This window comes from Nilaparvata lugens, chromosome 3 (genome assembly GCF_014356525.2).
Source record: "Nilaparvata lugens isolate BPH chromosome 3, ASM1435652v1, whole genome shotgun sequence".
Taxonomy (NCBI): Eukaryota; Metazoa; Arthropoda; class Insecta; order Hemiptera; family Delphacidae; genus Nilaparvata; species Nilaparvata lugens.
This window is the reverse complement of record NC_052506.1, coordinates 65164989-65237077: the sequence shown is the minus strand read 5'-3', so window position 1 is coordinate 65237077 and position 72089 is coordinate 65164989. Positions and strand designations below refer to the sequence as shown.

Here is a 72089-nt window from a genome sequence, read left to right as displayed (position 1 = left end):
TTCTAAGGCAGACCTTCCCTGGACGCCTCATTTCTTTGCATGAAGATGTGGAGTGGCCTTCTCGGTCACTGGACCTGTCACCTTGTGACCATTTTTTATGGGAGTACCTAAAACCACATGTATACACGAACAAACCACAAACCCTTGAAGCCCTGCGTGAAACAATAGCACAAGAAATTCGAGCGGTACCAAGTGCAATGCTTGACAACAATACTATGACATAAATAAATTATCAAATACCTTTGATGAAAAATATTACAGTGTAATGGACTAATACCATAATAGTTTAACTATGGTCATATGTCAATAATTTATATAAATGATAATAGCTATTTAATAACGAGTCATTATAGTCTAATATCAGCCTGAAAACTTCACAAAGTTAAAATAAATATTATAGGTATATCATAAGCTATATCATTTATTAAAATCAGATTACATCCCTTATCCCTTTAATAACGTATTATATTATAGGCTAGTACATAATCGGTGTCATTAGAAATATCTTATACACTTTGGGAATGAATTAACCTAAAAAAATAAAGCACTTATTCATGTTTTTTCAACTTAGTCAAACATTTAAAAATATATCATTTTACAAGTTTGAGGTGAAGGGCGACTCAGCTCTTCCACTTTTGACTTTCTATCTGACCATTTTCATGCGGTCTACTGTAGATGATGGCATAGCAGCATTATAATATAATAATCATATGTATATACAGAGTTGGGCAGGGAGTAATGGATAATTTGAAATAACAGTTACACACTTATTTTTAAACGGAACTCAAATTTTTTTGTGTATCCCTTGGATGTTGCCATCATAAAAATTAAAACATTGATTATGTACGAAAAATAGCATCTGTTAAATGCTGTCTATTTTTGTCCATACACTCTTGTAGACGTTGTGAGAAGTTGTCCGTACTCCTCTGAATCATTGCATGTGGTACTGCTCGAATTACTTGTGTTATTGTTTCACTCAGAGCTTCAAGGGTTTGTGGTTTGCTTATGTATGCACGTGCTTTTAGGTGACCCCAGAAAAAATGGTTACAAGGTGACAGGTCTGGTGACCGAGGAGGCCACTCCACATCTCCACGTAACGAAATGAGACGTCCACGGAAGGTCTGTCTTAGAAATTCCATAGCTACTCTCGATGTATGGCATATCACCCCATCTTGTTGAAACCATACAGTATAGACGTTGATACGTCGTCTTTTCAATTGTGGCAGAAAAACTCCACGCAGCATCATCGTTAGGTAACTGTATAATTGACTGTGACGGTTCAACCGTTTTCTCGAAATAAAATAAGGACTAATAATTTATTGGAGCTACCTAAAAGCACTTGCATACATAAACAAACCACAAACCTTCGAAGCCCTGAGTTGAACAATAACTCAAGAAATTCAAGCGGTACCACGTGTAATTATTCAGAGTAGTACGGACGGACAATTTCTCACAACGTCTACAGGGTCGTGTATCTACAAAAACGGTCACCATTCAACAGACGTTATTCTTCCAACATAATCAATGTTTTAATTTTTCCCTTTTAATTTTTATAATGGCAAAATCCAAGGTACACACTAGAAGAATGAATTTCAAGTTTCGTTTCAAAATAAGTGTGTATTTCTGTTATTTCAAAATAACTGTTATTTCAAATCATCCATACCTCTCTACCCAACCCTTTATAATGTGTATTATGATTGGTTCATATGTATAGTGATCTAAATATTGTTCAGACCACTGAACTTATAATTAAATATTTTGTCATAGATGGTCTGAATAAACAAGTTTTTTCTCTGTTTAACCAGATATTTCATATCCAATTCCATAATCAGCGCCAAAGTAATGACTTATCAACTTCCAAAAATAACATAAGTATATATTTTTTGTCAAATTAGAAGAAAATAGTCAACACTTGAGCGTATTTTTCTCAGATCAGATTAGGTAAAAAGAGTCCGTGTAGGGAGTACTTAGCATAGCATCAGCTATCTGAAGTATGTGCTGCACTGATTTAATCCTACGCCTGTATATGACTGATTTGATTGGGGCTTGACGGACATAATACTGTGTGAAACGGCTTTTGCCTCAAGGTGTCTCATGGCATTTGTATTAGTTTATAAGTTGGTTGTCTTCCCATGCAACGCTTCACTTTTTTGTTATTTACAGCAACATACAACAGAAATTTAAAGTGAATAGAGACCCCCTGGGTTGAAGAACTCGCTCATTAACTGTTGCATTGATCTCTGAGATCCGCAACTTGTAATTATATACAGAGTTGGTGAGAATTACTAGTATTAATATGTTGGAAACAGCTAAATATATATTTTTACAAGTATGATATTACAGTGGTAGGTTCCATGGGAATCCTATTCCAATTAAAAAAAAAACTTTGTCGCTTCAAAAATTTTGTCCGCCATCGTGGATCCAACTTCATTTCGAACCCACATATAAATATCTCAAATCGTTTCAATGATCTCAACATTTAAATATACTAATAGATGACACAAAAATGAAATAATAAATGAGTATGTACATTGGATAAGTGTTATAATAGTAGGCCTATGACTAATAGTAGCTTCTACTAAAAAATTTAACACTTTGAACAAAATCATTTTTTTATAGCAACTGCTATCACAAGTATCATTATTAATAAATTATGTTACAGACAGGCAGACACATGTTGACAGAAGCAAGTTAATATCCTACACTATTAAATGAGCAATTTCTGTTTAGATGTTTATATATCTGTATGTGACCGAATCTTGAAAACGGCTCTAACGATTCTTACGGCCGCAAACAAATAATTGGCTTACAAATAATTGTACGACTGAAAAAATGAATAAATAAATATAAACTAAAAATTTAATCTTTCGTTAAAAATTTTCTATGCTTTTACAGTCCAGAGCGGAGCTCGTTCCCCCGATATTAGAACGTATAAATTAATGTTGTGTATTATTCAGATAAAATCTGAATAATAAAGTCTGCGTGACAACTGCCAAATAATAGAATCAGCTTCTTTAAATGAATGGAAAATTCACAGAAATAGCATACAAATAATTCCAGCTGACTGAAAAATAATGATAAATCAAAACAATGTTTTTTTCTTATGCACTTTCAATGTTATTTTATATTATCCTGAGAAAGGACGAAGGAGTGGTCAATTTTGTTGTCCAACGAAATTGACCTGTGAAAAGGTTCGAAGAATTCGAGTTCTAAATTTGAAGCTGATTGATCAATTCTCTCTAAAGTTCTGGTCGAACATACAGACAGAAAACGACTTTGGGCTCTAGTAAGTCAAAAGTTACTTCGCTAACGCTTGTTCAATCAATAAGAATAATAAGTTGAATATTTTTGATATTACAGTCGATCATAGTCTACAAAAAGCAGCATGACAATGCAACTTAAAAAAGGAAGGCAGTGAGGCGCTTTGAGGCAAGACGTGTCGCATTCAGTGTGCGGCCGGTCTCAAGCAAATAAGCTGAATCATGAGCGTTACCTAATTATTTTTCAAAGACTAAAGCAGGGAACCCACTATGCCGTCACCGTCCGTCACCGTAGCGTACCGGCAACATTGCTTTGCATTGTTTTAAACGAACGGCAACCCACTATACCCGTCCGTCACCGGCCACGACCGTGTCCGTCAGTCACCGTCGGCCACCATTGCTGTTTGGGGCATTCTTGCCGGATAGCCGGTCCGTTTTTTTATCATTCTTCCAGTCGACATTCAACTATAGTGGGGTCCACGTTATAATGTCAGTATTTGATCAACATTGGACTTGCTATCCTTGTCTATCATTTGACAAAGCAGATAGCGCTATACTTTTCTAGCTCCGCAAAGCTACCAGATCGTTATTTAACAATGTAGAAATATAATCTGGCAAGGCAGAGAATCAGCAACGCTGTTCTCCTATCCTTTCCCACTGCCATTATAACGTGGACTTCACTATATCAGTGAAGTCACATCGCCAGGGAATTTTGTTGTAGTGCGCCTTTGTTCTGTGAGCGATGAGTACGGACGAAATGTTGATAGAGGCTATTAGGGAGTATCCCTTCCTGTATAATACTAGTGATAATAATAGTTATCACGACAATAGGAAGAAAGATAATGCTTGGCAGGAAATCTCAGAAGAGTTTGATACCATGTCAGGTAAGTTATTGACAAATATTATTCTGTAAGCGAAATTATGAAATCGAAGTTTTGGCCGTTTGACAAATCACACGATGATGGGAAAGGGTTCAAATTAAAGGTCTTGATCCCAGGGACTCGGGAAAAGTTAGCAGTTGTCTTAAAAATCAGCACATGCTGCGGCTATTACTCGCAATTCCTCGTCTGATGAACTCTCCATCGCAACTGATGCATTTCTTCTGGTTAGCTCCGGTTTCTGACGGAGCTAACCAGACGGGCAAGTGGGTTATCGCCGGAAAAATGACGGTGAAGGCGGCGACTGACGATGACGGTCAGTGCTGGACGGTGCCTGATTGTGACGGCATAGTGGGTTCCCTGCTTAATGAACATAGCTGATCCTAGCTGATGTTATAGTGAGTGTACAAATTAATAGAAATTGGTGGTGTAATAATTCAACAATAATAGATTATATTCCACATTGCTATATTTATATACATACAAAGGTGGATTGATAAATTATAATTGAAATAAAATGATTAATGGAGAACAAATGAATAAAATCCAGAATCCACATTGGTGAATCCTTAAAAAGTATTATAATTTGAATATTTGAAACTTGTTTACTAAGATTGAAGAGTAAAGTTTGACAAGTAAAATTCTACAGATTTATCGTTACAAATTAAAAGTCATATTATAAAAAGTCAATCTCCTGAATAACATTGAAAATAAATGATGATAATTTGAATTTCGCCTTTCATAATTTATATAATATGCAAAATTGCATCATAATTATTTATTTTATATCATTATATACTGTACCAACATTAAATTTAAAATGTAAGTTATGTGAACATCACCAGTTTAGGTTTGACATCAGTACGGTAAGCAAAAATGTAAAATATCCCGATCAAAGAATGAACTATACATCCTAAACAAAACAATTATTGAATGCACTAATTTGTGATGTTGATAGATAATATTTTGGCGAAAAATTATAATTTATTATGATTTGCATAGAAGTACACCCGATAAAAAACCCACATGCAAGATACCATAGAAAGAGGATCTATTTGAAAAATTGAATCGATGATAATGTTGAAAGATTAAACTGTGAAAATAATTAGCACAATCGGCAATTACTGAATCTCCAATTATTTGTACGTTGTTTTTTAAAACCTAATATAACTATTTAACCATATTTTGTGGGATTCATCATCATCCCACTCATCGACAAAAATTTTTGATCTCTTGTGGGTATCCATCACCATTGCCCTCATAAAACAACATGACTTGTTACCTAAACGTTATCTCAACAAAATATGTCGATAAGTTATATTTACAATATTATATGCGTATGCGATATAGCATTGCAGACGATATTGTGCTGGTAGCATCTCATGAATGGACTCTGAAAAAATGATAGAAGGCTTAAAGAGGTATTGCGAACTGTGGGGTCTACAGGTGAACTTAAAAAGTCAAAGATAATGATTATTAGGAATGGTGAAAAAATAAGACAGTCTGAAAATTGGAATTTCAATGGCGAAGAGATTGAGGTACTCGGTCACTACAAGTACTTGGGAATGGTATTCACTCCAAGACTTTCGTGGACTAAACATCTGAAGGAGAATGCTGATATGGCACTGGCAGTTTTGAATTCATGTGTCATGATTATTCTCAATGACAAATTTGGATTTGCTGCAAAAATATTCCAACCCTCCCAAATGTCAACAAATGGATTATTGGTAAATTAGCCAGCGAAAAATTGAATTCCAAGATTTAAAAGTAGGTAATGCAACACTACTGAATTAAAAAAGTGAACTTATAATTTTTGAGATATAGCCTATATTTATCTTAAAATTGAATAATACTGATTGAAAGTGGGATGGAAGCATGATTTATTATGTTAATAATAATCGATAATAACTGAATGCTAAAATATTGTAATATCAGTCATACTCTATGATTCTCATCAGTAGTGAATATTGCATGAAAAGTTCAAGTCTAAAGAAATAACCGATTACCATAACTGATAACTGTATTATTCTGCTTACTTAACAGTAAAATCTATAATAAAGATCTAACTCATGTGCAATGGTAACATACAGATATCAATTATCACAAACATTATTATATGTTTTTGAAAAACAAATATGAATAGGTATACTTTAAATCAATACTTGGATCTAATTTTGTTCCATTGGTGATTCGCTTTGCTGCATTGCGTTTATCTGTTGTCGAATCTCCTTGCTTGACTGAAGAAGGGTTAGAAGTTGGGTTTGAATATCAGTATTCTTCTGTTCCATCATATCAAGAGCAGAATGGAGTTGATCCAACTGGTTGTTCAAGGCATCAAGTTCTGCAAAAATGTGAGAAGTACTTTCAGATTGCTTGAACGGGTCATTCACTATCCAATTTCTTATTCAACAATGTTGGAGCGGTAGTAAGACTACTAGTCGGATCTTTCACCACTCAGCTCCGGCTGGTTAGTCCCAAGGATAGTATATAGTAATACTATCCTTGGTTTAGTTCAACATCCCCACGTTCCAAATTGAACGTAACTAGGCGGCTGATCTTGCGTCTTCGGACCGATGTCAAATAGATGGACCTCAAGTTGGACAACATATCCTATTAAGCGAGCAATTTCTGTATTTATATATCTGGTTATTTTTATATCTGGTTATTTATGTTTTACGGATCTCGAAAACGGCTCTAACGATTTTCACGAAATTTGGAGCATAGTAGGTTTATGATATAAAGATTCGATTGCACTAGGTTTCATTCTTTGGAAAACTTTCTGAACGACATTAAAAGGTTAATTCATCCTTGGAAAACAGATGATAATTTCGTCGTCTCTCAATAACAGAAGATGCGTGTGCCTGTGTGGGAGAGAGACAGAATTATTTCCAGCTGTGTAATCATAATCAATCAGCGAGAAATTTTATCTAGCTAGACAATTTAATCGATTTGATCAACATAATCTGATTTGTTGACATGACATGATAATCCTCCTAAACTAGAGTATATCATAATTTTCAAAGTTGATCATTATTTGACAATTTCAAGTGATTAGTGAGTGTTATTTTGTTATTCAATTTTGTTTGTATATAATATAAATTTCTAAATTATAAATTTTTTGTTTGCAAATATGTTTGAACAGAAAATTGAACCTGAATTCAAGTTGTTGGAACATAACCTACTTTCTGGACTATTTATAGTGTATAAATCAAAATTCGGGAAAGAAACAGTTTTGGGCTGTGCCTGTTAGTACTTCCCCAATCATTTTAAAGAATTGTGTTCGGTTTATCAAAAGTCAATAAATAAATAACGAGCAAAGATCGGTGCCCCGATATTCAGATAGTGGATGGAGGTACATTGTCACTGGTGCGGCTGGAACGATAAGATAATCATTAAACAATAGTATTTGGACAATAATCGTAGAGTGCCTGCTGTGCATTGTATTCAGTGGCGTTGATTTCACTGATACGGCTATTGTCATAGAGTTGTTGACTACAATCGTATGGGTCAGCTTCTGGAGCAGTCATAATCGGAGCCATTATTATATGATTTTTGATTGAGATTCATCGCATCTCCTGAGATTGGATATGGAATATAGTTTGAAGACTTCGTGTAGAGATCCTCATTGATTAAACTAGACATAAACTAAAACTGAAGTTGACAAATCGACCGAATTTGACTTATGATGCATGATTTTGAACCGCCTTGACAAGCCGAGAAGAATGAAGTGTATTATGATGGAATCAGAGCATTGTGTCAAAAGTTATGAGTGTTTGAAATTTTGATCATTGAGGTGTCCTTATGTGAGCCTCTCCACTAGGAAAATACTGAAATGAAGTGCATCTAACAGGTGATTCTCATAGAACATAATCTCATGAACTTATATCATCATGCGAAATATCACTGTGAGGACAATTTAGTTGGTGATGATGGTTGAAGCTAGAAATCAGGTGTTTTTCACAATACAAGGGGAATTGCTGTCAGGTTTTCCTGGAAATCTATATGATTGCTCTATCTGATCTTGGATTGTAGAACACAGAAATACGCCCAGAGTGATTTTGGATTATACATCTAAATGGTAACAATTGCAAGATGTTGTTGATCGAAAACTAAAATTCAACAAAAGTTGATTTTTTCTTCAAATTTCACTCATTTTTGAAAAATCATAACTCAGTATGCACTCAGTAACCACTGCACCAATCATCGCCGACCATATCGGTTGCCCACCAATAATTTGTTCAATGACTATCTATCCAGCCGCACAAGTGACAATGTACCTTTAGTCCCACATCCCCACTCACGTTTCAACTCGACTTTGCATCTGACATTGGGAAGGTGGATGAGTAGACCTTCAGTTTACCCAACTCGTCCGGCAGAATTTCACCCAACATCGACACTTCGACCCCATTCACGGTCCAATGTTGAATCATTAAATATAGGACCTACAGTTGGACAAGAAATCGGATAGTGAAATACCGCTTTAGATTTATCAAAAATTCTTAACATTTCGATGCAGAGAGATTATTCTACTTGATACGCCAGAGACACTAAAGGCGACCAGCATGGCAAAGCGATTCCAACAGGTATTGTATTTCAATAAAATAAAAGTTGAATGCCCACTCAGTATGGTGGGGAATAACCGAGGCTCAGCTAAGGTCTAAACATTTTTTGTAGAGAGGGGTTTGGAAGTTCGCCACCGATAAGCCCAAAATTAGCTCATTTCAGCATTTTTTTTTTTTTTTTTAGTTGACTCAGTCAAATGGTTTTTGAAACGAACCTGGAAGTGCGTTTTGACTATTTTTTTAAGATGAAGCAAGTTGAAATAGATAATGCACACTGGCGAGCGAAGCATTTTGAATTAACAAAATAGTTCTTAATTATGAAAATGTATTTTTTAATCGTTGAAAAATATATTTTCTTGACAAATTAAATATAGTTGATTATTTCAAACAAGGATGAATAGTTAATATTAGGCCTATATCTAATATACCAGTATCAGCTATCTTCTAGCAGGCAGTGGATCAGCAACGCTGTTCTTCTTTCTTTCTCCACTGCCATTTGCCATAATAAGGCAGGCCACTAACTAATGATAGAACGTGCATGTTCATCATGCACATACACAGATCAGCGAGGGGCTTCTAACATAAAATAGACAACCAATAACAATACATAAACCACTGGAAAATTAAAAATATACAACCTCAATAGAGCAGCAAAGAAAAAATACAAATACAAAAAACTAACTTCAAAATGCATACAATTTTCATCATCAGCGACAGGCTTCTAACATGAATTAAACAACCAATAATAATAGATAAATTACAACACTGGAAAATTACAAATTATAATGATAGAAAAATAATTTATAGTCAATTAGAACACCGAAGAAAAACTAAACACACAGAGTCTGATAGTACAAAAATCTAACCTCAAAATATTTTGCTCAAAGTGTTTCGCTCTGATGAAAGAACACTGTATGACGACCATGTATCATGTATGTTCATTATGCATGTTCTACAGTTAGTGGCCAGCCTAACATACAGGATACAGTGCAGCTACAGTAGTTGCTTAGAAAATTTGACTTTTACTCATCTAATTTTTTGTTACATAAACCAAGTAAAGTATTATTGAACCCTGAAGAATAAGAAAGCTTTTACATGGTAAAGTTTGTAATTATAAGTACCTATGTGGCCTAAGCAACTATGGTAGCAGCACTGTATCATGTAAGTTAGGCTGGCCACTAACTGTAGAACATGCATAATGAACATACATAAAATAATAATGTGTGTTAAATGTGTGTACAAAAATAAGTTATGTGATATTTTACAAAAAAGCGGGTCAAATTGGCAAGACCCGTGTAATATTTTGACTACATTTCAAGTCATATTATGTTTTTTTATCATGATAATACACAATAGCTGTGATCAAATGAGGTGAATAACAATAGAATGCATAAATTAATATGGAACATATGGCTAGAATTATTGAGAATATCAGGTTGGCTATAATTGTAGAACTCAATATAATTTCTACCTGATAACATAACAAGTTATGTAGAAGTTTTATACTAATGTACTATACCTTCAGATATCTCCTCATTATCTTCAGCTTCGGGATTATTTTCATTTGCGTTATTCATGTTGCTTTTGTTATTAGATCTGATTTTATCCTCAACCATAATAAACAGGAAGTTAATGGAATGTTTTAATAGAAAATATTAAACTTCAATGTACACTAAGAAAATAAATAATAATTTATTAGTCTACGCAGTCTACGGATTTGCTGTTTTGTCTTCAATGGTTATCTTCAGGGATACTTTTGAGTCAGTGACTCGAGTGACCCAGAGCCGAACAAAATGGCGGCTGACCCGGGGCAGACTAGTGATCCCATGGAACGACAACCAGACATCGACCGGTCGATGCTGTTTGGCGCGTACTTTTGAATATTCGGATGGCGCGAATATTTGAATAAAACACACACACACACACACTGGTGTGACACTAAAAGTAAGTTGTTTTGCAAAACAAACATGACTCATGCTGTAATAAATGAGTTTATTTTAGGAGAATTGGATAAGGAACAGAATAACAATAATAGCCTAATAATTATTATGATGCACCAAACATTGTAGGGCCAGTTGCTGCGGTTGTTGTGGAGGAATTGGGAAATCCTAAGGGTTTTCAATGAATTATTCCAACAGGAATGTAATAATACGAGACCTCACAACTTGGGTTTTTTGAAATTATAATATCACTTTATAATATGAGTGAGTTTAAAAGCCATTTTAGAATGTCTTAGCAAACCATGCAGATAAAAGATTCCATACTATTATCATCAGAATCTTTCCACTGAAATTTTGTAAACATGGTTAATGTAGCATTATTCTATTCAGGTCACCTACTGAGAACATACCAAGTGGGTCGCGGTGTAAATTTTGGATTCTTGTTTAATAATCATTATTATATTATAGGACTATATTTTTTGGCGTCATCAAGGAGACCACTGCACTAGTCTTCATTGAATGAAAATAATACCATTTTCCCTAAAAATATATTTTGGCTGCTTTTAAATTGTATAAAAATGAAAGAAAAACTGATTTACTTTCGACATTTTAAAAGAACCAAATGAGTTTAGAAATAGAGCCAACATTACATTTCTAAACCAAATTTTTATAAGAACATTTTGAGAGACTAGTTTCTGTTGTTGCACCATTTCTCTCAAGTTGTTACTCATCTCAAGTAACTGGTTTGTTATTTTATTCGAAATTGACTATATCATTTTTTTATAATGAAATCAGTGCTGTAGACTATTTCAAATTATTATCATTTATTTCCAATGACCAGGCATTCCTGGATAGATCGATCACGTCTTCAGTTATAGGATGGTCATAGTTGACTAGACCCAACTATAGGCCCGCCACAACGTAGATCCACGCCAATCCATGAAAAGCAACCCACGCCGTGGGATGTTTTGTAAACCATTGCTAAGCTTCTCTAGACATCTGTGTAATACATGCAATGAATAATCCACTTGTCAGCTGATTGATTATGAATAATTCTATAGCAATGGTTTACAAAACATCTCACGGCGTGGGTTGCTTTTCGTGGATTAGCGTGGGTCTACTTTGCGGCGGGCCATAAGAGCGTATAATAGAGGTACTGTAAGATATAGGCCATACGAAAAACCAAACATGGTGTATTTCAAATCGAAAATTGGTGCATTGTTTGTTTTTTTTATTAAATTCCCAATTTTACAAAGATTAACATCAACATTTTTAGGTGCTCTTAGAAGTTATAGGAAGGAGAATTAATCAGCCTGCAAATATAAAAATACTTCTTGAGGAGAAAATACTTTTTACAGTTTGGATGTTGAGCAAACCAGAGACATTCTTAGCTGCTGATGACAGATATAATTTTTCTCAAAGTACTGCTCATAGAACATTCTATGAGATAGTGGATGTCATTGCAGCTTCAGTAGATGAACATGGTCGATACTCTTGCAGCAACAAAAGTCATCTGATGTAATTAATAATAATAGCCTTTACCAACTTCATAACTTGTGCTTGCTACATAAGAACTTCCTTTAATACAAGATTATCACCGGGTTGCACAACGGTCTGTTAACTTTTAATCCCAAATAAATTTCACTTTTGTTGCATCAGTAGTCCACACATGACCCTCTGTGGTGACTTCTGTAACATAAAGAAAACAATGATATTAAAACATCATTAAGTAGTGAACATGATTGACTTCCATAAGGTAGGTCTACTAAGCATTATGTTATAATTACAAGTAGTGCAGTCTATATACAGTGGTGCTTGCAAAATACATTGTAGTTCTTAATTTTAAATATGTTATAAATCACTCTCAAACAGGCTGTATCAGTGCCACTTTTTTGAAGTTGTCTTTTGAAGGAAACTTCAAGCTTGGCTACAAAATCTTACAGAAGCTTGATCAAATTACACCGGAAGAGTAGCTCAAATTATGTTATAATCACATATAACATAGAAGAAACGTGTCTATAGTGAGGTCACGTTATATTGGCAGTAGAGTAATATAGAAGAACAATGTTGCCGATTCTCTGCCTTTTATAGCTGATACCAGTATATCTTATGTAATTGTTCATTCTTCTTTAGAACAATCAATTTATTGTACTCATCAAGTGAATTTACTCTTCAATAAATAATACACTTGCATAATTAGATTGAAAATTTTGTTAATAATTAACAATTATTGATCATATTTCAACATTGTAAAAATCTGGCAAAAGGATAGCAACACCAATGTTAATCAAATACTGACTATCTTAGGAAAAATTAAAGGTTACAAATTTTCCTAAACATTTTATTCGTCTCACAGTTTTAGAGATTTCTCTATACTGTAAGTATTCTATGTTTTTCTCTGTATCTTCTTTAGTATTGATGAAAAGACAGACTTCTTTCAATTGTGGAGTAGCTTGGTTTAAGTTTTCAAAATGCAATGGGTTTAAAGCTGCATATTATACACCAAAGTTTTCGCAGATTCTTCTATAAAAAAGTTGTTGATTATCTTTAAAAATTTGCTGTTCTCAAACAATGTAGAGCAACAAGAGCTGTCAAAATTTTCGCTAAGAAAGCATAGTCTGCATGGACTTGTAATGAAGGAAAATTTTGTTGGCAACTTTCTCAGTGTTTACAATGTATGGAAAACAAAAATCATGTTAGATAGAGGGATTTTTACAAGTTGAGGAAGCAATTTTGCAGTAATTTTAACATATTGCCATAATTTGTTAAAAACTTTGAATGACAACTCTAATGTAAAAGCTCCAAGTTTTTAGCTTGGCGTAAATTATCACAGTATCTACAAAAAATAGCAGAAGAATATGGTAAAATTATTTATACCAATGTGACTACTATCACTAATCGTTATTACGGTATGTGATAGAAATTATATTATAAGAGGATTGCATGAAAGCGCCTTACCTGCTGCTAAACCAGCCATCTCGATGTGGCCATAGTTTTGTTTCAGATAGGACTGGAAGAAGTCCAAGCTGCCTGTAAAACAAAAATCATAAAGTTTCAGTACTAGAGCTATTAAATTTAAATTAAAATCAATCTTTATGAAATGCAGAGGACCTGCATAGCAAATAAAATTATTCTTATAGAAAGCAAGAGATAATTTTTATAATCTTTATAATGCATAGGCCTATTCCATAGAATAACAAACTTTTTAATGAAATGAAAATGAGTGAAGTTTATTAGGTTTAAGTTTATGATTAGCCGATTAAGTATTCTGAAATTTGATAATGAAATTCTATTTATTTTTTAATAAATTATGCCATAAACAAAATACGAATAGGTATTTGGGGTTAAACAGCTATAAAAATCTAAGAAGAAACAGAAGTAGCCAAAATCAAAAGTACCGGTAAATATTTCAATGCTATTTAAATGGATCAATAACTTTCATGACCACACAGAATAATATTAACAAAATATTATATTATTTATTTTATTATTCACAATTTTCTTGATGAGCACTAAAAAGCCTACTGTAACAGTTTTGGATACCGTAGATCACGTCATGAGCACAAATATATTTTAATATAATAATTATACTAAACTAATAATATTGTCAAAAATGCAATTAATAAACTTACCAGCCAATAATGTGTAAATTTCCTCCTTTCCAATTATTTTATAAAATATGCCTTCAAAAACAAACTCATGTTTGTATTCGTAATAATCCTCCATATTTGCATTTAGTTGTGTTGTTTACTTGACTGCAGACCAGAGCAGACGACGCGAAACTTTCAACCAATAGGAGCGCTCCGATTCCGGGTGACTCGAGCTAGAACTTCGTAGCCCGTACTATTTGGTCGGGTCACGATTCCTGACCCGGGCTAGAAAAATCAAAGATGGCGACCGGGTGATGAACTGTCAAAAGCTCCCATGAAACGCGGGTCACCTAGCTCGAGTCACTCGAGTCATTGGAGCAGTGTATCCCTGAAGACGCTCAATGTTGTCTGTGGTTTTGTAAGATCAGCTGACCAGATCAATATAATGGTAATGTGACAGAATAGGTACAGAATGGAAACTTGTAATCAAACGCCTATCTAACTAATGCTTTGTACATGACGCAAATACTAGACACGTCACGTGACCTTGGGGAAATTCCAATCCTGATCTTCTGATTGGCTCGTGGGAGTTAATGAGATCAATTGATCCGGATCATTAAAGTGATCCGAACCTACCATCAAATACTTCATTCAATACTAACCTTAGACTAGTTATAGTATAGACACGGCCCATTGTATATTCATACTGAAAGTCGATGAAGCCAACATCTACTGCCAAATCCACCCATCTTGACGTCACAACAGTGACGTCACGCATCGTATAGAAATTATAGAAAACTTTTTTGAGTTTGTGGTGTTTAACTTACATTGTTCTTAAACAATGCATTGTTTTTAAACAATGCATTGTTTTTAAACATAGCTTGTTTTCCATAGCAGATTGTTATTTATTTATGTAATTACTATTTATGAAAATGGTAATATCCTGCGCAGCATATAATTGCACTGAAATTTTTAGGAAAAAAATTGCATGGTTGCCTGTAAAGTTGGTATACGGGCGAAAGTTTTACGTGACAACGACTTTGAGTGGTAAAATAATTTTAATGTGAATATTCATTCCTATAGTAGGAAGAAGGATGAAATAATAGTAACAATTTAAAACATTTATTTATAAAAAGAATTATATTTAAAACATTTATTTATACAAAGAATCTCACACTGAATTTCATATTAACAAAATTTTATTTTTACCTTCACACATCCTCAACAAAATCACTCTGTCTCTCTCGCTCTTAGGCGGGCTAACTGTGCTCGATTCAATTTTTTACATAGCAAGTCGCGCTCATTTTTTCAAGTTAAACAAATTATTATTGGCTGAGAAACAATTTATACTACTTTTGTGATTGAAAACTACCACAACATTGTGATTACTACAACATAACCTATTCACTTATACCTATTATACTTACACTTATACCTATTCACTTATACTTATTCACATAACCTATTCACTAAGTAGTGGCGCAGTCGCAGGAGATTGCTCTGTTTCACTCTCTCTCCAGGTGAATGCTGCTGTGTTGCTCGCCACTGGTCCTATTCGTGCTCTTTCCAGACGACCGTGAACTGAAAAGAACGCTCTCACTCGCTCTCATTGTGAGCGCATAACGTGGGAACGTAACGCAGTTTCTTGAAGTGTCACCCGGCAAACCAATTTATAAGACGTTGTCATGTCAAAATGTGGAATATCTTTTCATGCGCAAGTTGAAATTTATACACATAAATATTGTAAGTTGTAGCTACTGTAATATTATCCTTGGTTATGATGTGAGTGAACTCATTGCAGCATGACAATAAATTAGTTTTGTAGGCTACCGTACCTTATTATTATCAAAACACATAATAACTTTGAAGCCGATATCACATAACACATTATAACTTAACCGATATCGTTTTTGCCCGTAGCTATAAATCATTGATATAGAGAATAAGATTAAGAAGAGCGAAGTCCGCTATGATGCCACTGCGCTAGTGTAGCTACCAGAAATTTCGGGCAAGAAGTCGGGTATTTGTATTCGCTGTGTAGAAAAAGAGCCTTTTTCAAATGATAATATTTTTTTATTGGAGCAATAAAAAATATTCAAAGTATGGTAGTTTCATGCAGTGCTTATGGATGTACGAATCTGCATGCGCCAGATAAAAATATTTCTTTTCATGCATAGCCTAAGTATTTTTATATTTTCATCGGTCATGTTTCATGCAGGCTCTGCCTAGTGCCAAATGATCGTTTCAAGAAATATTGTGCTTAGGTTCATTCATTATCATTATTTGCCAAGTAATAAAATATAAGTTTCGGTAATATTATAATAAATATTTTATTTCCATAGATCCAATATAGGTATCCATATTCCATTCCATTAATTTGTCTTATATTGTAATATTTTGTGAACTATGAAAATATTGTATGCTAAATTTGTATTATAAAAAATATTATTTGCTAAAATTGTCTATAAATTCTTCATCATTGCTATTGTTTTATTTTTCCCGTTCTTATAATATGTAGTTATTTATTATCTTATATTTAATATAGGAGTATAGAGTATAGTTACGTACCTACACTTAAGTTGCAAAACGAATGAGAAACAGTTTCACGAAATATTGTGATAATGGTTAATTTATTATTATTTACCATCTAATAGAATACATGGTAATATTAGCGATTGATAATTTTTGTTTTATTTTTCCCGTTCTTATATGTAGTTATTTATTATCTTATATTAAATATAGGAGTATAGAGTATAGTTAGGTAGGTACCTATACTTAAGTTGCAAAACGAATGAGAAACAGTTTCACGAAATATTGTAATAATGGTTAATTTATTATTATTTGCCGTCTAATAAAATATACAGTAATATTAGCGATCTATAATTTTTGTTTTATTTTTCCCGTTCTTATAATATGTAGTTATTTATTATCTTATATTAATATAGGAGTATAGAGTATAGTTAGGTACCTACACTTAAGTTGCAAAACGAATGAGAAACAGTTTCACGAAATATTGTGATAATGGTTAATTTATTATTATTTACCATCTAATAGAATACATGGTAATATTAGCGATTTATAATTTTTGTTTTATTTTTCCCGTTCTTATATGTAGTTATTTATTATCTTATATTAAATATAGGAGTATAGAGTATAGTTAGGTAGGTACCTATACTTAAGTTGCAAAACGAATGAGAAACAGTTTCACGAAATATTGTAATAATGGTTAATTTATTATTATTTGCTGTCTAATAAAATATACAGTAATATTAGCGATCTATAATTTTTGTTTTATTTTTCCCGTTCTTATAATATGTAGCTATTATTATCTTATATTAAATATAGGAGTATAGAGTATAGTTAGGTAGGTACCTATACTTAAGTTGCAAAACGAATGAGAAACAGTTTCACGAAATATTGTAATAATGGTTAATTTATTATTATTTGCCATCTAATAAAATATACAGTAATATTAGCAATCTATAATTTTTGTTTTATTTTTCCCGTTCTTATAATATGTAGTTATTTATTATCTTATATTAAATATAGGAGTATAGAGTATATTTAGGTACCTATACTTAAGTTGCAAAATGAATGGAAACAGTTTCACGAAATATTGTGATAACAGTTGATTTATTATTATTTGCCATCTAATAAAATATACAGTAATATTAGCGATCTATAATAAATGTTTTATTTTCCATATCCTAAATACATGGTAATAGGAAAATATTGTAAAAATGAGATTCATTTTCTAATAGAATGGATCAAAATCTGTAGTGAGGTAGGTTCACTAAATTAGATGTTTGGTCGAGTTAAAAATAATGTTCAATGAACAAATCATTTTGTATTATATGGTAATGGAAATGACGAAAAGTTGAAAAAAAATTATATTGAAATCCATCAAGTATGTCGAAAGATATAACGCAATGAAAGTCGATGTTTTCCCATATAAGTCTGTCTGGGCGCCTGACTTCTTGCCCGATATTCAATGGCGACGAGAAATGAAAGAGGCATCATGCTTCCAAACGCTTGAAGGTATAGCTTAGTCATCTAACTATATATATCAATGCTATAAATAACCTAAAAACACCATCAATCTGAAATAGACAATCTGAAAGTTTTCCATACGATGCGTGACGTCACTGTTGTGACGTCAAGATGGGTGGATTTGGCAGTAAATGTTGGCTTCAGAGGCGTGTCTATTCTATAACTGGTCTAAGCTTTTGATCAAAGCTGTCGCTGTCAGCAGGAGGAGAAATAAAAACACCAAAAGAACAACAATAAAAAACACCAAGATTTTGTGTTGTGGTTGGTAGTGTACTTAGGGACGTTCCGATACCGACGTTTTCTCGATACTTGGTATCGAAACGGTATCGGAACAAGGGTATCGATATTAGTAAAATATTGAAAGAAAAGTATCGATACCACCAGTATCGAATGAGTATGAGGTAACTATAGTGAGGTCCACTTTATAATGACAGTATTTGATCAACTTCGGTTTTGCTATCCTTGTCTATCATTCGACAAAGCCGGTGGTACTATCCTTTTCTAGGTTCACAACGATGACAATTATATTTCCCTACAGTTACCTTGAAAAGTGGCCATTCCTGCACTGATTACAGAACGCAAAGAATCACTTTTCCGCTCTAGTGCGGGAAAATTTTTCTGCACTCCAGATTTGCAACATGGCAACACAAAATAGTTGGTGGGTTATATGGAGGATTAGTGCACGAAAACAAAAATTAAGTTGGTAACAATGACTGTGGTTAGATTTAGATAAGAATCATTTCAATGGCTACCCTACCCTACATTTATGATAAAATCCCAATCTAGAAATCCAAAACAAGAATAATGTTCATCTAAATAATAATTAAATAATCATCATTTACGAATTCTCATCATTTAATTATAAATAATAGTTCTTTTCTATTGATAATTATTATTTCAACTGCAAGCAATGAGAAAAGTAGCAAATATACATTATAAAATCCGAATTTTGAGGTTAAATGATTACTGTTCGATATCTATATAAATAAAAAAAAAACATTAAGAATACTACAATGAATATTCTCTGTTGTCTATGTTATTTTTATAAATATTTTTCAGTTTACTTTGAGCATTTTTCTCGGTAATTTGAGCAAAAGTCTAAATTTCTGAATCCTGTTTCTGTAGTTTTTAGCTGGATGAAACAAACTTAGGTATGATTCTTCCCGCTAGGTCACACGCTTGTCAGTTCAGCCATCTTGCAGCTATATCCCAATCAGCTGTTGGCATGTATTTTGAATGTGAATTTTTTGTTCTATCTGTATTTTTTCTGATTCTTGAATGAATAAAAATGAGAAATTTGGCTGAGAATTTTCAACTGCAATTTGATTATTAATTTTTAAATGAATTAAGGTTGTTATTAATAACAGCATCACACACACAAACATTTGATGGATTTCAGCCATCATTTTACCCAAAATTACCCACTTTTCATATTCAATGGTAACTGTAGGAAAATTTAATGTGAAATACGTGTGCAAAGTTCCTCTGCTGCACTCAAGAAACCATTCTGCCATCACCTATGGCTTGGGCGTAAACGTTTCTTTTGGTGCAGCAAACTGTCACTTTGTGCACTAGTTGCACAAATAACTATTTTGACAGTCTAGAAATATAATTAGTTAATGCAGAGAATTGGCATTGCTATTCTTCTATCTTTATTCCCTGCCATTATAACCTGGACCACACTATAGGAATAATTACAAACATAAACAATACTCACCCACACCTACTGCAATCAACTTATAACTTAGTGCCAGTAGCACATACGTTTGTTAAATTTTAATTAATTCCACAAGAACCAATCAATCGGAGAAGCCGTTTTTCTCAAAAAAGCCTTCACTGATAGGTTCTCCTGAAATTAACCACGGTTAAAATGTAACTGGATTTTTTGCAACCAGGCCTTAGTGCATATGCAATATAATTAATGAGTGCAATTTTTCTGAGCAAGTTCACTTTTGTCATAAGCCCTTATAATGACAGTATTTGATCAACTTTGGTTTTGCTATCCTTGTCTATCATTCGACAAAGCCGGTGGTACTATCCTTTTCTAGGTCCACAACGATGGCAATTATGTTTTTGTCAGTGTAAAAATATAATTAATTAATGCAGAGAATTGGCATCGCTATTCTTCTATCTTTATCCACTGCCATTATAAGGTGGAAATATTCATAATCTTTCAACTATTATAAAATATTACTATAATAAAATATCATTAATATAAAACATATTTCCCAAGTTTTGAACAACAAAGTTTCTAATTTTTTTAGAATTTCAAGTTTATGGCCAAGTTGACTCAGCATCAACCCCATTTCAAATGCTCCAATCACTGAAACACTAAGGCCCGGTTGCACAAAAACCGGTTAAATTTTAATTGTGATTGATTCCACGAGAACCAATCAGAGAAGCCATCTTATCAAAAAGGCTTTCTGTAATTGGTTCTTATGCAATGAGCTAAAAATATAGTAAACTATAGAGTGGCTGAGTGGCCGCTATTCCTGTTATGAATTGAACATGGGCAGCCATGACAGAGAGAGGCAAGAAGTGACGGAAAATTTGAATGGCCCTATTGATGTAATGGGAACTTGCATAAAATACAAGGCGCAAATCAGTTATATTTAATAAATACTACATTGAATTTTTATCGAGCATTTAAAATATAATTATGTATTACAGTTGTTTTGCATCCATAAAATTAACTGTTTGAAATGCTTTACTTGAAGCCTTGGTGAAATTAATGTAGCCTAAGTTACAGTGTTAATACTTCTTAGCCGTACAAGTGCTCTAGTAAGTTGAAATGCCATACCGTAACTGCAAAATTATTATTTTAGAGATTGGATTATTTTTTATGTTATTTTGAGTAAGGAATTCAAAAAACTAGTTTATGAAGACGTTTCTTTGATATCAGCTTACGGTACTTATCCACATAACTCTAAGTTCATAACAAGAAGGCAAAATATGATAGTCAAAAAAATAACAAACTAAGGCTGGTATTAGACGGTAATATTTCTGTCATATGAATTAAGTTTTACAAAATCATATTTTTTCATATCATAGAACTATTACCGTCTAATACCGGCCTAACATGTTATTATATAATATTATTATAATATAATATAAATTTTTATATAATATTATTATATATAATATGATTATTATATTAATAATATATTATGATCATGTTAGGCCGGTAATATAGTTATATGATATACAGTTATATAATACAGTTATATGATATGAAAAAAATATGATTTCGTACAACTTATTTCATATGATCTGCATTATGACAGAAATATTACTGTCTAATACCGGCCTTAGTTTGTTATTTTTTTGATGTAATATAAGCTGATGTCTATAGTTCGTTCCAGTCAAGTTTGCAATACCATCATCATCATCATCTTAAATATTATAATGATAATATTTAGTCATAGAAATCAATTTAACTCACAAAAACACACCTATTCCTGCAGTAGCCGACTGGCAATAGAGGCTCTTCTTGCCTCTCTCTGTCATGGCTGCCCTTAGTTCGCAGTGTAACACATTGAAAGCGCTGAAAGCACACCAACAGCCGCTCTATGGTTAACTTTATTTTAGCTCGTTGTTCTCATGAGATTAAACAAACGGGGTTAAAATTAAAATTTTAGTATTTTACCGGCTTTGTGCAACCGGACCTGAATATTTGCATCCAATTGCAATCATGTTTATAGTGTGAAATACAATATTTTGATAACTAACTATTTAATTTACCTAGGTAATTTTCTAAGATTACTTAGTTCCAAATTAATGTATTGAGACTACGGCAATGCTTAGTGATGTCTCAATGTCTGGTAACTGCTGCCTGCTGCACTGGGCATGAGTGAAGGTTTAGAAAGGTGTAAACAATGTATCACATATATTAACGATCATCAGGACTATTGGTCTTGCCCATTTTTTAATGAAATTCACTGAAAATGACAATATTGAAATAAAAACATAAAATACTATGGCTGCAAAAATCTACAAGCAAAAACGGCGTCTTCTTGCCACTTGCTTCAAGAGTGATTTGCCTGAGACGCAGGCTCACCAGTTCCTTGATGCCAGCTTATAAAAATATAAGAAAAACATTTCTTCTATATCACAATGATAAAATCAATAATATCAAAGTTATCTACATTTTATAAATTGTTATTCTCTTTTGAAATATTATCCATAGAAAGATAATTTATTTCATTGATAAAACTGAACTCACGCTTTCGATACTGCTGTTTCGATACTCCAACGTGGGTATCGATATTAGTAAAGTATCGAATCTTCCGATACCGATACCACCGGTATCGGAAGCAAAGTATCGATATCAGTAAGTATCGAAAGTATCGGAACGTCCCTAAGTGTATAGTTTTCTACATTCACAAAATTCACATTTTTGTACTTTGTTTCAATTGTTTGCGTATTGTGTTTTTCTGTGAGTGACATTTAATAACAGTGTAAAGAAGAGTAGAGTAGAACTTTTAGTGAGTTTAACTCATGTTGAAACCATTTGAAGTGAGTAATGTACCAGATTTTATTTTAGTTTTACTTCGTAGGCTAGGCTAGTTTATTTTTTTCAAACATTCCAAAGCAGGACTAAAATAAATTTTTACTAGTCTTGTTTTGCTCATTTCTGTTACTTTTAAAATTAAGTTCGGGCGTTTTCTCAGTAAAGTTTAATTTAAACTTTATAGGCTATAATAAGTAGCCTAGATACTCAAAACAGTTGACTATATTGATTCAACCTACCTGTCAAGTTAGATACTAAGTTACCACGGTAATGATACTAAAGGATCAGTGTGAGTATTGCACAAACTTTGAGATCATCAAAACTAAGACGGTATTTGGTTTTAAAGATCCTAGTAGGCTACCATATTATTTGATCGTTTAACAATATTTATAGGTAGACCCACTCTAATAAACCTCAATGGCACGGGTACGGTATGAATATAGGCTATTGGGATGGGAGATCAGACTATTGCTAGAATTTGGAGTCTTCTTGCAACTATTTACTGCCCCACTAGACATAATGTAGCGCATACTATTTTCTAATATCAAGAATGTTCATAAAATTATGTACACTTTGTGTGCTTGTATTGTTGATTATGTAGAAAGTAACTAATTAAGTGCATAGCGTACACTATGTGGATGTCCAATCTTTGGAAGATGAGGTAGCAATGTGCGTCATATTTACTATAAATAATAAAATTCAAAATGTTATTTTGTTTTTTTTTTTGAGTAGGCCTACTAGACGGTCTCTGGCATGAGTTGTGGTGAATGTCACCAGATCAGGATAGGCCTAATATATACGATGCGGCTACCATAAACTGCATGGCATCAACAAGCTCTTAGTTCTCAGCTGCCCTCTTAATTTTCTAATTAGACATATTTTATATAAATCCCCTGTGGGTTGGGGGAGCTTTGAGTCAAACATTGTACTCAAGAATTTGTTGAAAACCAGAATACACCCACAGTATCCCTACTTGTCGTAGGAGGCGACTAAAAGGGACCCCCTTTCCAAAGCCCTTCTTCCAAACCCCTTCTTCTCCATCTTAATATGCTTTGGAACTTTTCCTTTCTAGAATTGCACTTTTTCCATTGACCTAGCTTTGTGCCATTATTTATTTATTTTTCTATCTGTCGGTCTTCCTTGGCCATGTTCTTACTTCTTCTTAGGCCAACCCAAGGTGTTATGTGGACCGTGTTGATGGGTGGTACTTTTATAATATGGTGTCTCCAACGGTGCCTGCAGAATACCAGGCGCCCACCTGTAGTATTTAGCCTTGCCTGGACATGCAGGGCTCTGCCTGGGTTGACAGTCGTGAGAACCACATGAACAAACCAAACCCCAAGGCAATTCCAGAAGTTGCCTTGCTTTCAAACCCACGGAATCTTCCCCATCAGGGCAGGTTCCTTAATCTAAAATGGGTGCTTCAGAAATACAGGTGGCTTCGTTGCACTCTTATGTAGAGGCTATCAACGTTGAGAAGGCTTCCACTGATCACGACATGTATGATGAAAGCTCAATCACATCAACCCAACTGGAGAGGATGGATGAGCTTCTCGAACCACTGCTCAAACAAGGACGGCCATTCATGCAAAACTTCTTGGGAGAGGTAAGGCTTTTGACCTTGCAAAGTTTTGGAGGGGCAAAAAGAAAAGATCCAAGAGACCAGAGATGGGTGAAACTCCAGGCACAAATGTGGGTCAAGAGGCTGAGTCAAGGGTAGCCAGGCGCCCTAGAGGCAACTTGGCGACCCTTTCCTCAGCGGAAGGACCTTCAAAAAAGGCCAGGAGTAGAACTCACGTAGGTCACGTGGACCAATCAGTCTGAGACTGCCACAAGCATATCACACTGGATCGCGACAAGAAACCAGGTGATGAATGGGTTGTTAGCATAGGGAAAAACTCCGGGTTCTTGTAAAGGAAACAGGTATTGGTTTGCCCAACTAACATACTACTTGGTAACACAACAAGCTTCGGTTGACGTGTGGGGTTCTTTGAACCTTTGGATCCTTGAATCCGTCCCTTCAAAAAAAAAAAAAATAAATAAAAAATAATAATTTCACATAAAGAATATGATTCTCTCATGTTACTTAGCTTTTTTAGTCAATGGTGAATGTAAGGTGCGTGACATATTATGTCTAGGTAAGATATGTGCAGCACCTTGTGCTGCCAAGACTACTCTTTATTTATTTGGTCCTTCATTGAGAAGCAGCTTATTTACTGAGAACAGTTCCCTGGCACCTACGAAGAATTGCTGTGCTCGCAATCTTGCTGCTGAGGTCAACAAGACCTCACCCAACGATTCTGGTATCATCCGCTTAGGCTTGAATAGTTTTAGATAGACTAAAATACCGAATATATTGTATGAACTATCTATTGCTATTAGCCTATATTGGCCCAATTTTCAACAGAATTTTTTTCTTTCAGTAAATGAATAAATGTTGATGTTTAAAGTCACTTCACTTAGCCTATATGAGCTACTTTTCAACATGAAAATGGCCAAAGTAGGCGTAATGGTCAAAACTAGGCGTTAAAATGCTTTAAAGTTTCAAAAATGTTTTAATAAAAGGGTACTACAAGTTTTATATTGTTTTTATTAATGTTAATGTTTGTATACGTTGGTATTACAGATGTGAATCAGAAACAGAAAAGTGGATCGGTTGGGAATATTCCAGCTAAAAAACCATGCCGTCTGTAACTAACAATTCCATTGGACCACATGGTGAGTTTTGCTTTTATTAAAGCCCAACGTAATTCACATCAATCGACACTAGACAGACCTGAAACAGCAATGATCAACAACCATGAAATTACATTGTTCTCTGTGTCTGTTTATTCAGTTGTTGGTACATGTGAATCTATATACACGTTCAAATGGAAATCTATACTATAATAAGGAAAGAATCGGCTTATACATGTAGGGTATAGGAAATTCACTAATGACGCATCATCACGTCAGAACTACTGAACTTATTAACTTGAAATTTAACATATAGATTATTTATTTACGGAGGATGTTTATAGGCTTATTTTCAATTCTTCAGGGTTTCATTACGTCAAGCTCTCAGTTTGTCAAGTTTTCAATTTGACAATATTCAATTTATTCTTGAGAGTGGTCTTAGTTAGATAAAACAGTGTATTCAACGTTTTTATTTTCTATCTTATTATCATTCTCGTATCTAGGCTTTATCTTCTTCCTCTATATTTATACTATTTATATAACGGATGGAATTGGCTTATACATCTACGGGATACGAAATACATCTTTGAAGCATTATCGCGTCTGAACTACTAAACTGATAAATTTTTAAATTTTGCATAAAGATTCTTAATCTTCAGAGGATGGTTATAAGCATATATTTTCATTTTTGTTAATCGAATAGGCTAATTATAATTTTAATAATTAAAATAAACTTCATTCAATTAGTGATACTAAGTTTATGTAAGATGAGAACCCAATTAATTTGCTTCTCCATTGCTAATTACCGTTAATACTTTCGATATCAGCATAGAACTATAAAACAAAATTCAATCTATTTGTTCTCCAAACAGGCCGGCCCTTTGGGAGCACGACTTATCTACTAGTAGAAAATAATTTATCTACAGTTGAAAAAAAATCAAAATCGATATTTATCGAGATAATACCATCAACTAGGTTTGGGCCAAGCCTGTTATTCCTTCTCAATCATATTTATATGATTTGTGATTGTATCCACAAATAAAAACTGTGATTATTGTAATAATTTGGGGTGGATAAAAACGATTATGTGTAGATCCCACTTCAGATTGAAGATTTATCTCACACTACAGTAGTTTGTGTTCTCTGAAGACTTTCAAAAAGTGATTTTTTTACTCAGTTGAATCGTGAGTAACCAAATCGCAGTAATGGATTATATTATGAGAAACCATTTAATATTTTTTTCATCCTATTTTTCAATAATTTTTTTCCATGAAGCGGACACCGCTGAAAAAACCATTGAAGTTTTTGTCACAGTTGGAGAAAAAATTATTAGAATAAATTTTTCGAAATTACCATTACAGTTTTTATCCGCAGTCTCCGCAGTCACTGTTCCGAGAGTACCAATTATTGAGTTCTAATAATTTTCCAAGACAAGCTCTTGCCTGTTATCATTCATTTATTTAACGTTATACAATGTAATTTTAGGATTTAGCCTAAATCAGTTCAATCAACTAGTCCAGATATTATAGGGTATCTATATAATAAGAGAGAGTAGGGTTGTGTTTGGGCGTGTGTTCGCATTAAAACATGTCAACTTGTGGATTGCATACCGAAAAAACGGGAATGATTCAGATCTCCAAATTTTGCACATAGATTCTAAAAATATCAATCTCGTGCACCTGGAAGCCCAAATTTCAATTTTCCTTCTAGATTTTTCAGAATTGATGTTCAAATCTATGCTACCGTACATGCAGTTCCATAGGCTACATTGTTGCAGCTCAGAAGTGTGTGTTTTTTATGAGGAGGTTACAATGCTGTTACAAGACTAATATATTCGAACGGCCGTCTAGCGTAACGGTAAAACGCTAGCTTACGGAGCGATGGATTCTTCCCAATTTTTTTGTTCTCAATTTTTTCCCTCAAAACGTATTATTATCAATTATTTTTTAAAGGAATTTGTTTTCATTACAATTGAACTTTGATTTTATCAAATAATTATTTTTAATGTAAAATTTTGCCACCAGTACAAATAAAAGGGACATAGTCTTCATGCTGTAGGCCTATCATTGAATTTCATAAGAAACACATGAATAGATCACAATAAAATAAGTAATAATTTATATTCTTCAGTTATAATGTACTATTAGACACGAATCCGCAGTGAAACGAGTATTTTAGGTATTTTGTTTGGAATTGGGAAAACAAAAGGCTGCCTGATTCAAATGAGGAGGATCTAATCGATACTAAAATTTATTGATGTATTAAAAAAATCGATATGATTCTGTGAGGTTTTCTTTGAGGTTTTATGTCTTCTTCAGTTTTCTATACTATAATAAAGGAAAGAACTGGCTCATACACGTTCCCCTGGCTAGGGAATTATGCTTGACGCATCATCACGTCTGAAATATACTCAACTGATTAATTTGAAATTTTGCATATAAATTCTTAACTAACCGAGGATGGTTATTTATGCCTATTTTCAGTTCTTCAAGATTTCATTACGTCAAGTTTTCAATTTGTCAGTTGTTGTATAGAAGCAGCTGAAAATTTCTTTTAAAAGGGACATTAGATGATGGGTATGATTGGGGATCCTATTCGAAATAACTGATTTTCTGTCGCATCAAAACCGCACAGATTTCTCAAACCGTCCAAAAGTTATTCTCATTCAAAGATACTGATAAATCATGCATCTATCCATCAGCTTTACTAAATAATGGAAAGAGCTGGCTCATACACGTACGTGATGTAGGAAAATTATGTTTGACACATCATCACGTCTGAACTACTGGACTGATTGATTTGAAATTTTGCATAAAGATTATTCATTAACCGAGGATGGTTATAGGCCTATTTTCAAATTTCGAATTTTTTATTACGTCAAGTTTTCATTTTGCAAAGTTTTAAAATAGACCCTTGCGAAGCACGGGTTACCCACTAGTAGGGTTATAAATGAAGGCACCAGAATGAAAACCAAATAATGAATCTCACAGGAAAGCCAAAAAATGTATGTTTTATAATCTACTTATGTTTAATAAAAAGTGATTGTGTAGGTTATTATTTTATAAACTATTATTTTAGGTTATTATTAGGTTATAAACTACATTATTTTAGTGGCAAAGATCAGTCTTAAAAAGTATATTTTTGTTGAAGAAACATTCTAGGTTTTAAGAGAACATAAAAAAATGGGTATGGATATATTGGTATCTGGTTTTCAATTTCAATGGAGTTTCTCCAAGTTTTTAATAGCTTTTATGATATGTTTTGTTATTTATCTACTAAAGGCACAGCCTTTCATTCATTTTTTACTAGTTTCAATAATAAATTTAAACCAATCAAGGGAAATAAAGTGTACAACTTTCTGTTGGAAAATTTCCAGTTATTTTTCATATTGGTTCATCAATATAAACATTGAGAAGTGCAAAAAGAAGTCATATACATGATGTATAAGGAGTACACTTGTCAGAAGTTACTTGCATCTTGAAACAAGTAGAACATGTATCTAATAGTATGTATAGATTCAAGCATGGAGTTACACATACTTATAACATGTTTTGAGAAGTAATAACTTTTTATAACATTCAAGAAGTGAGAATGTCATATTCTGTATTGTCCAACATAGAACATGAAAAGAATACTTGTTATTTCTGTGTCACTCATGTGGTCAGTGGACCACAGTGGTCAACTTCATCACCATAGTCGTTTCTTTTTCTTCTTTGGTGTCCAGTCTCAGTCTGTTATAGTATATTTGATTTATTTTAGCACTGGGGTACATAATTTACGTGGGGTACGTAAATTACGTAATAAGTTGTATTTGGTGCATAATTGAGTACATCTTTCACTCTTTTGGATTTATTGGAATTGGCTGGGAATAGAGTCTTTGAGCCAAACTCATATCAACAGCACGAACGGAATGAAAGCCAGATGTATCCAGCCACTGCCAAGGAAATATATTGTTCTCATTCCAAGCAATGCAGATTTTTTCGTGATTCTGAAACGGTTAAACCCCATTTTCAAACAAAGTGGTAAATATCGGGTTTCCATTCTGGTGTTCTTTACAAGCTATGAAATTGTCAATTTTTACCTCAAACCCAAAAACTAGATATTTTATGTTGTAGGATATGAATGTGATTCTTGTAGAAGGCCTTTGATGGTAAGTGTGGTATCTAATATATCAGATTATATACGCTTAGAAGGCTCGTAACTCTCATCTTCGCTTCAGCTCCGATAATTTTCAGCTATGACCTTCAAACCACTACCACCTAAATCTACATAAAACATGTAAATTTAGGTGGTAGTGTTCAAACCCACTTTCCAGTGCCAGTGGTTACGTTAGGAGCCCTTGTACAAATGTAGGTTCATTCAGCTCTCATCCTTCTCCTGACTGAAATACAAGCCACGCATGAGCTACACCTCAGCAAACATTTTGATCCATAGTCGGTTTATCGGTTTAGCCACACGACCAATATCGACCAATAAATGGAGGTGATAGTTCAGAATCACTTATCTGATGGTTCTCAGATCACAGGACTTCAGTGAGGACTGATGAATTTCAACTTGCATTATAATTCCAACAAAGGGCCAATGACATTCAAGGTGGTGGGGGAGAGAATCCCGAGAAACGTAGAGCTAATAACATATTGGAAGGTAGGTCTTATGAATATGTTTGCTATTCTAGAAAAGAGGGATAGACAAGCACAAAATAAAAACTATGTTATAAAAAATAGATTGTTTGATCTACTCAGAACTATTCTAGAAATGATTCTATGAATGGTTTTCATACACTAACAGAAGCATGAAAACGTGCCGAAAGGACCGACCATTGTTTGATCCCACAGTTGGTTACAAATGCCCTTTTTCTCCGAGTTAGTTGTGAAAGACATGGTTACGTTCGATGAACGATTTTGGGGGTTAGCAGTCCACAGAGCGATCCATTGTTTAGAATAACAATAAGGATAGGCAGATTCTATGAATGGGAGAACTTGGGTGTCATTAATCATCAGGGACAGTGACGGAGGAAGGCCACAAGCGATAAATGGGTAGTGTCATGTGTATACGATATTATATTATGATGATGATTGAATCAGTATCTACCACCTCCCATAAAAAGGAATTAGTTGTTAAGCAAAGATCGAGCAGCTTTCATCTTCGAAAAGTTCAAACTCATCTTCATTATAATATATTTATATTTATGTGTGAAAATGTAAAATTCAAACTAGTTCTATCAATCATCTGCATTCCCTTCAAGTGAATGATTAACACTATTGCAAATAGATAAGTATAAAGTATCTCACATATATCAAGAAGATTTAAGATCATGCTTAAATAAGTACATCTGAAGCAATCTACATCTACAAGCAATTACAGATTTTAAGTTTATGCCAATCTACAATCGTTATGGTTAGTATATATTTAAGCGAAATGGCTCCCATATTCTATTCACATAACAGATACCATCAACAGAGCTCAAAATCTGCATTAGGCGCTTAAATCCCAAAAACTATTTATTAGAAAAAAAGAATTGAGTTTCTTTTTAATTTTGATAAATTGATAATACTCAAATCAAATGTTTCTACTGTCACTAGTAATAATACCCAAATCGATTTTAAAAATAGTTTATAAATATATTGTTTATTGGATACAATTGGATACAATATTCTTTAACAAATGATTCCTTTTTATGGAAGGTGGTAGGTACTGATTCAATCATCATCATCGTCATCATCAATACCGTATTACGAGTATAAACATACGCTCGTGGCCTTCCTCCGTCACTTCACAGTCCCTGATGATAATGATATCCAAGTTCTCCTATTCATAGCGTCTGCCTATCCTTTCTGTTATTCTGAACAATGGATCGCTCAGTGGACTACTTTTTTCCTGATCGCTCATCGGACGAAATCCGCAAAGGCATCATCACCCAGTTTATCAATTCCTGATATATTGTTTTTAATATCAACTTCTATACTGTTTTTATTAGGTGCTGGAAACAACATGAATTGCTCAATAATTCCTAACAATGAGGAATGTGGAATCAGAGACGTGTGGGGATACAATTTGAAAGAAGAATTTAAGACTATCAGGCAGATTGTACAGAAGTACAATTTTGTCGCCATGGTGAGTTACATTTTGTTTTTATTTATGACAGGATCAAAGGTCAACACCTTTATCGAACAAATGCTTAGTGGTTTATAAATTGACAGTTTCTTCCATTACATTGAGCCCGTTCTGTGTATATGGAATGTGGTAAATTGTCCCATTCACAATTTACCTGGTAAAAGTTCCGCGTTCCATGGGAAGAGTTTTGACAGATTCTGTACCAGAAACCAGTTCCAAATTCCTGCCCCACAGTCGAAGCGTGGTAAATTGTCCGGCCTGGTACAGTTCCAAGTATCTGAGCTCTCATTGGTCGATTATTGTAGTCTGCTTGCTTCTCTGCGCATGCGCTGATAGTTTATCGGTTTAGCCACACGACCAATATCGACCAATAAATGGAGGTGATAGTCAGAATCACTTATCTGATGGTTCTCAGATCACAGGACTTCAGTGAGGACTGATGAATTTCAACTTGCATTATAATTCCAACAAAGGGCCAATGACATTCAAGGTGGTGGGGGAGAGAATCCCGAGAAACGTAGAGCTAATAACATATTGGAAGGTAGGTCTTATGAATATGTTTGCTATTCTAGAAAAGAGGGATAGACAAGCACAAAATAAAAACTATGTTATAAAAAATAGATTGTTTGATCTACTCAGAACTATTCTAGAAATGATTCTATGAATGGTTTTCATACACTAACAGAAGCATGAAAACGTGCCGAAAGGACCGACCATTGTTTGATCCCACAGTTGGTTACAAAGCCCTTTTTCTCCGAGTTAGTTGTGAAAGACATGGTTACGTTCGATGAACGATTTTGGGGGTAGCAGTCCACAGAGCGATCCATTGTTTAGAATAACAATAAGGATAGGCAGATTCTATGAATGGGAGAACTTGGTGTCATTAATCATCAGGGACAGTGACGGAGGAAGGCCACAAGCGATAAATGGGTAGTGTCATGTGTATACGATATTATATTATGATGATGATTGAATCAGTATCTACCACCTCCCATAAAAAGGAATTAGTTGTTAAGCAAGATCGAGCAGCTTTCATCTTCGAAAAGTTCAAACTCATCTTCATTATAATATTTATATTTATGTGTGAAAATGTAAAATTCAAACTAGTTCTATCAATCATCTGCATTTCTTCAAGTGAATGATTAACACTATTGCAAATAGATAAGTATAAAGTATCTCACATATATCAAGAAGATTTAAGATCATGCTTAAATAAGTACATCTGAAGCACAATCTACATCTACAAGCAATTACAGATTTTAAGTTTATGCCAATCTACAATCGTTATGGTTAGTATATATTTAAGCGAAATGGCTCCCATATTCTATTCACATAACAGATACCATCAACAGAGCTCAAAATCTGCATTAGGCGCTTAAATCCCAAAAACTATTTATTAGAAAAAAGAATTGAGTTTCTTTTTAATTTTGATAAATTGATAATACTCAAATCAAATGTTTCTACTGTCACTAGTAATAATACCAAATCGATTTTAAAATAGTTTATAAAATATTGTTTATTGGATACAATTGGATACAATATTCTTTAACAAATGATTCCTTTTTATGGAAGGTGGTAGGTACTGATTCAATCATCATCATCGTCATCATCAATACCGTATTACGAGTATAAACATACGCTCGTGGCCTTCCTCCGTCACTTCACAGTCCCTGATGATAATGATATCCAAGTTCTCCTATTCATAGCGTCTGCCTATCCTTTCTGTTATTCTGAACAATGGATCGCTCAGTGGACTACTTTTTTCCTGATCGCTCATCGGACGAAATCCGCAAAGGCATCATCACCCAGTTTATCAATTCCTGATATATTGTTTTTAATATCAACTTCTATACTGTTTTTATTAGGTGCTGGAAACAACATGAATTGCTCAATAATTCCTAACAATGAGGAATGTGGAATCAGAGACGTGTGGGGATACAATTTGAAAGAAGAATTTAAGACTATCAGGCAGATTGTACAGAAGTACAATTTTGTCGCCATGGTGAGTTACATTTTTGTTTTTATTTATGACAGGATCAAAGGTCAACACCTTTATCGAACAAATGCTTAGTGGTTTATAAATTGACAGTTTCTTCCATTACATTGAGCCCGTTCTGTGTATATGGAATGTGGTAAATTGTCCCATTCACAATTTACCTGGTAAAAAGTTCCGCGTTCCATGGGAAGAGTTTTGACAGATTCTGTACCAGAAACCAGTTCCAAATTCCTGCCCCACAGTCGAAGCGTGGTAAATTGTCCGGCCTGGTACAGTTCCAAGTATCTGAGCTCTCATTGGTCGATTATTGTAGTCTGCTTGCTTCTCTGCGCATGCGCTGATAGTTTATTTGTTTACCATAGCATAGCCATAGAATACATAACCAACTATATGATGTTTGATAACCATTCATCAAATTAATGAATTTTTCTCTATAGAAAATTTGAGAGTAATGGAATAAAAAAATGCACACTTTTCTAGACGGTAAGTTTGTAGAACAGCCATTCTTCATTCACGCAGCTAGTAAACGACACATTTTGGTGTAAATCAATATTATAAGTGCGCGCCAAAAGCTTGAACCAACGATTTTGAAATGGTGTTCCATGGGAATATTTTGCACTAGTCACGTGATGGAACAATTTACGATTGGAACTGGAACAATTTACTATACACAGAACGTACACATTGAGTTTAGATGTATCAACAAAATAAGCTTCTATCACAATATCAAGTAGGCTGCTTAAAGTTGTCTTGAATACTTGAACGGTTGCTATGTTGTATACTAACCCCAATTCCTACCTCTTGCACGCCTTAATCTTCTTAGAATAACCCTGTAATATTCATGTTTTTGATTATTAAAATTCAGTCAAGTAAATAAAAGTGAAACTAATTGACTTCAGCTCAAATTTAGCTGAAATTCTAGGGTGATAAGAGTTGTTGATTCAACTTGAAGCTGCGTTTACAATGTGTAACTTTTTATAAAACTTTTGTTATATAACAACTTAAACAAAAATGTTATAAATCCATATGACTTGTTACATTGTAACTTCGTGTTTAATAACATAATTTTTTATTATATAACACGTTTATTCTTTCCCGCACGAAGTCGGTAAATATCAAAGAAAAAATATATCTTTGTTACATGTAACATGTTATAAGAACGTTTTACTAGTTACAACATGTAACAAGTTATAGAATGCGGTTGAAATTGGTGGTGGGGGAGCAGAATCATCAGCTGCTCGGCGGTTGTTGACACTTGACAGTGGTGATTGGTTTATAGATCAACGTTGATATTCATTATTATTATGGTTCATTTAAAATTTATTCATTGTTCTATTCGTTTTATTGCTTCATTCATTGTTCTATTGTTCGATTTTATAACTACTATTACCGGTAATAATTATGGTGGAGTGGAATCAGTGTGATATACCTTATTAAGCTCACAGAGGAATATAGCAAAGACAAATCGTTATGGAATCCAATGAACAAATACTACAAAAGTAGGAATTTGAAGCATGATACTTGGTTGAAATTGGACCAAACTTTTAAAGCTGAAACCCGAGAATGTGAAAAAGTAGATAAGGAAACTGCTGACAGGACAATTCACCAGGGAGGGGAAGAAAGTAACGCAGACGGGAAAGGCTGCTTGTGTCGGGAGGAAGAGGGTGTACTACAAAAAAATCCTTTTCTCAAAAGATAAAAATCTACCCAGAGAAAATGAAGATGCTGGCCAAAAAATGTAATGATACTGCAAGCCGTTCTTTCACCGGATTGCATCTCTAAAATTTGTATTTTTTAGCTATTTATTCGCCAATCGAAGAAATCTATAACTCAAAATCTTGACTAGTCATTCGTACAAAGTTCTTGAAATGGCCATCTGTACTTAACTCTCCCTATCTACTGAAAGTCGCATGCCAATGGAGGGAAGGCCTGTCTGGAACAGGCCACTGCACAATCACCGAAGCTGTTGCTCACAGCCCTGTGCTAAAAATGACTTCAGACGTCATGAGTTTTAACTAAATCTTTTTCTGTTAGTCTGCTCCAGAGAGGAGTGGAAGTCTGAGTAATGGCCCTATTTCAAGAGAGGCAGCTTTGTCTGGTACACGGATGGTTGTCTCATTGAAGGAGAATCTGCCTACGGGGTGTACAGTGATTCACCCAGAACAGAAATCTGTGCAAGTGGGGGACAACACTGTACTATCTTTCTGGCAGAAATTTGGGGCACCATGGCTTGTTCCAACATAGGTATTGCCAGACGCTATTGCGACATAGTTATCTTGTCAGATTGTCAGGCAGCCCTCAAGGCCCTTGACTCCAATGAAATCAAGTCTAAATTTGTGTGGGAGTGTCAAAAAACACTCAGCAGGCTTGCAACACGCAACTCTGTGCATCTTGGTTGGGTACTGGCCATATCGGCATAAGAGTTAACGAGTGTGCAGATGAGCTTGCTAAGCGGTGTTTCAGTATGCCATTCTTTGATCCAGAGTCAAGCTGTGCCATAAGCGAAATAAATGCCTTCCATACAATAAGTAAATGGTCCAGGGACTTACATCACCAGCAATGGCAAGGCCACCCTGGTCAAGTACTTGGCAAAAGGCTGCTAGCAGACGCAAGCTCTTACTTCACCAGCTGGCTGGTGAGTTTGGGTAGAGGTCAGGCTAGGCAGTTGATTGCTCTGATAACTGGACACGGCCACTTCAGGAAACATCTCCACACAATTGGACTCAGAAATGAAAGTCAGATGTGTAGGCTTTGTAATTAGTCTGAAGTGACTGCCAAGCATATCTACTGGATTGCGAAATACTAGGGGCTAGAAGAAGAGCTCTGTTTGACTGCAAGCAACCAGGTGATGAATGGGATGTTAGTATAGGGAAAAAACTCCTGGATCTTGTAAAGGACACAGGTATTGGTTTGTCCAACTTACATACTTGATGCACGTACAATAAGCTTAGGTTGACGTGTGAGATTCTTTAAACCTTTGGATCCTTGAATCCGTCCCTTCAAAAACATTACATAACTCTCCCGATAGTAAATCACGGTCATCTTGTTTAAGATTACTCAAGTCACTAGCACTGTACTAGTCACTTCACAATAAAGGCTGAAATGGCAAGTAGAACATCTTTCGTCTGGAGTCAGCATTATGACTGCAAATAAGGAGACCACAAACTGATGTTTTTGTTTTATAACATGTTACAAATTACTTTTTTGTTTCTAACAAAAGTTTAATTTAACAAAGTTACACAGTGTAAACGCAGCTTAAGATTTCATATTGTAACAAAGTGTGAGAAGAATACTACTCAGGTTATGTTCGCCAATTTTAAAAAAACTTACAGTATCATGAATGTCAAACATCTCCACCAGCTGTTGAAATACCTTTCATTGAAACTTCAGTCGGAGGATCTTTGCTGTATTGTCTCCAGTCTCCTGTCTAGTTGAGCTGTGAGTGACCAGGTCGTAGCTCCATACAAAATTGATGGGTACATACATCTTGCTGCCGAATTTCAATATTCCTCAAGTACAATACATAACTATTGTTCGATTCATAATTACATTTTATTTAATTCGTTTAACAATAAACAAATTATTATATTCCAATATCTGAAAGGCATAACAAGGTCTATAACTGATACTTGTATAATATATTAATTTTTGTTCACATTATTTCAGAACTGAATTACATCCAGTTGTACCAGTTTCCTTCAATATGCCTCCTGTGGGTTTGGGGAGCTTTGAGTCGATCATCGTACTCAAAAATGTGTTGAAAACCGAAATTCACCCACAGTATCCCTACTTGTCGTAGGAGTCGACTAAAAGGGACCCCCTTTTCAAAGCCCTTCTTCTAAACCCCTTTTTCTCCTTCTTAATATGCTTTGGAACTTTTCCTTTCTAGAATTGCACTTTTTCCATTGACTTAGCTTTGTGCCATTATTGATTTATTTTTCTATCTGTCGGTCTTCCTTGGCCATGTTCTTACTTCTTCTTAGACCAACCCAAGGTGTTATGTGGACCGGGCTGATGGGTGGTACTTTTATATATGGTGTCTCCAACGGTGCCTGCAGGATACCAGGCGCCCACCTGTAGTATTTAGCCTTGCCTGGACATGCAGGGCTCTGCCTGGGTTGACAGTCGTGAGAACCACATGAACAAACCAAACCCCATGGCATTTCCAGAAGTTGCCTTGCTTTCAAACCCACGGAATCTTCCCCATCAGGGCAGGTTCCTTAATCTGAAATGGGTGCTTCAGAAATACAGGTGGTTCCGTTGCACTCTTATGTAGAGGCTATCAACGTTGAGAATGCTTCCACTGATCACGACATGTATTATGCCGTGCTATGAATTTAGAAAGTTAATTTGGAATTTAGAATTTAGAAGCACACACAATATAACTTAATAAAAGGGGATACTTGATAAACATACCTAGTGCTAGAGAACGGGAATCCAGAAATGACAAGAGAGACAACGAAATAGAGAGAAGATATCAACTATATTGTCACCTCTTACAGTTAAATTCAACAATTAATAAAACAAAGAAGTTACATCATGAAAACCGAAAATAAAATTACTAAATTTAGAAAGTTATCTCTGATATAGATAATTCGGTTATAACCTACTCTGTATGCTCTACATTGAAAACGTTTTAGATTGAATCATAAGAAGCTTAAAGGACTCTAATTTCAAAAGAAGAATTGAAAATTATCATAGATATGTCTCAGAAGTTAATCATAAATAACAATAGATATTTTCAGAAAAGATCCACATAAAATTCATAAAATTCTTAGAACATTAAATTTAGAATACACTTGGAAACTTTAAAACACTATCAAAACATTATCAAATATTAATGATCCCCAATAATAACTATTCTGTATCTTTATATCATGAAAGCTGCAAAGACAAACATTCCCCAAGTATCACATCACGGAATTCAACATAGGAAGACTATTCAAAAATATGTGTTATCAAAACAAATTTAGAAAGGCTAGGGTCCTTGAAACTTCATTTGATCCTTTACAACTTTAAGATGAGAATTATTTTAAAACATTAATTTATTAATAAGGGACCTTTAAAAATTCATATACTCATTCAACTTTTAGTAGTTTAGAAGATTATAATTATTTATAAATTTAAAGAAAACTGAAATTCCCAGCTGGATCCTTACAGAGAAAATATGGCCTCACATTTCAATGTAAAGATACAACCAAAAAATCTATTACTCAAACCAAATTAATGAAATTAGTAATCTATCTATCTCCAATAATATCTCAAAATTACGATTTAACAAAAGTCTAATTCCGCACGTTTTAATTGATTGAAAGTCTGTAGTCACTAAAACCCATTTTGTCACATTCGGAGTTCCTGGGACGTTCGTTTAATTTGGAAAAAAAGGTTGTTACCTCAAAGCTGTTTCTTCAATTCAAATTTAGGCTCGGTGATTGAGCTCTACCATCAGGAGACAGCATACCCCAAGCTTCTAGGACTGCCATCGATTCAGAGGCGTCTCAGCGGCTTAAAGACCCGTAAATTGATGGATTCGTACGTTGATCCCATACTTTGATGTTCCCGTACTTACACCGCTGTTAGAATAAAAAAAAATAAACTAGGATAATACAAATTAACTTAACTTCAGTTATATAATATAATCAACCTACTTTAGGTTATATAAAACTCAAATCAATACTTATTACTTTAAAACACAAAAAGACATTACCTACTTCAATATCTTGATTTAATAGAAAAGAATTTACTTGTAATTAGGGTCATGCCATTTATACACAAAGCGATGAGTACATAGTATTCCATAATAGGCCTACATAATTCACAAGTTGATTGAATTACTTTTCATAACAAGGTCTTTCGAGTATTGTTGTTAGTTTAGTCAGTTCTCTTACATAAATTACATATATGGTGTAATTTAAAAGAATAAATTACATGATAGGTATTTCCTAAATAATCAAGAAAGCTTTTCATTAGAATCAAAAGACAAATAAAATCTATAACAAAATACTGATAGAACTCATAATAATATACTAGGTTATAAACATCAGTCAATTTGGATTTAAACAACAGTAATTGAAATTTAGGTTGATAGCTTCCTCTTCAAAAATAATTTAAATCAAAAAATATCTTAATTCCTACTAATAGGTATTCTAAATTTCTACAAAACATATATCGTTCATTTTCTTCCAACATTTATCAGTTTGAATTACCATTACCATCTTCCATTCAAATCAAAAGGACTATTCTCAATTATTACACTTTAATTACGGTACATTACAATAAATACTTTGATGTAAGCTTTCATCGATAATAATTTCCTTAATTATATTATAAATCTATGACGTACCTTTAGTAGCGGTTGTAGGAGGAAAATCTCCATTGTGAGGTGACAATTTGATACTCTCTCTCTCTTCTTAATTAAAGCAACTACTGAGGCGGAAAAAACTAAAAATGCTACTGGAACAAAAGGTTCCAGAGCCAAATACTAAAAAGGGCTAAAGCTGGCATGAGAGCCATGATTAACACAAAGCTCTGATCAGACTACATTTAGTACTGCTTATGACAGAGGACAGACGCTGAGTGAATCCACTTCGCTTTTCTTGTCTTGCCGTGGACAGCTGTGTGATCGTCCATACTAGATAGACCTAACCAACCTTAACTGTGATTGGCAGTTACTATTTTCTAGAAAAATTTCCACCAATAGAAAGGAACGTTACAACTACAATTTAAGATACATTCTCCCACCAAGTGACAGCTATTTTTCCTTGACAGCTATAAATTCCCTGCCTTATAAGGTCGTGAACCAGACTGATCCTCTAGGAAAATCGTTGATCTTCTCAGTACCACAACTTCTATGCACACACTTACAGAGTCGACACTACACAACGCAGAAAAGCAAGGGTCATGAACTAAGCTGATACTCCAGGAAAATTGTTGTTATCCCTAGTATTATAGCTTCTACGCACACACTTACAGAGTCAACACAACACAACGCAGAAAAGCAAAACAGCAAAATCCATTTTCACAACAGGCTAACTTCTCGGGCTAATTCGCATAATTCTCATCACTCACTATTGGAACAATGAATTGTTACAGTATGATGAAAGCTCAATCACATCATCCCAACTGGAGAGGAAGGATGAGCTTCTCAAGCCACTGCTCAAACAAGGACGGCCATTCAGGCAAAACTTTTTGGGAGAGGTGAGGCTTTTGACCATGCAGAGTTTCGGAGGGGCAAAAAGAAAAACCCAAGAGACCAGAGATGGGCAAAACTCCAGGCACAAATGTGGGTCAAGAGGCTGAGTCGAGGGTGGCCGGGCGCCCTGGAGGTAGTTTGGCGTCCCCCTCTCTCAGCGGAAGGACCTACAAAAAGGTCAGGAGTGGAAATCACGTAGGTCACGAGGACTAATCAGTCTGAAGAGACTGCCAAGCATATCACACTGGATTGCGACAAGGATTGCAACCAGGTGAGGAATAGAATGTTAGTATAGGGAAAAACTCCTGGTTCTTGTAAAGGACATACTACTTGGGAAAATAATAAGCTTCGGTTGACGTGTGGGGTTCTTTGAACCTTTGGATTCTTGAATCCGTCCCTTCAAAAACAATAAACAATTCCTTCAATATTAAATAAATAAGCTTTATTGATTTTCTTTACTGAACAAAAGCCTCTCATACGAGGTAAATAATAGTTGGCAAAATTACAGTTTTTATTTACATACAGCTTTTTATAACTTGTCGATTATCTTCTTCCATCTTTCTCTATCTCTGGCTATGGCGAACCTACATGATTCCCACGCGCTGTGCCATCTCGTCTCTCCATCGATAAGCTGGACGTCCCCTTTGGTACATTCACGCGGTATCCACTCAGTGCAGATCTTCGCTCACCGCTCTGATGACATTCTTGACACGTGGCCGGACCATCTCCATTTGATGAGGTGCGCTTCTTTTTTACCTAGAAGTACCTGCTTCGTCTCAAAATGTCGGTGCTGCTGATTCTCTGGTGCAGGCGCAGACCTAGAATACTCCTTGTCATCTTTGTTTGGGTTGTCTCCAGTCTCCTGTCTAGTTGAGCTGTGAGTGACCAGGTCTGAGCTCCATACAAAATTGATGGGTACATACATTTCCTCAACGCTTTTCCTTTTAATTCGTTGGGGAAGTTTCCCTTGAAAGTTTTTTAAGAGTAATACTTCTGCCAACCCTTTTTTATTCTGTTTCTCATCTTTTTCGCTCCACGGTTTTCAAATGAAAGCAGCTGGTCTTGCTAAATGTATTCCTCCACATAGCCTATCTCTCCACATACATAGTCTCCACAAGCTACTTCAATTTTATCTTTACTTGTCATCAGTTTTGTCTTGCTTGCAATTTGACTGAGACCTATGTTTTTACTAACTTCTATAAGCTCATCGAGCATGATCTTCATATCATCAGAAGAACGTGATACAAGCATCACATCATCAGCAAACAATAGATTTGACAGTTGATAATCATTTATGCATATACCTCTATGATCCCATTTTAGTCGTTGAAAAACATACTGCAAGTTACAACAATTGACGATAATTATTATAATCGGGGATAGTGCGCATCCCTGCTTTAGACCTCTGCCAAATCTTATAATCCGACCTTTTCTTTCCAATTCAATGTAGGCTTCATCATTCTCATATAATCTTCTCAATACTTCTATCAACACCTGACTAAACTTTCCTTCAATATTAGGGTCAACAAATAGTGGAATGGCGAAGATAGATGGTAGCGGAGGGTTTTGAAATTTATGCATGCATCTGAATGTCTCAGATTCCTTCTACATGCTATCCTTTTTTCGCCGCTCCACTATGTTCTGATACATTTGAACACATGCATTACTCTTCTATACTCTCAGCCACCTTCTCCGCTATCCTCTACCTTCGTCACTACACTATTTGTTCACCCTAGTATTGAAGGAAACTAGTACAACTGGATGTAAATCGATACTGGAATAATGTGAGTTATAGGCGAAAGCCTAATGTTTTATGATGAAGGGTCACCATTATGTTCTGACCCTTAGTAGGCTTGATATAATTTCTTTTTGTGAATATCATGTGTACTCTGACATAAATTAACTCTATCTATTGTTTCATCATGGACATTAATTCACAGGACACTGAATTCCCGGGTGTGGTAGCAAGACCCATTGGGGAGTTCAGGAGTACCGCCGACTATCAATATCAACTACTGAGATGCAACGTTGATTTGCTCAGAATCATTCAGCTCGGATTGACATTCTTAGATGAGGATGGAAAGCCTCCGTCTGGACAGTATACAACTTGGCAGTTCAACTTCAAATTTAATCTCTCGTAAGTATCCCCATCTTATTATTTTGAATACTGTACATATTTTACATGTTTGCAATTATTATTGAGTAAAACACGAATGGTGGGCGGGGGGTCATGGAGCGTCAAGGAGGAACAATACAAACGTGAGATCCTCTGGTAGATAAGGTGGTGCGTGTAACCTTTTTGGTTCAACTTTTACGGAGAGGAATAGTACATATCGGGTCCCATCTACCTGGCTTATGCAACCTGCGATTGTTCTATTTTCTTGGGTGAGTGTAGTGAAGCATGATTAACCCAATTACCACGGTTTTACTCCTAGTAGACAATACATCTGGACAAAATTTATGACCTTAAAACATTGATAAGGGAATTTGAGATATTAGATTTTTTTCAATTTCACACCACATTTTATAATGTCTTCATTATAAATTTAATTTTTTCTCTTATGACGGATTTTAGCTTATCGTATTTTTCTCTCGACTGATCTGAAACGGTTAACTAATTGGGGTATTCTTATCTCCACTGAAGTCGCCCAACAAAATAGAGCAATCACAGGTTGACAGTGTGCCAGGTAGATAGGGAACGCTTGTGTCTTATTCATCACCAAAAGGTTGAATGTATGCCCTCGCCTCTAGCTACCAAAGGGTCTCACTGTTGTATTGTTTTCCGTTGACAGTTACATGTTTAAGGTGTAATAAATGGCATAAATTTTGAACAACATATGACATTTAATATAATATACATTTAATGTATATTTTTAATTTATCCATGTTTCCGTTTCCAGGAGGAGACGAGAAAAATGTAATAATATCTAAGTACTGTAATTTATCGATTATACAACAAGTGCCTGTACTCTTCATACTCTCTACAATATAAATCTATTAGAATTTATTTCTTGTTACCTTGAAAATCTTGTCTCAAGTGTTATCTCTGAAAATATAGTTTGCAATGACAGAAACACACATGGCTCAAATGTTCGAAAACGCTCTGTAATTCTTTAGTTCCAGTCTTGAATTTGAGCAGTTGTGATTATCATAAAACATAATATATCCAATCTTAAAAAAAAGTTCTTTCTATGGTAGAATTTTCGGATGATGTTCTTATTCTTGTTGTACCACTCAAATATATTTTCCTTGTTTTGATTTCGTCTATGTCATATAAAATATGTTTGGGTTCTTTGTTGCCTCATTTCCTGTAGTAAATGAATTTTGTAGGGAGGATATGTATGCACAAGACAGCATAGATCTACTTCAAAACTCTGGAATCCAATTTAAGAAGCATGAAGAGGATGGAATTGATCCATTTGAGTTTGCAGAACTACTTATGGTTTCCGGCGTTGTTCTAATGGATGAAGTGAAATGGTTATCATTCCACAGGTAATTCTGAACTTTCTTATTATTTCAAGTTGAGGTTGGTTAGATTTCCTTTTTAATTTCTATTTAACAATGATTCGATCTACAGTATGCTCCTTCTATAGTCTTTGCAAACCATAGTTTGCAACAAGATACTTTATGGCGAATGTTATTTCAATGTATCAGTAGGAGCACACTGTGACTCGCTCTTCCACACAATTAGCTCACAGGCTCTCTGAAGTTTGTTAAATCTGACAGCACTGTTCTCCATAAGAGCGATGCTGCAATGTAAGATTTGCATAGACTATAGTTATGTCACCCAAGAATTGGATGGATATACTAACTTAATTCGTTATCAAAGTTTAGAACAATCCTATAACTATTAAATGTATTTGAATTGTATGAAATGTATAAATAGTAAATGTATATTATCTATCAACTTTAATGTATTTCATACGTTTTAGGGCCATATGCACCATCTACGTTCAACGCTAAAACACGTCTTTCTACTTGTAGATATGGTTGCATTTATCATAATATGTTTCATTTGGTGTTCAAACGAACAGCTAACATCTCTCGGTTTAAACCGAGTATCTGCATACAGGCATTAGAATAAAAGAAAATGGTTTAAGCTACTCCCCAAGAAAATCTTCCTCTGCCGTGAAAAGCACAGGCCCGTTTGCTCAATAGCTGTTCGATTATTATCTATCCTAGTTTAAACCATCAGACAATTGAAACATATAATAATAATTGAACGAGCGTTAGCGAGTTCTCACTTTTGACTTACTGAAGGCAAAAGTCGTTGTACGTCTGTTTGTATGTTCTGCAATAACTTTAGAAAGCATTGATCAATCAGCTTCAAATTTTGAACACGTATTCTTCGAATCTTTTTACAGGTCAAGTTCGTTGGACAACAAAATTGACTTACTCCTTCGTCCTTTTTCAGGGTATAACAAATAACAGTGAAAGTGCATTAGAAAAATAATTGTTGTGATTTATCATTTTGTCAGCTGAAGAATTCATTGCAAGCAATTACAACAGTTTTTCCATTCAGTCATTCATAACATTAACTGAGGCACATTAAAATTCACATCTATCACACTGACAGACCTCCTTCGCTGACACATGATTTCATCTGATTAATATAGAAGATAATTTACAACTTTTACATCAACAAACTGATACGTGTTGAGATATCAATGTGCGGTTTTCTCCATTCATTTTCTCTTGGAACTCTATATTGAAATCATGTATCATTTATACATTGATAGATACATTATTATTCTCAAATTAGAATGATTGGGAAATGATCAACATTCTTGATGCCCAAAACTGTTCCTTTCCTAAATTTGGATAGAAATTGTCCAAAAATAGGTTATGTTTATCACTTCATAAGTTTTGCCAATTTTGAGTCCAAAATATACAGAGTGAGTCATATACAATGGGAACCCGTCAATAAGTTGGAGACTGTTGTAGATACAACTGAATTTCAACCCCTCATAAGGGGGTGACTTAGGAGTTGTAACTCGAATATTTTAAATGTAAACACCTATTGTGTGGTACATTATTTTAAAGACCCTTTTAAAACAATAAAGATGACTTCAATAAAAAAGTTCTATGATGCTTGTATCCAAAAGGCGGCTGCTTGAAGTTTTAGTTTTTAAAAAGGCCTTTAAAATGATGTACCACACAATGGGTGATTACATTTAAAATATTCGAGTTACAACCCCCAATTCACCCCCTTATGAGGGGTTGAAATTCAGTTGTGCGTCAAAACGTAGAGTATTTGACCAATAAATTATCCTGAAAGTTGCAGTATTATATCTACAACAGTCTCTAACTTGTTGAAGGGTTTCCATACATATGACTCACTCTGTCTATAAACCCACCTTCTCATATTAAAAATGAATTCATATGAGGGACAAAGATGTTGAAGCACCAAAGTAATTTTTCATCTCAAATAGGATCTCCAATGAAACCTACTGTCAAATTATTCTTGTAGAAGAAATATTCAGCTGTTTTCATAATTTTCACCAACTTTGTTTAGTTAAAAGTTGCGGGTTTCAAAGATTATGAATGAATGAATGAAGTTTTATTCGCAATAAGCTCAAAACAAGAAAATGTAAAATACATGCATATCAAAAACAAATAAACAAGTTTATAATATAGCTGCATAGTAACGAATCACAAATTTAATATTACCTTATTGAGAAAAAATACAAACCAGCACGTAAGATGCAACTTACGAACCGCTGGAGGGAGTCTAACACTTATTTTACTAAAGCAATAGAATGGACTGAAAAAAGAGAAAAAAATAAAGAGAGATAAAAAAATAAAAACATATTTGGGCTGTAATCAAAATAGGAAATTAGTATATAATTATTAAAGATATGATGCAAATTATAGAAAGCAAAAGAAAATCATTAAAAAAAAACAAAATAGAAATTCAAATTGTGTGAAAAAATTGATTTATTGATTTATATTATGAAAAAAACGGTGAGAAGAGCAGGGAAAATACAAAAAAATTGTACAGAAAAAAGTTAACAGAATGGAAAGAAAAATAGACGGATCAAACAATAATTAGGAACAAAAACTAAAGAACTTCGGGAGTGAGCGACGAAAGCCAAATTTCAATTAATCTCTTGATATTATTTCCACAATACAAGCAGCAATGGCATTCTTGACCTCAAGCGGCAGAGCATTATAAAATTTAGGTGCTAGGGAAATGAACGTTTTTGAAAAAGAGTGCAATTGGGTTTAGGACTTGGGAAGCCGCAGTCCTCCTGATCTGTCGAAGTGCGGTAACAGGCTTACAGTAATCAATCGTCACGCCTCTATTTCTACTTGTATTGAAGAACAATGACAAAACCTTAAATAAGTAAGCGAATGAATAATTCTGAAACGACTCTTTTAAGCTCAATTGATGAAGTGAATGAGTTTTTTGATTCGAATTCTGGTATTTTGTTCTTCCATCAAAACATCCGAAGCCTAAATACTAATTTTGATAACTTCCTTTCATACATTAATAATTTGATAACCAAGCCACATATAATAATTTTAAGTGAAGCCTGGTTGCAGGATATGAATGAATTGAATTTATATAATATTGTTGGATATGAAAGCTTTGGTGGCGCTGGTTGTGTGAGGAGGACGGGCGGTGTTGTGATCTTTGTTCATTCTTCTATTACTGCCACTAAAAAGGATTGTTGCATTGCTGACTGTGACTCACTGTTACTTTTTGTAAATACAAGAATTATTTTATTTATTAATAATAATAATAAATTTGACTTTATTTCTGCGTGAAAATATACAAAACAAGTGAAAATTAAGAGTAATAGAAAACTAAGCATGCAGTATTATCATTCTGCTCCAGTATAGAAATACAATGAGAAAAAAAACAAAACAAAGGAGTAGGGGTAAAGTGAGACTTCTGAAGAAAAGCTGGCTCAAACCTGCCCCAAACCTGGCTCAAAGCTGCCCCCAAATCTGCCCCAAATCTGATTCTTGGTTCTAACCTTGCCCAACCCAATGTAATCCGATCTAACCTAACCTAGCCATACCCCTAATCTCACAATAAACCTCAAATGAAGATTTCCCACTTTTTTGGAGAAAAAAAACTAGATCCAGCTTTTTTTTATTTCTTGAATAACTAGGAAACCGTTAATTTTACAAAAAATCTACAAGAGTAACTTTTTCCAGTAAATCCAATTACGAATCCATTGACACCCCATTTGTCAAGATTGAACAAAAAATAAGGATCTCATGGGAAAACTAGATCCAGCTTTTTTTTATTTCTTGAATAACTAAGAAACCGTTAATTTTACAAAAAATCTACAAGAGTAACTTTTTCCAGTAAATCTAATAACGAATCCATTGACACCCCATTTGTCAAGATTGAACAGAAAATAAGGGAAAACTAGATCCAGCTTTTTTCAATAACTAAGAAACCATTAATTTTACAAAAAATTTACAGGAATAACTTTTTCCATTTGTCAAGATTGAACAGAAAAATTAGATCCAATTTCTTGAATAACTAAGAATAATTTTTTTCAGTAAATTCATTATTTGTCAAGGGATCCTAACTCTGAAACTGAGCAACAAGCATTTTTATGTTGAGACCCTTTCTTAAACCTCAGCACTAAACCCCCCCCCACAAGGGGGGGGGGTTGGGGGCTTGACCCTCTACCTTTAACCTGAACTACTTGAAAACTCACCTCAGGTTGTATTATACATTTATTATAAAAATAGATCATGAGTGTTGATAAATTTGGTCGATATTTGTATGATAAAGATAATAATAGTGATATTAATGTTGATATCAAAAATTTGATTCAGAATTTTTTCCATTTTTTACAATGTATACCATTAGCTGCAACTTTCATACCAAACATCAATCTCAATAATGAAAAAGAATGGAAGTATATGACTGATCCAAACTTAATCCAACAATTCTCACTTTCTTCTGGAATCTCTTTTAAAGAATGGTATGAAAAAAATGTAATAAATATAGGTGAAAAATCTTAGGTTTAGGTGAGTACACCCAGAAAGAAATTGTAGATGTAGGTGAGTACACCCAGAAAAAAATGTAGGTTTGGTTACCCAGACCAAGAACATTATTCAACTTTAATGAAAAATCTAAGCTCATATAGATAGCACTATATCATCACAGTCAGTATTTTGCTTTGAAAGAAGCTGATAAATTGAATAATAATATAAAATGCTTTAAAATTAAATTTGAAGAAAATGGTTGAGATCAAGACAAGAACAATTCTATAAATTAATGGGATGATACTGAAGGTAAAATATTGATACATTTGTAGATTAATACTTTTGATTTGAATATTGTCTAGTTTTTGTTATTTTATAGAAGATTTATAATACTCTTTTTATTGTTCCACTCAGTGGTGTATATTCAAACTCATTATCATAGAGGATTAAACAGTAGGCACTGGTTTTTTCTGAGAAATTATTTGTTGTTTCCAATGTCAACTTTATGTCTATTGCACCAGATTTCAATAGTTCATTTTGCTTACTACAGTCTATAACAACCAATGGTGCATATTCATCAAATGTTTTATACTCAATTGATGTACTGCTGTTATAAGGATAGTATTCATTTTGGAATTCAGAGAACATGTGATACAATAAATGTTTATTACCAACAATATTTTCATAGGGGAATGATTGAGCATTTAAATAGAGATTAACATTGTTCAGATTACAGAAATCGAAATGTGACCTGTTAGCAGTTATAACATTTTTCCTATTCTTTTGAAATCCAAGAATAATGAATCTAGGTTTCAATATGTTTGAAGTTGTCTTAACTGTCCATTGAAGATTGGTAGTTTCAGGTAATTGTGGAAATTCATGCAATTCCCATGATCTGAATGGAATGGTAATTGGTATATCACTATGTGTTAAACTTAGCAGATCAAGACGAACAGTGTCAGAGGCATGTATATAGGGTACTTTCCATTGTAGTTTTGTAATATCAATTTTCACCGATTTTGCTGTCTCTGATTCAATACAATATAAGTCTGATGATGATCTTAATAGAACAATTTCCTGACGAACATTTAATAGAACTTTTCTATAGTCTTCCATTACACCTAACCACATATCCAGAGGAATGCAAAAGCAGAATTTATCTAAACTTTTCCATCCAGTCAACTTCCATCCTGCATTCTCCATAATTTTTTCATTGAGTTTTGATTGGCGTAGATAGTTTTTCATGGTTGTTGTCAATCCTACATTACGTGTGCGATCAACTTCAACCCCTCCCAATTCATATCTGATTTCATCAAATAGGTATGCAACTCCATTATTGATAAGTGAAAAGTCCTTGGTTTCAACATCATTCATATCTTTCACTTTGATTTCGCCTTCAATTATGAGAAAACTTCTACTTGGAAGTGTATAAATATCTTCTTGTTTTAAACTAATTCGAATTTCATCATTGTAATTAAATGTCTGTTGAATATATGGTGTGTGAGTGATATACTCATATTTGGTAATACTCTCATCAAGATGTACACTCTGATCAACAAGTAATATATCCGACTTGACTTCTTTCTTATACATTTTTATTATATAATTTTTTTCTTCTCAATAGAACCTGAGGTGAGTTTTCAAGTAGTTCAGGTTAAAGGCAGAGGGTCAAGCCCCCAACCCCCCCCCCCTTGGGGGGGGGGGGGGTTTAGTGCTGAGGTTTAAGAAAGGGTCTCAACATAAAAATGCTTGTTGCTCAGTTTCAGAGTTAGGATCCCTTGACAAATAATGAATTTACTGAAAAAAATTATTCTTAGTTATTCAAGAAATTGGATCTAATTTTTCTGTTCAATCTTGACAAATGGAAAAAGTTATTCCTGTAAATTTTTTGTAAAATTAATGGTTTCTTAGTTATTGAAAAAAGCTGGATCTAGTTTTCCCTTATTTTCTGTTCAATCTTGACAAATGGGGTGTCAATGGATTCGTTATTAGATTTACTGGAAAAAGTTACTCTTGTAGATTTTTTGTAAAATTAACGGTTTCTTAGTTATTCAAGAAATAAAAAAAAGCTGGATCTAGTTTTCCCATGAGATCCTTATTTTTTGTTCAATCTTGACAAATGGGGTGTCAATGGATTCGTAATTGGATTTACTGGAAAAAGTTACTCTTGTAGATTTTTTGTAAAATTAACGGTTCCTAGTTATTCAAGAAATAAAAAAAAGCTGGATCTAGTTTTTTTTCTCCAAAAAAGTGGGAAATCTTCATTTGAGGTTTATTGTGAGATTAGGGGTATGGCTAGGTTAGGTTAGATCGGATTACATTGGGTTGGGCAAGGTTAGAACCAAGAATCAGATTTGGGGCAGATTTGGGGGCAGCTTTGAGCCAGGTTTGGGGCAGGTTTGAGCCAGCTTCTCTTCAGAAGTCTCACTTTACCCCTACTCAAAGGAACAAAAAAAACCAATACAGCTAATAGCTTACTCTACTAGAGCTACACCGCGAACGAAAAATACATCAAAAAGACTACTCTACTAGAGATACAATAAAATAACAGTGGACAGCAACTCAAGATAGAAATTTTCAATTTAGATGCTATCAATGATAACTTTTCTGATAATCCTGTTGGCCTGTCCGGTGCTCATGACCACTTGAACAGGCTAAGAGCGGCGCCTCATGTAGCACCTGCTCAGCAGCTCTCCTTTTCTCCTGTGACTGAAGCTGATGTAATGAGGATAATCATGGGAATGACAAGCAATGCAGTTGAAGTTGATTGCATACCTATCAAATTAATCAAAGATACTCTTCCCTTCACCTTGCCTATTCTTACGATAATTTTCAATAAATCTTTGGAATCATCCTTTTTCCCCTCAATTTGGAAATCAGCCTTAGTCTCATCTCTGCCCAAATGCTCTTCAGTTGAATCATTATCAGATCTGAGGCCTATCAGTCTTCTCCCAGCTCTGTCTAAATGTCTAAACATGTTCATCAGCAGTTTTCTGTTTTTTCTAGAACGTTTCCACCTTCTGTCTACCTTTCAGTCTGGGTTCCACACACGTCACAGTACGACCACTGCTCTACTCAAAGTTACTGAGGATATCAGGTCAGCTATGGATAGTAGTCAGGGTACTATTCTGACACTATTCGATTTTTCAAAAGCGTTCAACTGTGCTCATCATCCACTCCTCATTCTGAAATTGAGAAATTTTGGTTTTGGAGAGGGTTGTGTAAAATGGATCGAGTCTTACTTGTCGAATCGCCAACAGTGTGTCAGGGCCAATAATGAGGTCTCTTCATGGAGAAATGTAACCCGAGGAGTCCCCCAAGGCTCTGTTCTTGGGCCTCTTCTGTTCTCTCTCTACATCGATGACATCGCAAAATGCATAAAACACTACAAATTTCATTTGTATGCTGATGATCTTCAGATCTATAAACATTTTTCTGCAGGTGAGTCTGATGTATGTGTCGAGCGGATGAATTCTGACATTGATGCTATTAGTGCCTGGGCATATAATCATGCATTGAGATTGAATGAAGGTAAGACACAGAGTATCATTGTGACTCATAACCGATTCAGAGCTCAGAATGTTCCAAGGTTGAGGCTGAATGGCGTTGAGTTTGAGTATTCTGAGAGTGTTAAAAACCTTGGTCTTGTTATCTAAAACACTCTCATGGCTCAATCAGGTTTAGATTGTTTGTAAGAGGGTGTTTGCTTGCATCCATAGCTTGAAACGATTTGCCCTGTTTCTTCCACTCAACTTCAAAATCATGCTGGTCAAGACTCTTGTGCTGTCTCACTTCAGCTACTGCGACACTGTCATGAACGACATGACTGTTGAGCTCTCTAACCGGCTGCAGCGTACACAGAGCTATTGTATTAGATTTATTTTCAATGCTAGACGATTTGATCATATTACACCTTTTTATGTACATCTATCTCTCCTAAAATTGAATGATCTTCGTACTTTGCACATATTGACTCTGCTTAACTCAATAATCAAAACCAAATCTCCATCTTATCTGTCTGAGAGCTTCAGATTCCTGTCTGAGATCGGTGAATGTGTAACAAGGCATGGCAACTTGCTGCTAGCTTTTCCCATTCATAGAACGACGACTTTTAAGAGATCATTCACTGTCACTGGTTGTAGGCTGTGGAATAATCTTCCTGCTTCGGTCCGGGCCATTGATGGGCGTGCTCGCTTTGGGGTGGAGGTCAAGCGGATTTTGTTGGCGGGTATGCGAGGGTAGCGTGTGGTTGGCGCTTGGAACTGGTCTGGTGGGCTGTGTGAATATAGTGTGAATGATTATATTAATAATTCCTTTTTTTACTATTGTTTCTTGAATTATACAGGGTGATTCATAAATGGTAAAATAATTTAATACGTGATAGCAGAGGTAAAAATAAGAAAGAAGTTCTTATAAACATATTATATCCATAAACGCTTCATTAGCGAGCTATACAGGGTGAAAGATTTCGCCCGGAATTCAGTTCCTCTGGTGAAATACACCGATGCTGAATTGTTTGGGGACTAGTTTTTAAAAAACATATGGTGGATTCATATGGGAAAATATCTGAAAAATTGAATAAAAATAGTCTGGAAGCTGTAGTGTGAGTAGTTTTTGAGAAAAAAGTTGAAATATGCAAAAAATCTAAGTAGAAAAACACAGACTTCTACGTTTGATGCCCGATAACTTTCTTTAATGACCAGTAAACAAATAACTTTTCGCATTAAAAATTGTAGAGAATTTAATTTTGAAAAGAATTATGTAAGCTGTGTATACTAAATTTAAATAAAAGTTGAATAAAATGTATTCTTATGTAGTACATTACACCACAAAAATTTGCTGTTTTATGAGGAGAGAACTAATAACTCATAGGTTGTAGCTGATTGCAAATAAAACATGGATTTTAATAACAGCTGTTCCAAAACAGCTGATTTATTATGTTTAAATTAGAAAATATTTAAAAGGAATTATCAGCTTAAAATTATTTTCAGAAATATTTTGCTCACTGTTGAACAAAAAAACAAACTGTAAGTTAGGCCTACTGTAACCGCGCTGTGTTTTTTGTTTAATCTATTAACCAGTTATTTGTAACCATTTCACTTTGCTTTTGTGTTAAGTGTTAACTTTTTAAAAAATGGCTGGTAATTTTAGACATTATTCATACTCCGAATTAGCTGACATGCATTCAATGTATGGAATGGGACACTACTGTAATAGTACTGAAACAAGACTATTGTATCAAGAGAACTTTCCTAACCGAGTATGTCCAAGTTCAAGGTTTTTTGCAACTATTCATCAACGTCTGTCTGAAACAGATTCTTTGATATCCAAAGAGCACATTTATGCAAGACCCCGATCTTCTATGACTGTTAAGTTAGAAGAACAAGTTCTTAATGAAATTTATGAACATCCAGAGAAGAGCACAAGAGAATTGTCAGTGCAGTTTAATGTCAATCAATCTATTATTTGGAGGATACTAAAAGAGCAACAATTACATCCATAACACCTCCAGAAAGTTCATACTCTATTGCCACGAGACTGTATTCTCCGTGCTGGTATTTGCCGATGGTTTTTAGTAAAAATTGTTTACTCAAACTCTTTAACAACCGTTTTATATACCGACGAGGCATACTTTACAAGAACAGCTATTGTTATCGTCCACAACCAACATATTTGGGCAGCTGAGAATCCTCATGCCATCAATCCTAATCTTCCACAACATCAGATTTCAGTAAACATTTGGGCAGGAATCATAGGAGATCATCTACTTCTGTTCGAGCTTCCTCCCAGGCTTAATGGCATAATCTTCTAGTCTTTTGGTATAAATTTAATGTCATTTAGATATGCTACTTTCATATAAAAAAAAAACTTCATAAAAAACCGAATATTTTATTTGCAATCAGCTACAACTTATGAGCTATTAGTTCTCTCCTCATAAAACAGCAAATTTTTGTGGTGTAATGTACTACATACGAATACATTTTATTCAACTTTTATTTAAATTTAGTTTACACAGCTTACATAATTCTTTTCAGAATTAAATTCTCTACAATTTTTCTTGCGAAAAAGTTTTTTTACTGGTCATTAATGAAAGTTATTGGGAATCAAACGTAGAAGTCTGTGTTTTTCTACTTAGATTTTTTGCATATTTCAACTTTTTTCTCAAAAACTACTCACACTACAGCTTCCAGACTATTTTTATTCAATTTTTCAGATATTTTTCCATATGAATCCAGCATAAGTTTTTTAAAAACTAGTCCCCAAACAATTCAGCATCGGTGTATTTCACCAGAGGAACGGAATTCCGGGCGAAATCTTTCACTCTGTATAGCTCGCTAATGAAGCGTTTATGGATATATGTTTATAGGAACTTTTTTTCTTATTTTTACCTCTACTATCACGTATTAAATTATTTTACCATAATTAAGAATCACCCTGTATAATTGATTTTTCAGTCTCAATGCAGATTAACTTCCAACTATGTTTCTATTTTGTAGCGATATTATTTAATGTATTTTTATTTATATATCAAGTTACACTGTATTATTTATTCAATTGCATTTGTTATGTCGAGGTTGATTAGGACTTAAAAGTCCTAACTCCGCCTAATAAAGAATTTTTTCATTTAATTTCATTTCATTTTTACCCACTCAGTAGGTTCAGTTACTTCGCTAATAATTTTATCATTTAGCATTTTATCGATTTCTTGCTTGAACTTTTCTTCTAAATAGATTGGAACTTCTTGGTAGCTTCAACTTTAGGAGTTGCATTCTCTTTTAGATTTTATTGTACACTCAAAATTTTTTATTTCACCTAGCCCTTCAAAGATATCTTTATTTTGTTCAATTATATCATTATTTGTTGTAGAAACTGTGTCCGTTCTCTGAATTAAATTCAATTCTGCATAAGCTTCTCTACCTAGAATAGGAGTTGCTCTTATATCTACTATTTGGAAAAGTAATGATTGCTTTACATTATTGTCAGTCCTACAAGGTACTTTACATTCACCAAGAACTTTCATTTTTGAGTTATCATAATTAAACAAGATATTATTTGATTTGCAAATGGAAGATCCCAAATTCAATTTTTTTATATTCAGAGATTGGAAGACAATTACACTGAGCTCCAGTGTCCAACTTGAAATTTACTTGTTTATTATCATTCAATGTGATTGATGCGTACCAGTCTTTTCCTCTACAGAAAGTTAATGTTCCACAAAATAATTCTTTTTAGAATTTGTACTTACCGAACTGACATTATTTTTATTTCTACATTTCACCGCATAATGGTCTCTTTTCTGCAAACTGCACACTGTCTGTTGAAGGCTGGACAATTTCGCTCCGGATGATCCCGACCACATCTGCTGCAATCTCGAATTATTTTACTTTGATTTTGATTTGCCTTATTGAAGCGGCCATCTCGAGGTTGACTTTGATTAGAGTTTTCGAGGTTGACATTTGGAGTTTTCAACTGTTCATTTGCAAGTTCAGCTGCAACTTAGATGCACTAAGTTTTCGCAAAGTCGTATAAAAATCATCAAAAGATTCATGACTATGTTGAGTTCTCGAGGAGAAAATGTGTCTCTCAACCGATTCATTACTGCCCGGAATGAAGTAATTTTCAAAAATTTCCAAATGTATTTTGTAGGATTTTTTATCTGCTTCATTGACTTGGAAAGTATTGTATTTTTGTAATGCTTCTTCTCCGATACAATGTAGTAAGATCGCTATTTTTACGTTTTCCTCCTTATCTTCCCCACCACTCGCTGTCATGTAGAGTAGAAATTGCTGCTTCCATATTTTCCAATTTTCTGACAATTTTCCTTGAAAATTAAAATGTTTTGGTGGTTTTAATGATTCCATTGTCCAAATGTTTTACACTAAGTTCAAATAAAAGCTTTTTCCCCGATTGTAATGAAAACGTGCTGCCGTTGAGGTTAACGTTATAGAAAATCAAATTTCATTACTACAAGTTTCACGAAGATTCACTGCGATGATTTTTATTCAATTCACTCATTACCGACTACCGACTGCGCCATGTTATATATGGTTTTATTAATAAAACACAAAGTTACACACACTAAGTAATTTATTGATGCACTGAGCAAGATATAACAACTCAAAAACCGACATCTCAATTTCTTGTATCAAACACTATCGATATACCAACTATCATACTATCGATATTACGTTATCATATATGTATATAAACTAACTACTATGACAAATACCTTGCTATTGATAAGCAGTGAGTTCATTGTTATCCATCACTCTTAGTGCTTGCTTGCTGACTGATATCCAATGAGATCATGGGATTTGAAATTTATTAAATTTCTTCTACTTAATCAGTTTGTTTCATTTTTATTTCTGTTTAATATTGAATAACATAGACTATTACTCAATTGTCTTGATTTATCTTGTATTTTTAAAAGTAAAATCGTGTTTAGAAATACTTTTATACGAATAGTGTTGAGCTAAGTATTACGAATGAATATGACATATTTGTTTAATATGCTTTGCAGTGGGTACGACTTCGGATACCTTTTGAAACTGTTAACAGACCAAAACCTTCCTCAATCCGAGAATGATTTCTTCGATCTTCTGAGACTGTATTTCCCAACCATCTATGACGTTAAAGTGAGTTATAGTGCCATCAGCTGAAAGTAACATTTTAATATTTCATTCAAAACAATCTTTCATGAAGCGAAACAATTGGTTGAAGAGTGAGGAGGAATATCTTCTTCACAGTACTTTGACTTTTGTTTATGAAATAGCGGCTCTATTGATACGTTAATCACGAATTGTCAAGATGTAATTTTTTTATTATATTTATAATGTGAATGCATGTGAACTGAATGCGATTAAAAAAAGTATAGGAGATAAAGTTTAGAGGAAGGCTATAGAAAATGAAAAATATTGCCAAGGATAAGAGGAAACTATTGAATGTTCTCGCAATACTCAATGAAATGTTCAGAAATAATTTCAAAACCTAGTGCAGAACTTGATGCATCATTGATTATTAATAGCTTAATTCCAAGGTGTCATGCATTGAGTTGACATAGGGCCTCATGCTAACTATACGTTAAACGCTAAACCACGCTTACATGTAGATATGGTTGCATTTATCATAATGTGTTTCATACCGGGTTTAAACGAACAGCTGACATTTCTCCATTTAAACCGAGTATCTGCATACGGGGAAAGGTAATTCAAAAATATAATAGGGTCAGTCACATCTACCAACACCAGACACATCACTTCTACAGAGTGCGGCATCATAATTTCCTTTTTTGTAAGAGCTAGAGAAGTTTTATTTTGTTTTCAATATGTAAGTATCTATTTAAAGTTTTGTTTCATGTAGTTTTGAAGAGTATATCATGGAGGTGGAGTTCACCACTCTGGATACACTTGTACCTATTTATAGTATTTGATATCACCCTCTCAAGTTTCAAGCATTGCAGGCGTGATTTTGGCAATTTCCATCAGTATATGTGTTATTTAAATCTTGGAGGGTCTTCGGACGGTTCATATAGACACAGGATTCCAAAGAACTACTGAAAAAAATAGGGGCAAATCAGGAGATCGAGTCGGTCATTGCAAATCGCATCTAATTGAGATAAGGCATTCTGGGAAGTGTTCCTCAAAAACAGCCATTTTGTATAGTATGTCCAAGTGTATTGTATGGATCGAAATGAAGGTCTACGTGAAGAATCCTCCACACAGAACGATCGGATAGTCGATGTGCTGACGCATGTTTGCGTGCTGAACGCCTTGAAGATTGCAAAATTGAAGCTCTCACTGTCTCGATGTTTTCATGTGATCTAATGGGCCGTAGAACTTTAGATCTTCATTTTGTTGTACTACCTGTTTTTCTAAACGTAGTAACCCACACAACAATTGATTTCCGGTCTGAAACACGGGCCAATGGGCTAAATTGAACCGATTCCAAAACCGAACAGTCACTCGAAAAGTAGGCCTCAACGGCGAAAGCACGCTTCTCGTTGTTCTAACGCATATTGGCGACTGAACTGTGCAAGAACAAAACTTTAAAACCATGCCTCTGGAATGTGACTACTAGCACTCTGCTAGGCCTATGTCATCAACTAACTGAATAGTGCGTATTTCAAAAAATAAAATAATGATGCCGCACTATGTAGTTACGTGCCCGATAGAAGATTATTCTTGAATGTAATTTAAATGAATACTTAATAATATGTAAAGGCAGTTGATACGTTGACACATGACTGAAGTGCTCCTGTGATTTCTAGCTAAGTTGTTCAAAGGATTTCTTTTCATTTGTTCCATTGTCACTAATGTCACAATTCTCACATTATTAGTGTCTAACCAATAAATACATTGATGTTGAATTGCTTCAACGTTTTATTGCAGTACCTGATGAAAAGCTGCAAAAACTTGAAGGGCGGTCTGCAAGAGCTGGCCGACCAACTGGAGCTGCAGAGAGTTGGGCCGCAGCATCAGGCAGGCAGCGACTCCCTGCTCACCGGAATGGCCTTCTTCAAAATGCGAGAAGTATGTTTCAAAAATAGACCTGTTCCATACTTGAACGGAATCACATTTAAGCTGTGGCTTAGCGATTGATTTTATAAGTTGTCTGACTTTTGCAAATTTGATCTCTTGTTCATGATTGATCTCTTTATTTTGCTAGTTTTTCGTTTTTCTTTTTATAAGTTTTTTTTCTATTCAGTGGATAATTTTGCTGGTAAAGTACCAGCAGAGTAATTGTGAAGCTTTTGCAAATTTTATTTCTTGTTAATGATTGATCTTTTTATTTTGCTAGTTTATCTTTGATTTATAATCAACTTTTTCTTTTTTTTAAATAATTTTTCTAGAATTATGCTTTGTGCAACAAAGTACAAGCAGAGTAAGTTGTTTTATTATTATCATTGCGAAATATTTATTTACTATTATTATCATTGTAATCATTTTTTACGTTGATGCATCTTTGCAATTACACAATAATTATCAAATAATATAATAGAATCTTTGATAGATTGAGAATTTCATCCACGATGATATAAGACTGTTATACCAACACGTAGGCCTAAATCTCTTACACTGTTGAGATGCACTACATTCCAAGTAACAAAGTTGAGGAATCTTGCAATTATGATATATTATCATATGATATGATGAAATCGTTACGTAGCCTACTAGGACGAGAATCTCATCCATGAAGATTCAAGTCAATAAATTGAACATGTTAATCTCTTACACCAAATATTTAGATACACTACATTCCAAAGTAAAAAATCTATTCCTTTTTCATTACCTAGCAAGGAAATATCAAGTTTTTATATTAAAAACCAATGTTTCTTCTTGTGTAGTTTCAATTATATGAAAGCTTTAGTACAAAATGAAAGTAAAACTTCAATGTTAGTATACATACGTATTAATTACGTCAATTTTCTAACTGTAGTTGTATATCGGACCATATTGTAAATGAAACCGTCTAGTTGCTAAATTTCAGAAACTGATAATTTCACCTGAAAATTTGAAACTAACCAGTTGACATTTACATAATTGTTTTCAAATTCAATTTATTTGGCATCAATTAAAAATCACGTAGACAGTATGCAAATGAAGTTATAAAAAATACATAAATTATAGTAGTGTTTATTGATAATTCTCCTTATATGACGTTTTAGATGGAATAATAACAATGTACAACAATTTGTAAAATTTTTATTTATCAATGAAATGTCGAACATTGCTGGACACTGCCGAACTTTGTTAATACTGACACTTGTACTTCTATGGTTTTATTATAAAAATATCATATGGGGTACTTTTAATAATGAAAATGCAACGAATATAATATCATTTTAAAAAACACCTTTTACGTTTTTTTGAACACAACAAAACTCTTTAGATCATAAACAATTTTTAAAGTTTTGTATAAGTTGGTTAAGTGAGGTGGTCATTCTTGAAAATATGTGTCACGAGTTTGTATTTCCTGCTATCGTTTACATACTCCACTTTTGTGGACATGTAAAATACATTTTCCAAAATATCTCTATTGACGGATTAGGGATTCAATTTCAGTCATTCGATCGGCAAAAGTTGAAGTTCATAGAATAGCTAATTTAATGTTGATAGCATCAGTATTCTTAGATTTTTATTTTTGTATTGCGGATGACAACCTCAGGAGCTTATTGAATTCAACTCAATTTTTAATATATGACTTTTTGATAATTTATCAATTTCATGTAATGCGAATTTGATTAACGCATTCATGTTGATATTTATAGTAGATTCAATTGAAGTCGCAACTGAGTAGAATATATTGTAAAATTTCGGACTTTTTTCGTTTGAAAAAAGTATTTTTTATTAGTAGTATTTTTAAGGTATATTTTAAAGTATTTTTAAAGTATTATACTTTAAAGTATAATACTTTTAAAGTATTTTTTATTCTAAATGTGAATCTGTCTGTCTAGCTATGATTTGAATACCCGGGTGTCAGTGTTCTGTATAAGTAATCTCGTAAGTAAACGCAACTGTATTGTGGCATTTATTTCGACCACACAGTAACGTTTAAAAACAAACTTAAAATTAATTATTATATTTATTATCAGTTTCTGAAATTTCAAACATCTTAGATTCGAAAATGATTATAAGCAAGACACAAATTGAGATTTTCCCAAACTCACTGTACTGTACTTGAAAAGTTAAAATTCTCTCAATATTTCTCCTATTCTGTACTGAACGTTTTGATAAAAATTCTACATTATTCCTAGCTGTCATAAAAATACTAGTTATTTTCACTGATCAAAATGCTATATGAGGATTTGCTTACCGAAACAAGAAAATATTAGATCCTTTGAAAACTTCTATTTATCTTGCTAGTCATCAGGGTAGCCAATCTTAGTGAGGACAATTTTTAAACATTGAAGACTGCTCATTTGAAGACTGTAATATTTATAAAACGTATGAAAATTTTCTTCATCCAAGTAGAAAACTATTATACTAGTTTGATTTTTGTTCTATTACTGATTACATTATTATTGTACCCATTGTAATAATTCGAATTTATAAATATTCCAATCGATCAATAAGTGAATTTGCCACAGGTAATCGAATATTGGTTTCGCATACTTGAGTTATTTTTGGAAATTTGTCAAGAAAACACTACAGTACAATCATATGATTTGATAATATTATTGAACTCCAATACCAAGTAGGTGAAAGTACAAGGTAGTATTCATGCACATCTCAATCTATTCAAATATCTTTTGATCGTCAAATGTGATCAGAAACTTGTTTTCTTCCTTTTTTAAAGGGTTCCATTTAACAATGTTTTATACATTTTTAGTTACTTATTCTATGCATTTTTTCAACTTTCAAAACTCTCTTTTCAAAGACTGCTAATTATTTCCAATCAGTCGACTGGTAATGGAATGGCAAGAAATATAGGGAGGGACTTCTGGATTCATGAGATTTATCATTCCATCAAAGTAGTAAAAGATTACAGACAGACGAGGAAGAAATAAAATGTCTGCATGCAGCAGGCATGAGCATACATATGTAGACAGACGGACGTCTGTGTGCGTTGTAAGATTCAATAATCTGGGAAGAGATTTGTCTGCTGCTCTGTGCGTTCGCCTTGAATCCACTGTTACCTATTTCACTATCCACTTCGAGTTTCATCATAATGATAAACTCCAGTATTCAGTTTAAGAAATAATTTTACAAAATGTTTCAATAAAAATTCTAATACTTCTGTATTTGAAACCAATACCAAACTATATACTTTCCGGCCATAAACATAGATCGAAGAAACTATAACTTAAATTTAAATTACAAAAAATGACTACATATTTTTACGTCTGATTTTTAGTTGTTGATCTATTATCTGCTTAAACGGGAAGGTGTGTTGAAGGCAAGAAATTACATGAATTAAAAAACCAAATCCAAGAACCTCATTAATTCGATATGCATGATTGATTAAAATTATCATTGATCATTATAAGATGAATATTGATGCCTGATGAATAAATCTAAAAATCTAAAATCATGCAAATTATCGAGTTCGTCATATTTTTCGAGTTAAAATAAACTTTATTTTACTTACAGTAAAAGATCGGAATAATGAAGCACAGTACGCCATTCGCTGCTTCAGCTCTTAGAATAGACAGATGCGCATGAATACTACTTTTTTTTATTCACTTTATTTTTACAAACATAACTATAAAAACCTATTCGTAAATGCTCTGTAAAATAAATTTCACAATATAGATGTACTCTTGAATAAAAATAATCATACATTTGGAAGCCAAATGAAATATTATGAGAAACTATTATTAACTACAACACTTATATTAATTTGCTTAGAACTATTTTTTCTTTTACCAAAGTTTTGAAAGTACTTTTACTTTTTTATTAGTCATTTTCCTTTTGTTTCCATTTTTATGGCTGTGAAAGCACCTCTCTTTAGTAACCTTTATAATGTTTATATAGATACTATGTAAGAACATAATTTAGTTTTTTAGCAATCAGTTTAAATTCAACAGTTGAGTTCAACAGGGATGAATGAAATATTGAAAAAACTAAGTTTCTTCTAGAGATCGAAATATAAACATTTCTTTTTGTGACTGCAAATGATTGCCATTTCCTTTTGACTTACATGCTTGCAACACGAAAAACTCCATATTTTTCTGTTGGACTATGTAGGTAGCATGTTAAAATTTTATTTTGAGTATTAAGTTATAACCCTCCATCAAAGTAGCATTGTTTTATTTTGTAACATGTTTTATTCCATATTATACTTTTATTACCTTTTTAGAATTTCAATGTATTTGATTTTTTTTCAGTTGAATAAATTTCTTGAATTCTATGGAATCTGTGATTATGTTGATTCAGTAATAGATTATTATTTTAATTGCACATTTTGTAGTTCATTGCTTTCTACGTACCTTTGCATGACTTCCCTCGGTATAGCATTAATGCTGTTAGAATATCGAGAAATATTTAAAAAATGAAATATCCACAATTAGATGCAGTATTATGAAACTTGTTATCTGAATTTATTATGCATTTGTATTTTTTCAGCTTGTTGATATAGACAGTACAAGAGCGCTTTTCATTCTGTGATCACTGCTTTTATAACAAATTTTAGTTTGAGACACATTTTAGAGCTCTACAAGAGATAAATAATTATAGATTTTTTCAAAAATGTATAAACCAGTTATTGATAAAATAAATATACCTTGCTTGCTAACATTATCGTTTCAATGAAAATTTTCACTAGAAACTAGAATCAGATGAAAATTTATAGTAATATTCTAGATTTTATGGTATGAATTGTGGTGTAGACGTTCATGCTTATTGTTATCCGTACTTGATTAAATTTCATGCAAGCACTAAATCACTGGAAAAACATCTTTCAATATTATTGTTCCATTCTTAGACGAATGAGGTCTTATGGTTCAATATCTATTGATTCTCATCATAATAATGTCGTATTTCTCTGTTTCAACACTATCTCTCCAGGTTAGAATGTGGTTTTCATGAAACCCAATCACAACGTTTTTTACATCATATTTTCCTGGCAGTATTTATACTCTAGATATAAAAAAATAGTTGGCTGGTATTCTCATCAATTTATCAACACTGATTTTTTTTTCGTTGAAAAGTTTTAGTGTAAATCGGTTTTTACATAATAAATATTGAATTTTAAAGGGTCATTCATATCTCAAAAGTGCGAGTATTACAACTTTTCGTTATTTGTGTTTATTATATAAAATTATCAACACATTTCAAATAATATTAATATATTGTCATTCAAAAGCCAAAACCCAACCTCCTCAACCTCTCCTTTTACCTTTAAAAACTCATTCGAAGTAACCTTTTAGATTATGTTCATACACTTGAGATTTAAACGGTCATTCATATCTCAAAAGTGTGAGCAACTTTTCGTTATTCGTGATTAATATATAGAATTATCAACAAATTTCGAATAAAATTGATATATTGCTATTCAAAATCCAAAACCTGAGCTTCCTCACATCTCCTTTCACCTTTAAAACCTAATTGAACAGTACCTTTTAGGTTATGTTCATACACTAGACAAATTGAAACTCGCAGTTCTGAGGTACTCCCATTTAAACACGTTAGGCTCACAAAGACAGAGAGTGTCTCACAATGTTTTTGCAAGGATAATGTTGAATTCCTTAGAGAAGTAAAACATTTTAGCAGATTTATAAGAGAAACCATGAACTGGAAATCCAAAAAGTACTGAATTTGATCAGTAATTGAACGTTGTCTATGCGGATGAACTCTACATAATCTACTCTTTGCATCAAACTTCCACGACAGTGTGTTTGTGCATTGAAGATGGGGCTCAATGCCTCGAAAAATCCCGGAATCAATTAACTCACGCTTCGTTGAGTGAGTGAGTGAATGGTAGTCGAAATTGTATTAAGAAGTAAACTGTTCAGTTCTTAATTCACGACTCGTATATTGTGTTTGTGGTGTGAATTTCGTTTTACGGGCTTACATACTCTTACATGAACAGATGTAAGGTATTACATAAACGTTTGACTTATAAAGACAGAAAATTCTAACACAAGATCGAAAAGTGAACATTCTAAGTCTTGGGAGGTGATCAGATAGGAATAATAATAATAATATCCATAAACTTACATTCCCCTAGAAAGAATATTCATTTTGGTATTTTTGAACCGTAATCTTCATTCTTTTTATTTCCTTGATTCAATGATAGGCTACACAATTATTTTTAAAATAATTTGGTGGAGAATCTAAAATCTTTAGAGATGCTACAGCGTTACTTCACCTCCAAAATGGAAACTAATTAAAGCTGTTTATATTCTTGAAAACTCTTCCTTTTTAGAGGATATAGTATCCTTCATTTACTGATTTGTCACCCAGGATGATCGAATTGTGGCTCCCGTCAAAAATAGGCATTTCTAGATCTTTTGAAAAATGCATGCAATCTTATAATTCATACAGTTTTTAGTGATTGTAATTACCTTGTATGTTCGGTAAATTTTCGAAATATTCAACATTCAATTTTCAAAAGAGATGTACTCTATAAAATAATTGCAATTATCAAATTCTCGCTTCTTAAGATAATTGATTTTTTATTTCATAAACACATTATTATGTAAAAAATACAGAATTTAAAATCATCAAAATGTAATCTATCGATTGAGGAGTCTCAAATCCAATGAGACACAAATTTTCATTTTCAGTTTTACTACACATATAGAATCTTACATAATCCAGTATTGTGATAGAAAAAATAATATTGATAATATTTCCAAAGTTATTAGCAGTTTATTCGTGTAAAACATAGATAAACTCAATATTTTCAAAGCTATTAGCAGTTATATTCGGGTAATACAAAATAACTCTTTGGATTGAAGTTTTCCTTATTTCACTCGAACTGTAAATAAATACCTACAGTTTTATCCGATTATTACTAATACACTACTAAATCCGATTATTCTGCATGTAGTGGAAAGCCTTGAAAAATAAATGTGATCAATTCCATGTTTCATTCACACAAAAATCAAATCTGTACTGAAGGATTCTAATACTAGTACAGGCAATGAATGCTCTAAAAAGGGTATGGAGGGAAAAGTTTGGAAGACAATTTTTGACCCCGCAGTTCTGTTTAGGTAAGGAGGTAGACATTTCAAAAGTCCCCACCCCTACCCCCTGTGCTAAGGTGGTGGGGGTGGTTCAAAGGTACCATTTTTTGGTTTCTCGCATATAACTCGAAAATTATGCATTTTACAGACATGACTATTCCATAGAAAATTAAAGCTTACATAATTTCAACTCTCAGTGTGAGATCTTCAGTTATGAAAAAATAGACCAATTGACAAAGGAATTTGGAGAGAATGCTTTGAACACAATTTTCGACTTCGCACCTTTGTTGGGACCAGTTGGGGGGTGAACATATCAAAAGTCCCCATTCCTACCCCTTGTGCTTAAGAGATGAGGGTGGTTTAAAAGTTGCATTTTTCAATGTTTTGCTTTTACACGCTCATATCTTGAGAAAAATGCGTTCAACCGGCATGACTAAACTCTTCATAAATGAAGCTTGATAGATTCTCTACAATATATTATGTTCTTTGGTGATTTGTCATATCTCCAAGAGTTTTCGAGATATACGCTCTTAAAAGAGTGAAACTGTTAAAATAACAGCTGTTATATCAGATTCAATGTGGGGGGTGAAATTTTAATTTTGTAACAATTGATCACTTGACAATGAAATTTGAGTCTGGAACATCTGGTACACAATTTTTGACTTCGTAGCTTAATGAAGACTAGTTGGGAGGTAAACATAGCAAAAATACGCATCTCTAGCCTGTCTATTGGAGGTGTGGAACTGCTAAGTTTAGTCACTACTTAATGTTTAGCTACTATTGTTATAGCAGATTCAATGTGGGGGGTGATATTTTCAACTCTGCAACAAGTGTCAACTTAGCAGTTCCACACCTCCAATAGACGGACTAGAGATGCGTATTTTTGCTATGTTTACCTCCCAACTAGTCTTCATTAAGCTACGAAGTCAAAAATTGTGTACCAGATGTTCCAGTCTCAAATTTCATTGTCAAGTGATCAATTGTTACAAAATTAAAATTTCACCCCCCACATTGAATCTGCTATAACAATAGTAGCAAAACATGAAGTAGTGAAATAATACATCAAATTGAAGAGAAATAAAGCTCTACAAATCTACGGTAAGCATTTATTTCTACGATGCATTGTTGGAGAGTTGTAGGCTCTGAAACATCAAAAAATAGGATTAAAAGCTGTTATTTTAACAGTTTCACACTTTTAAGAGCGTATATCTCGGAAACTCTTGGAGATATCACAAATCACCACAGAACATAATATATTGTAGAGAATCTATCAAGCTTCATTTATGAAGAGTTTAGTCATGCCGGTTGAACGCATTTTTCTCAAGATATGAGCGTGTAAAAGCAAAACATTGAAAAATGCAACTTTTAAACCACCCTCATCCCTTAAGCACAAGGGGTAGGAATGGGGACTTTTGATATGTTCATCCCCCAACTGGTCCCAACAAAGGTGCGAAGTCGAAAATTGTGTTAAAAACATTCTATCCAAATTCCTTTGTCAATTGGTCTATTTTTTCATAACTGAAGATCTCACACTCAACACTGAAGCTGCTGCAACAGTCGTGGGATGTGCGTAAACTTGTGAAATTATACATCAAATTGAAGAGAATTTGATGCTCTATGAACTCATGATTAGCATGGATTTTTCTCATCGATATTCAAAAAGTTATAAGAGCAAAAATAGCAAAAAATTGAAGGAAAATGTGTTTTTTCAAAAATGTCACATCTTTTAGAGCGGATATCTCGAAGAGATAGAAAAAGTTGTTGGATAAATATTGTAGGAAAATATGTAAGCTTTAATTTTTTATAGAATAGTCATGTATGCATAATTTTCGAGTTATATGCGAGAAACCAAAAAATGGTACCTTTGAACCACCCCTACCCCCTGTGCAACCACCCCCACCCCCTTAGCACAGGGGGTAGGGGTGTGGACTTTTGAAATGTCTACCTCCTTACTACCCTAAACAGAACTGCGGGTCAAAATTGTCTTCCAAACTTTTCTCTCTATAACACTTCGTTGACTAGGCTATACTATTCTTCTCATTCTGAAAAAATAATGTAGGTCTGATTTGTATTGTTACCATCTCATGAGCTGATTTTGATATTTTCTCGTTTAGATGTTTTTCGAAGATAATATAGATGATGGAAAGTACTGTGGCCATCTGTATGGATTGGACACTCTGTGCTCGAGTAACGGCAACAATTACCTGGACAACGGAGGAGGCAACAACGGCAGTCCCTCCTCTTGGAACGGCCAGATCGAGTCGAAAAAGTCAATCGACGATCACCGGCCGATCGAACTCAAGAACGCCACAACTATCCTCTTCAAAATGCCCTAAGGCCTATTCAATAGTAAAATCTCCATTCTACCGCATAGAGCACAAAACTGCTTACTTTATATTCGTAGTGCTGATACCGTTGCTGTCTATTCAAAATTCTCTAATAATATTAATATTATTGTAAAATCAATTAATTCGAGCTATTGCAATACCTATTCAAGTACTAAATGTTTTTGAAAGTCGTGTAAAACCAATTGTTATGTTTTTGATATTTCATTATTATATTACTTATAAATATGTACATTTCCAAAGCGCAGTTCACTTAATAAAATTTCGAGTTCTGTAAGTGCTTTTGAGATTTTTGTCATTCCTACTTTTCTCTCATGATATTTTCTACAAAAGATATAGATCGAGTTTCATTTCTTCAATTTTTGGATGAGGTGCTATGATGGATGTAATGGTAAGTGGAAGTTTGAGACTTTGAGCTTACTATAATCCTAATGCTTTGTCTCACATGCTGTCCATACTTTGGGAAATATTTGCTTGCTTATGCAGCGAAGTGGAGCCACCGCCAGGACTCCTCACCATACGATTATCAATGAATTGATATGTTACTTCTCTCATAGTAAGGCTACGGACACACAGAAAGCAGTTTTAAGCGATAAGCGTTAAGAAATAGCACTGAGCAGTTGAGCAGTAACTATTGAAACAGTGCTGTGTAATGAGCGTGGCCAGATAGATAGCAGGACCGGCTCTGCTGCTCGCACACTCGCTGCCATATCCTGCTTAAAGTTGAATCGGTTTGATTTTGCTGCTCAGTTTGGAGCGTGCTGTAGAAGTGTCTGATGTTTTGTGTTAGCCTGTAGAAGAAGGTTATCATGTCTTTGGATACAGAAAGTTTAAGAGGATAGTGTTGTGGGATGTATCTAATAAATATTTCAAATAATAATTATTATTATTACAAAAAATAATAATTTTGTAAACCGTGACAACACTGGCGGCATATTGTTAAATATTGAGCATACAATAATAATGCTCTACAAAACAATTTCTGATGATTTAATGGACATTACTAAAATACTCAACTAACCTAAATGGACAGCACTATGCTGAAGGATTAAGGCTGTATATTACACTGCTTTCTGTTTGTCCATGCTAAACAGCGCTGATCAATGCTTGTACACGCTTGTTACTGCTACACGCTTCTACCCGCTTTCTGTGTGGCCTTAGGCTTAAGGTGACCACATTGTAAGAGCCGACTCCTTTAAATATCATTCATGAATTGAGAAATCACTTTCCGGAGGTTGAACCCACCTAAGTAGCTCCCTCATCTGTAGGTTCACTCATCTCTCATCATCATCTGTATCATTACCCACGCAAAATCCTGGAGCTCATGTGGGCATTACCAACAAACGAATTCTTTTTTTCACCTAGCCATATTCTTCCATATTGTGAAGAATAAAAAAAAAAAAATAATAGTGATGGGGTGGGAATAGTGGGTAATGATACAGATGATGATGAGAGATGAGTGAACCTACAGATGAGGGAGCTACTTAGGTGGGTTCAACCTCCGGAAAGTGATTTCTCAATTCATGAATGATATTTAAAGGAGTCGGCTCTTACAATGTGGTCACCCTAAGCCTAAGGCCACACAGAAAGCGGGTAGAAGCGTGTAGCAGTAACAATCTCTAGACAACACATCGACGAGCTGGTGCAGGCTGAGTATCTTTCCATTAAAAACAGCAATAAAAATGTGAATATTTCGAATCCTCAAGCTGGATTACCACATATCAGTATCTTGTAGAGTGAAAATATGTGCTCTAATGGGACTACTCCCACTCAGCCGTCGCAGTTGGCTGGGAGTGGGATTAGTCTCAGTAGAACTCATGGGAATCATATTTTCACTAAGTCGGTCACGTACCTACAGTGATACTGATGTATGGGAATCAAGCGTTCAAAACATTTGTAAAATCTGATTGTTGAAATTTTATTAGCAACTTAAAATTTGTCGACTTGAATTTTGGTGAATTTGTTTTTTTTTATTATTCTAATCTTCTTACAGATCCAAGTTCGTTGGAACCTGTTCCGCAAATTTATAAAAATTGAATTTGTAATAAATTAATAGAAAATGGCTAATAAAGAGTGATAAGAGTGTTATGAGTGATTAGTGTAAAAAAATGGAATTATTTATTTTGTCCACTCCAGCCCCATTCAAAAATATTGATTGTCTACTCCAGCCCCGTATAGGGGTTAGAGTAGACATATTATGTGAGCATACAGTATTTTAAAATTTGATTTTCATCTCCATAACATTAATTTTCGTATGTGTTCTGAGTCTGTTATAAAGGTAAATAAAATCCCTGTTCAAGGTGTATAAATTTGGTCAATAATAACGAATTTCTAAAGTTTTATGACGAAATGAAAAAAGTGCCTACAGTAGCTCCAGTCTCCCCTATTATATGAAACACCAAATGCAGCTAGAAGACAACTAGGAAAAAATTAATGATGTAGGCTATAATTTTATTTTATTACAGAACCAGGCTTCATGTCTGTTCATCGAAATTCATAATGGAATGTAAATGATTATTCACAATAAATTATATAAATCAATATAATTAATCTTTTCAGTTTTTTCAATAAATTCTATTTAGAAAATCTGTAGATATGGAGATAGTTTACTATCTAAATAGTAAATATTCACAGAGAATCGATTTAATTGATTGAATGAATAAATTATTAGTATCCTACAGATAAATCGAAATACTCGAAAACATGATTGAAAGAGGGTTTGACTCAGAGTTATGCAGGATGGAGTGAAGGAATTGTATTTTTAATCCTTCATGGTGAACTATTTATGTCAATTATAACTGCAGTATAAAATAAGATAGTAAAATATTATAACTGACCTTATCAAATTTGTCTGATTTTAAGATAACTTTATACTATTCAATAAGATATTACCACTTTACTATAAAAATTTACAACTTATCTAATAATTGATTATATTGATCACCTTGAGATTTATAGTGATTTAATAAATTCATGTTAGCTAAAAACATAAATGTTGAACGTGCCGGTAACATCAAATTAATTTTATCAATATTCTTTTCAAAAGAGTTTCTTTCAAATTCCTTACAATCACAATTATTATGATTATGATAAATATTCTTGATTTTACAACACAGTAGCAGCTTCCGTTGCTACAAATTTGATGGCTGCTAGTTAGATGCTGCTGAAATAAATTGTTTGTCCCTGAAGTCTAATATACGAAATAGGAAGTAATGATACCCCATTGGTCGAGTGAACCTAACGAAATTACAAGTTGTGTTGCCGCCATTAGATGTGTTATCTCCACAATTCGGCACACAGACAAAGTTGATACAGGATGCAGGGGTAAGTTTTAATTGAATTAATTTGCTGATGGATAGCGACCACCCTTGAGATTGAGTATTTCACATGT

The 72089-nt window shown here is 33.9% G+C and overlaps 2 protein-coding genes across 3 annotated transcripts; one reads left to right on the top strand and one right to left on the bottom strand.

Annotated features, from left to right (window-relative positions):
• Positions 1–4585: 4585 nt before the first annotated feature.
• On the bottom strand, positions 4586–10437 carry LOC120350537 (UPF0184 protein AAEL002161-like). The gene is made up of 2 exons (XM_039424330.1): positions 10220–10437; positions 4586–6479 (listed from the first exon to the last, which is right to left on the bottom strand). The coding sequence occupies exons 1-2, from the start codon at positions 10314–10316 to the stop codon at positions 6307–6309; spliced, it is 270 nt and encodes an 89-aa protein (XP_039280264.1). The 5' UTR covers positions 10317–10437; the 3' UTR covers positions 4586–6306.
• A 12158-nt stretch (positions 10438–22595) lies between these two features.
• Positions 22596–68978, top strand: LOC111047245 (CCR4-NOT transcription complex subunit 7). Of its 2 annotated transcripts, XM_022332955.2 has the most exons (8): positions 22596–22795; positions 25417–25508; positions 31444–31580; positions 42709–42905; positions 44099–44260; positions 57246–57360; positions 59113–59253; positions 68468–68978. In XM_022332955.2, exons 2-8 carry the CDS (start codon positions 25472–25474, stop codon positions 68687–68689), a joined length of 1011 nt encoding a protein of 336 aa, XP_022188647.1. In that variant the 5' UTR covers positions 22596–22795; positions 25417–25471; the 3' UTR covers positions 68690–68978. The 2 variants fall into 2 exon arrangements, with proteins under 2 accessions (XP_022188647.1, XP_039280261.1); XM_039424327.1 differs by lacking the exons at positions 22596–22795; positions 25417–25508; positions 31444–31580 and adding an exon at positions 33426–33582.
• Positions 68979–72089: the final 3111 nt, after the last annotated feature.

Bases quoted from the DNA above. Each gene is read 5' to 3' on its own strand.
- LOC120350537 (XM_039424330.1), bottom strand. From the start codon at position 10,316: ATGGTTGAGGATAAAATCAGATCTAATAACAAAAGCAACATGAATAAC. The intron at 6,480-10,219 runs GTATAGTACATT...ACATTTTTGCAG, and splicing joins TAATGAGGAGATATCTGAAG to AACTTGATGCCTTGAACAAC.
- LOC111047245 (XM_022332955.2), top strand. From the start codon at position 25,472: ATGCCGTCTGTAACTAACAATTCCATTGGACCACATG. The intron at 31,581-42,708 runs GTGAGTTACATT...ATTAATTCACAG, and splicing joins AGTACAATTTTGTCGCCATG to GACACTGAATTCCCGGGTGT. The intron at 57,361-59,112 runs GTGAGTTATAGT...GTTTTATTGCAG, and splicing joins CAACCATCTATGACGTTAAA to TACCTGATGAAAAGCTGCAA.